This window comes from Gordionus sp. m RMFG-2023, chromosome 5 (genome assembly GCF_954871325.1).
Source record: "Gordionus sp. m RMFG-2023 chromosome 5, tfGorSpeb1-WG-v2, whole genome shotgun sequence".
NCBI classification, from domain to species: domain Eukaryota; kingdom Metazoa; phylum Nematomorpha; class Gordioida; order Chordodea; family Parachordodidae; genus Gordionus; species Gordionus sp. m RMFG-2023.
The window spans coordinates 5,421,586-5,491,582 of NC_088779.1; the positions used below are offsets into that span (position 1 = coordinate 5,421,586).

A 69,997-nucleotide genomic window follows, 5' to 3' on the forward strand; every position below is an offset into this window, starting at 1 on the left:
ATAACGATAAATCACATGCTTGGAAAAAATATGCGAGTATTTCTCCTTACCTCATTCTAATGCCTCATCCGAGCGCATTTTTAGCCTGATGAGGACTGCCTGGAAAAAGGAGAAAAATCGGATTGTTTTAACAACATTAGAGGCCGAGCTAATAGTTAAACAAATATATTATATGTCATGCCAGGAATTTTATAAATATCTCAATAACGTGGTAAGCATTTAGTTCTATTATTTAAATCTCAAATAAAATATAATTAAGTTTTAGTTAGCAATGGTATAAAATTTATTGTCAAATATTAATTATAAAGATGAACACATCTTCACCATAATTTTGTGAATCTTTATTAAGATTCTTCTGATTGCAACTACACATTAACAGCATGTAGTAGATTTCCTACATGTGAAATCATTCCTAAATATACCTCTGCCATTCATTATTGAAAAAATTTTCAAAATGTTAGGACAGCTGTTTTAATCTTTATTTAAGAAATATTTTTTTAAAGGTTTATAAAATTTTAAAATTCTATCGTTGGCGGGTATTAGGAACATATCGCAACTAACTATGTGCTGACTCAATTCTATAAATACACTCTGTTTTTACCAAATTCACTGAGGCATTATCATCAGAAAGCTGACATGCAATTTATTGATAATCTCGAATCTGCTATATTTGCCATTATATGGTTATAGCTATGTCTTTGGATTTTTCACTATTTGAGTGGAAAAAATTTAATAGTTTTATTAAAACGACCTTAATTTTGTTGAAATAGCGGAGGATCAAGGGAAGGGAAATATTTTAAAATATTTCCCTTATTAGATGCATCTGTTAGAATTGCATATGTATGCCCATTTTTCAAATCGTCAAGAATTGACCTCCTGGATTTAGGTCCTAAAACATTGATGATAGCCTTGATCATTTTTGTTCTACAAGTATAGTTTTCATTTATATTAGAGTCGTTAAACATTATGGAGAAAAGATTCTACCAACATTGTAATGATAAGTATCTCTGTGAATGTTGTACTACAAGATAAGTGATTACAATTGCCGCAACTGTAGTTGCATCTGTATTATTTCTTATTTTTAGAGTACCTTATTATGTATTTAAACGTGATAGTGATAATTAAGCGCCTATCTCTATAATATTTATACACACACGATAGATTTCTAATTGCGGTTTGCAGGACATTCGCATAAAATGTTTTTTTAATTGTAAAATTAAAATCGTTTTTTTTTATAAAATATTATCTTGTTTACATTCTATTATATTTAAAAAAGATCGTTGGTTTTTTTTATAAATTAATATATTTAAATAAATCAAGATGTTATTTTATTTTGAAAAAGAGTTACCGATTTTGTATTTATATAAATTAATTATAAAAAATAATGGGCGGATAGTTAAGTCAATTTAAAATCCAGGCCTAAGGCTGCCCAATTTTTTTTTAGCAATTTTTATATTTCTACCGCAATTTTCATATTTCTCCCGCATAATACCAAATTTCTCCCGCAATTTCAAAATTCTGACCTGGCAACCCTGATTGTAGTATGGATTGGCTATAGAACATGAGATTGAAAAGTCAAATGAGAGACAAAGTCAAAACCTTGATTTAACTCGGTTGAGAGAACTCTAGATTTCATAACCTGGTTGATTAATCAATAAAAATACTGAAGGTTGGAGAAGGGAAAAATAAAAAAGAAGACAGGATTTTATTCATATCGTTGAAATTCTCGAGAAAAACATGTTAATCAGCTAAAAGATCTTTCATTTATTGCGACTTATGAAAGTTCATCGTAAGTTATAGAGACATGTTTCCCAGTACTTGAAGTAGGTTACTATATTACAGCAGGCACGTACGCAGGAATTTGGTCTGGGGGGGGGGGGATAATAAAAGTTTTTAAGAAATACTACTATTAATTATAAATACTAAGGATAAATTTATTAGGACTAATAACTTTTCTAATACACAATTTTAAACTAATGTGAATTAAAAAAATTGTATATATAAACCGGCATTAAAAAACTATAAAATAAATGTGAATTATATAATATAAAGTGAAAATAACCCACGATATGAATCACTTAAATGATCCAAAATTGAAATTTGAATTTTTTGAGCTTTTAAAATATATAAAGTATTGTTTCTTAGGAATAATTGTATTTTGTATATTTTGAGCTAATTTTCCAATTATCTATCCCTGCTTGACGTTAAATACCTATGAATATTCAAAAGATCCAAATCATTAAATATACTTTCAGATGTTATATTCATAGGTATATTTTTCACAGACTTGCAGGCCCGACCCCCGAGCCGGACCTTATTTTAATTTTTTTAAATATACCCGGGCCGGGCCCGTAATTTTTTTTAAAAAAAACATCCGGGTTGGGCCTGGAAATTTTTTTAAAAAAAACATCCGGGTTGGGCCTGGAAATTTTTTTAGGAAAAATATCCGGGCCGAGCTGTATATTTTAAAACCAAATATTTTAAATCGCCATTATAAGCTATAAAAATCAAAAATAAATATAATTTATTTTAAAAAAGGTCCGGGCCCGAAAATTTTATTTTCAAAAAAGCCGGGCGGGCCTGAAAATTTTTTTAAAAAAAACCCCGGGCCGGAAAAAATTTAAAAAAAAAATCTGGGCCGTGTCCTGCAAATAGTATCTCTGCAAGGCTCTGTTATTCTTCTTAAAAAGGAGAATGGTCTCTCATTAGTTTACTAAAGAGCTGCTAATATATATATAACCATTTTAATACATTGGGAGTATAATCTAAAATGTGTTTGAAATAATGCAAAGCATCCATAGCATTTTTTAGGACTGTATCAACAATAGTTAATCTTTTAATCATAGTTATTCAGCTAATAAGGCATCATAAGATATTTTAACATCTTCATGATAAAAATATAACAAATATTTATATTTTTTTTCTATCACCATATGAAAAAGGTAGGGAGAGGGGACATTTGTTTTATAATACTCTTCTACTGATCCTATATTAATGTTTTGACGATGAGCTTGCTTGCTGCAAGTTGATGGGGACAAATATTACACATGTATAGCTTTCTTGACTCAACAATAACATATAAAATATGAAATTCTTCATCAACATTAGCTCTAATTTCCTTGAGTTCTAATAAAATGCTCTCTGTTTTTGAAAAGTATTGCATAAAATAGTTGTATAATTAAATAATACATTCTAATGAAAAAAAAAATTTGGAATAAGTATTGAATCCAATAATTTTCTTGCTTGGAGGAAATATTTCTTTCAAGCCATTGTGATATTTCAGTAATAGCAATAATAATCGGCTCTTCTAACTCCATAAAAGCTGTTACTGGTTGATGGCGGAGAGTCCATCTCATTGGACAAGCTTGCAATTTCTTTCTCCCTGTTGGACAAGGAGTTTCAGAGATAATTATTATTTGACTAGAAATTTAGATAAATATTACGCAACTAGAGAAAATAATAGATAAATTACGCCAAGGAAAACTTGAAATTGAAATTAATTGATAAAATAACTTAGTAGATGAATGTGATAAATAAATGTAATTAAATATATATATATATATGAGATAGGAATAAATATTAACAAGTATAAATTAATATTAACAATATTATTTATGAAAAATATAATCCGGCACCTGAATTATTTGGCTTTAGGGGGAGGGGGGGGGTTTGTCCCCCTGCCCCCCCTCTCCGTACGCCAATGCATTACAGTGTTTATCAAGAAACTTTAAATTATTAAATTGAAGAAAATTTAACTTAAAAAATGTTATTTAATAAAAACAAAGAACATTCTAGAGATTAATTATTATATCTTAAATGTAGAAATTTAATATCTTAGGATTCAGATTTTTTTAATCTTATTGACTATAAACTATTAATATTTATAATATGATTAAGTCTATACTGGCTATTATTAGTCAATCAATATATACTCATCGGCTAAATAAATTGTTCTCTGATATATTTGTTTTTCTAAAAACCTAGGTATTAGGTTAGGCATATATTTAATAAGTTAAATATATATTTCAATTTAATTTTAGAATTTTTATTATTGTTATTTATCGACCAATCAATTATCCCTCGTTGAGATCTAAATTATTTAATTTTTTTGCGATATACACCCCCTCATATGTTCATGAGATTATTTGAATAACATAATGATGACCGAAGAAGAGGGTGCTAATTTGAGTGATGACGATGATTTCATCGAAGAAAATATATATTCTGGACTACCTGAAATTCATGGCACATTGAGCAAATGGACTAATTACATCCATGGCTGGCAAGATCGATTTGTAATATTGAAACAGGGTACCTTAAGCTATTATAAATCAGAAGATGATGTGGAATTCGGATGCAGAGGCGCTGTTAGCCTATCCAAAGCTGTTATTACGGTTTATTTTATACATTACTCAATATAATTAATTCATGTTTATTTTATTTACTACTCATCAATTAAATCTTTATCTTAAATTTTAATAGAATTTTCGCTAAATTATAAAAGATTTAATCGAGAGAAAAGTAATTTACAACATTCACAAATTGGAAGATAAGGATAATTATTATTTATCGAGAGTTCTTTTGAGGACATTTATAAAATGTTTTTGGCATACATCTTAATTTCAATTATTAATATTAATAATATGAGTAGCTTAATTGAAATGTCTTCAGATTTATAATTAGCATGTATAAATGCATTCTTTTTTTGTTTACAGCAAAACCTATCTTTTAAAAATATTTACCCTACAGAAATATGTGGAACAATAAATACTTCATAAAGCAAATTGTAATTTTATTTTAAACTATTATTTTTGCAATATTACTTTATATGCTGCTTTACCACCATATAATATTAGTAAACTTGTTTGTTTTAATGACCAGAGCCACTAAAGTCATGAATTTACTAAAATTAGTCTTGGATAACTTCCATTGCTAACATGTAATAGTATGTTTTATTGATTTACTATGTTTCATACTATTCTATTTTATTGGGCTGCTTATATTGTGCAGATCTAAAGCTGTGATTATTTTGCATCCCATTTCATTAATCGAGTTAACTTCCATATTTTTATGTGTGAATTACATTTATTCCCTCCATTTCTCGGTGTATTGGCATAGCCAGGCCAAAGATTACATGGAGCAGGCCAAAAATCATTTTAAAATTCAAGCTACAGTGTTGTGATGATTTAATGAAACATATTGACGATTAAATTTAAACCCATTCATATAAATGATAATATTTGCAAAAATAATTAAAATATAGACAAAGTATTATTGAAATTTCTTTTATTATTTCTTTTGTTGTACAGTTGTAAAGATTATAATTATATATGCATGTGTTTAAATTAAATCGTCAATATGTTTCATTAAATCATTACAACACTGTAGTTTCTAGTCCAAAAAGTATCTTTTTAATATTTCACTTTTTCCATTTTATTTCTTTGATTATTCATGTTCAATCAAAAATTTTCCTCTACCCCAAATTCATTTTTGTGTCTTCTATAATTCCCTATCTCCTTTCAAATGAATTGTATGTGTTTATTCACTTTTTTTAAAACTGAATCAGCAGTAATAATGCAACCCTTAAAGATAACGCATTAACTATAAATGCAAGCCGGGATTCTTTAGCACTCGCCTGAAATTGATATGAAATATCTAATTTTTTTTAAAACCATTATTCAAATTTAGGGGTAATGATTACTTTTAATGTTCTAGTTGCCAAGTCTCGCAAATATTGTTATTTTAATAGATACAATACCTGGCCTAAAAATGTGTCTAAATATGGATATAAATACTTTTATATAAATACAGGCACGACATTTTTGTGCCTAGATACTGTTGGAATACGAAATCGTTTAGATGATAGAATAGTGAATTTATTGTATAGAATGTATTTTGGATCTCACTGACGAATATATAAAAATCATTTTTTGGATGATAAATATTGACTTCTTCAGAATAAAAGAAAATATCTAGTCACAACTAAATTTTTACGATTATAAATCAATTTGAAATGAAAATACAAAAGTAAAATATCATCCTTCTTGTGGTTGATATATGCATAACACTTAAAAATTCTGCTAACAGCATCCATAAATACCGGCTAATAATTAATCAAATCGATTATGACTATACTTAAACTCCTTCCCTCCCCCTACCAAGTCGAATTTTTTCTAATATGACCATTAACATTTTTTACCACTTTTAATTTACATTCATCCTCTAATATGCCCCCCCCCATCCAATCCTTACCCTGGCGAATCGTGGAATTTCCATTATGATGCACCTTTTAATTATTATTAGTGGACTTCGATTTACCTACTGTCAGTATCCAAGTTCCTGTATAAGAATATATTTTAAATTTCGTAATCCCTAAATATCATCGTTAGGATCTCTCTACTGTAGTTACTCTCCGAATACGCGGAGGCAATCAGTCCCCCCCCCCCATTCTCTACATCATTATGGAGCCGGACTGGGGCGTCCATGGCTAAAATAATTTAAGGTTTGGATCACAAGGTTAAAGTTTCCTGAATGTTCCATATCAATTATTGTTCGGTATTGATTTCAGCATTATTTTATTTATGTTCCACTTTGACGTCACACCAGGATTCGGACAAATCTTCAAATTTTGGGTAATATAATAACTGACCCCCCCCCCTCCCCCCCCAAAAAAAATCCTAACTGTTTTGTTACCTCTAATTTTTTTTCGGCTTCCATCTTTTTTTTCTGTTTTCGTCGTTATATATTTTTTTTAAAAATGTCATAACCAGAGTTTGGAGTGGAACTTCGTACACCCGGAACTGCGATTAAAGAACCGGAATTAGATCTCACTTTTTGCAGGAACCAAGGCCATTTTTTAAAAAATATTTTAGAACCGGAAATAGAACTCGTTTTTTTAGTTCAGGTTATCCAAATTCTGGTCATAACTTTTTAAATTTAAAAAAAAAAATTCATTTCTCCCAGTTTGATCTCATTGTTGGACCAGAAATTTGGTAAATGACATAACCCTCCATTCACAGTTAGCGCCAATTCTAGACAGACGATTCATTCATTACAAAACATTTTGAAGCGCCGTTGAATATAAATCAGCTGGTGATACGCTATTTCTTTTTTCTCAAATAGTTTTTTTAGTGCAGATTCTTTGCGCGGGAGACTAAAATGGCGTACCATAATCTAATTTATATATGATACACAGTTTAAATATATTAAAAATGGCTGAATCAAAATTTGCATAAAAGAAAAAGAATACCTGGTTTTGCCAGTATATAACCAAACCCTTTTCCCATATGGTGGTTAAATCACAAAGTTTAGTATAATTTTAACTAAAATCTTATCGAAGTTTTTTTTAGCAACACTATTCTAGTCTCATTGCCCTACATTAGCTCTAATATTATATTTTTAATGGATATGTCAATCAATTTAGAGCAGTTGCATCAAATATAGGTTAAGGCTGACTAAAAAGTAAGTTAAAAAGATTTTAGACGTAGACTCACGTTTTACGGCCATCTTTTATAGCTATTAATGATCATATCATAGATAGGAAATCGGGCTTATTTCCTTCCAAACCTTTTAATTGTGCTTCAATCGGCCTCAACAGAGCTGGAGAAAAAGCTATCTTATGTTTTTTGAAATTAAAAGAGACTCCCGCTCCGATAGGTATTTATTTTACTAGGTATATTCCCGTGATTCTTCCGGATATTCCTCTTTATTAGGGACATTTGATAGATCTGTTAGGAATCATCGAACGAGATATTTATCTGGATTTACAATGAATTCGCATGCCATCGTATATATTATTTAGCCTTTTGTCTTTTGTTTTGTAATAAACCTCGACTAACGAGGCTAGTAATGCATAGCACCTGTCAGTATATCGGAACGCTGAATGACAACACGATGCGCAGTTTTTACAAATTGGAAAGATAATACACTCCTCTTCTCACGAGGAGTATTATTCATACAGATATCCCAATGGAAGAATAAACTTATTACTAACTCGCGAATCTTTTATTTTCAGGCTTAGAAAACTTAAAATATAACTATTTCAATCTCAATAAATACTTCTAATGACTATTCGAAAGAAAGGAAAAACTAAAATGAAAGAATAGTAAAGAATTTTTTTTATCTTTCTTTCTTTCTTTCTTTATTTTTTATCATTACAAAAATGAAGCCATGAAATATTTGACTCATATTTTCGAAAAACTTTTTTTAAAAAATTTTTTAATCCGCTTATAAACATAAAAATTGAAGAGAAAAAAATGTTAACAAAGATTGTCCAAGGGATATCATTTTAAAACAATCAAATTAACTACTTTTTATTTAAAGAAAAAAAATACGAATATTTTATTGTTAACACTGCTAGCTAATTATACATTCCGCACAACACACTTTCTCGTTTTATAAGTGAATTAATTATTATTTTTTTATAATTTAGACTTGCGTAAATTTTAATTTTAAGATTTCTTTAAATTGATTTTAAAAAGGAAGGAAGGAAGGAAGGAATTTTAATTTTAAGATTTGTTTAAATTGATTTTAAAGATTTTAAAAAGGAAGGAAGGAAGGGAATAAATATACTTAATAATGCGCACAAATTGAATTTTTCAACGCAGCTTTTTAAAACGCAAATAAACAAACGTAAACGTAAATTGAACCCTTAATCGTTAATTTTTATTTTTAAATGAAACGTCTAAAATTTAAAACAAAAAAAAATAATAAAAATGCATTTAAAATCGTTCAATTTATGCGCACTATAAGTCCTGTATCAGACTTATTTTTTTTTGCAATCCGATTGGCCAAGAAGTGTTTTTTATCGGACCTATCCCATCTTACCTTTTTTTCTTCATATCTAATCCAATTTAATCCGAATTCCGGGCTGAAAATAAAAATTAAAGAAAAATATTGGATAGAATAAAAATAAGATTTTGAATTAATGGAAAAAAGGCGTTAGTTTGTGTCCCAAATATCAAATAAAAAATATCGATTCGCAAACTTTTGAAACTTTAATCGAAAAAGAAGAAAATAAAAATTTTTAAAAAATAGGCATACGATTTCAATTAAAATTTTAAATCATATAAAAGTTTTAAAACTTTTCGATTTTTAAAAAAAAAATAATTTTGGACATAGAAGTCTGCGTAAAGGTTTATCCGGGCTCGAGAGTTCGGAATAAAAACAAATACCTGTAAAAAGTTTTTTTTTATCCTGATTTTCTTGGTTACTGGAAGAATGAAAAGTCTTAGGCGCCATTTTGTTTTCCCACGTGAATAATTGTAATCGTTTAGACCAATTTACTTGGCCATGATGAGTTCAAGGTTTCTCTTGGTCTTCTAATTAGATTCAATAATGGTGGCAGAACACCGTTGCAGGAGTTGCGGTTTTCGTAATGGGTGGCTTATGTCGCCATGGCGGGGCGGATTCAACAATATTAGGTGGCCGCCTGCTTCACGAAAACGTTAGCATTCTATTGTAATTAATTAACTTCGATTCCCCAACCATCTCAAACCCCAAAATCTTTCTCCTTCGCGACCATAAGAGACCAGCCGATGTTACGCTTACTGGATGGGAGGGGAGTAAATTTTTATAATGGGACACTTCTCTGTTAATATCTCTACTTCCAACTTTAACAGCAGCCCCTGGTTTACAGCAGGAGATCATCTAAATAAACATATACTCACTGCTGACCCCCCCCCCCCCCAATGATAAGGTCTAGCCCTGCTTTATGCCAGTGGGAAACCTTTTGGAATTTTATTATTTAAAGCGCGGGCTTGAACTTCTCAATGGGAGTTTTATCCGTTATGCCCATTTCGCCCCTTAATTTCCCGTTTACTTATTACACTATATAAATTTCCGAGATTTAATTTATTTATAAAATATTCTTTATGCGGGAAAATTAAAATGGCGCGTGGCTTTTTTAAAAATATCTTTATGGACTTGTTTGTTGTTATAAAGATTATTTATTTGTCTCTCTCTCTCTCTCTATTCCATAAAATTAAAATCGATTTTCTTTTTACCGTCTACTTGGTATTTTTCTTCCCCCTTCTCTTTTGCAAACTGATTAAATATAACTTTAAAGAAATGTGATCCTTCCCTTCCCCATTTTTTTTTATAGATTGTGATAGTTAATTTTAAAAAAATATATATTTAATAATCGATAATCTTATAAAAAAAAGAATGATTGATCAGAATCGATAATCTATAGATAATTATAGATACGTAATATACACGGGGGTCTGGCTATATATATATATATTATATATATTTTTGAATCACTCGAAACTTGTTTTATATTTTAATTATATATTATATATATATATTATTTATTTTTTTCGCTATAATTTTAAACTCCTTTTGAAAGAAAGGGATTTGGAGAATTTTGAATCTTAGAACAGAAAAAGTGAAGGAAAGGAAAATTGTATAAATATTAATAATGAAATTTTATTGGCTCATTTTTAGCCCCACGAGCTGGACGAGCTCCGTTTTGACGTGACGGTCAACGACAACGCCTGGTACCTGAGAACCAACACGGACCGGGAAAGGTTCCGATGGATGGAAACCCTGGATTTTTACAAATCTTGTCGGATCAATAACGCCAACTCTAACGGTAGTAATGACGATTCCGGATTTGGCAGCGAAAATAGCTTGCTGCTCAAGAGACAACCTTCCTCCCTATCCATAACTTCCGGCACCAGCCTGTCCAGTTACTCGGCCTGTTCCGTTAAGGTTTAAATTTTTAAATGCTTTAAATTAGAGAATTGAAGACCCGACTCGAAATGCGGGGACGGTTCTGGTCAAACAAATATTTGTCAGATACTGCGACCAGACTACTTAAAATTTTTGAATTGTGTTTAAGGGATTATTGAAAGGAATGGAAAAATGGATAAGTTAAAAGGTTAATGGAATTTTGGTTGACAGGTATCAACTTTTTTCGGTCATTTATTTATATTCGGATACCAATTTATTCTATATCATTTTATGTGGATTGTTCTGTTCGATCAAGATTTCGTTCATTTTTTTTTCGACGGCACCATGATGATAACATACTAATAAAAACACGACGTTTTTTTTTTTGATTTAGAATTCTAAAATGAATTTATCATATCTCTATGTATCCCAAAGGATGTTGTATGATCAAAGAAAGGAATCTTTTTGAAAATTAAGATTTTAAATATGCATTTTCATTCAAGCACTCATATTACGCATTTACACATAATTTTTAGAGGGGCCTAGGACTGAGAGAAAAGCTGGCCGAGATGGAGACCTTCCGTGACATTCTCAATCACCAAATCGACAATTTGCAGCACTACTTCGACTCCTGCCTCCGTCTCAATCATCCGCCGTGCGGCAACGGTTGCAACAACAGACTCAGGCCAAACGTGATCGGTGAATCCGTTTGCACCCACTATGAAAATGGGTTCAAACCCGACGACGATTCCGACACCTTCAACTCCTTTAGCGCCAATAATATCGGCAATGCGACCAAGTCCCAATCGTCCCAACCACTGGCGACCCATAGGCGAACGCCTTCCTTACCCGTTACCTGTGAGTTTTGTTAAATGTGATAGAATCGCTTTATCGCCACCATTATTAGCTATTTTCCTCCCCCCCCCACCTCCCAAAAAAATAGTGTGATTTAGCAAATAATAGTGAATACACGTTTCGCGGGACCGAATCAAATAGCGAAACTATTTTTCTTCCATATTTTTGTGGCTAATCTTAAATTTCTTTTATATAATCGGAATCGAAAACTCCGGATAAGTTTGGTGGATGGGATAGATGAATCAATTAATCTTAGAGACCTGCAGCATTTGTCCCCGGCCCGGATTTTTAAAAAAAAAATATTATATTTATTTTTAATTTTTATAGTTAATAATGGCAATTTAAATTATTTGATTTTAATATTCGGCCCAACCCGGTTATTTAAAAAAAAGATTTTATAGATCCAGCCCGGATATATTTAAAAAAATTAAAATACGGGTCGGGTCTCTAGGACTGATTAATCTGACCCTGGGTAAATCCAAGAATCTGAGTCCCTCTCCTCAAATTTAAAAAAGGAAATGAAAATGATTCTTAAAAATGTTTATTTGGTGTTTAAAATTAGCAGAATTTACAGATCGTGGAAGTATCCATTTAAAGAAAAATTTTCGGAATTTGAACTATGGTCCAGTTCTCAATTTCGATTTATAAACCTGGGCTGAATATGTATCATTTAATTCGAGGATATTTTGACGATTGACATTTGGTTAGGAGGTCAACCATATTTAAGCTTTAAAATTATTTTGACTAATAATTTTTTTAAATCCATTTTTTTTAAAAATGTTATGCCCGTGTAATGCATTATGCTTTATTATTAGATCCCTATAACTTATCAAAGATTTGTAAGAATATTTTTTGAATATTTAAAAAATAATTATTTTATATAATCAATTTTTTTTTAAATTTATATTTTAGCTAGAGATGTAAAAAATGATAAAAAAAACAAAAAAATTTGTTTTTTATCAATAAAATTTGTAAAAAAAAAACAAAATTTTTAAAAAAAATATTTCTTATAAAAAAATAAAAAGTTAGTTTTTTTATAATAAAAAATTTTACAAAATGAGCAAGTTATAAAAATAATTGCGATAATAAAAAATTTGCAATAAAATGTTGCAGAATATATTTTCTATTAGGATAATAGTGATAAATCTTTTGTATTTTAAACGTTTATTTTTTTCCCGAAAAAACTGTTTTTTTTCCACCAGGATTCTGTACTTCAATTTGGGTTCAAATTAAAATTGTTTGGTTTGGCATTTTGAGACCTCAGACTAAACAGAGACCGATTTACGAGCAACCCATAGAACACGGGGTAATATGGACGGGTAGGTTCGGACTTCAGAAAATCGATTTTCGATTAAGTTTTTTTATCAAAATTTCCCCCTTAAATATAGAGTTTAAAATTTCTGAACCTTTTATACAATGTTGTAGCCTGAAAACTATACCCGAAACCTGAAATTATAAGAAAAAAATTGTTTTTTTTTGGAACATTTTTAAGAAGACATTTGAACAGATGATTTAATAACCTTCACTGCTAAATATTAATCATTTATGATTGTGGCTATAAAAGCCTGGAAGGAATAAACAATATATATTTTTTAAAAAGTTTATGACGCCTGAAGGAAAGAAAAGAAAGAAAGAAAGGCTCATTTGTTATGACGGGTCACTACGAACGGTCAATTTATATTAAAGGGATGGGAACCCATTTTAGGGGGTAAAATTTATGAAAATTATTTTTTAAAAACCGTTATTTTAAATTGTTTAAAATTCGTTTTTATTTTTATAAGAAATTGATAATTTATTGCGCAGTAATCGTGAGTATGTGTCGCGTTTTCTTGAAAGAATTGATCAAGAAAGAAAGAGAAAACATAACTACGTTTTGCGTTTCAAAACTATAAGACTTCGAAGATATAAACCTAATCATTATCTGTTTCATCTAATATACTAGGCTATGATTAAGTTTTTCACTTAGTTGAGTTAACAATATAATTATATACTAGTTATCATTTTCTTTCTTTCTTTGTTTTTTAAAGAAAAAGTTACCTCAAAAATAATATTTGTAGCATTAGAATTTGAGATTTAAATCGATAATTCGTTATAGTTTTGGTTTTTTTTGGCCAAAATTTGTTTTTACTTTTTCTAACTTTCTACTATTTTATAATTTTTTTTTTCAATTTTACAAACAACAAAAAAAAAAATTCAAAAATTTGAAACCAAACTTAATTTTAACCACATCGTGATTATTTTTCTCATTATTTTTTTTCTTCAAATTTTTTGATATGATGTTAACTCTCTTAATTTCAATTATTTCGATAATTCTAGCCAGCACCTGGAAAAAAAATTAGTAGCCTCCTATCTTAAGTCATGAAATTTCTAAGAAGAAAATGTCGACTCCACTAATTTCTAAAAACCTGGTTAGAGAGGGAGAAAGAAAGATTTTAATAGTGTTTGTTGAACGGCTAGATTTAGCCAATTTTAAATTAAGATATTAATTTCGTTAATAGATTGTCCAAACCTTTCTGCCATATACGAGTAAAATCATCAGGCTCGCGATTGGGATATAATAACTTTAAAGAACACTTGATTTTAAAAGTAAAATACTAGGCTCCGTCATGGGCAGTATAGTTTGATTGTATCATGAAAACCGATATTAAAATAATAAAGAAAGCGTTTGTTTAATTTCTTTTTTCCCTATTTCTTTTTACCCCATTAACTACAAGGCTTCATTAGAATTCGGAGGCACTTATGGCTTAAAATTTAAAACTAAATATTTTTTTCAATGGAAATGACTGGGGGAATCAATCTTATTAAAAGCTTGATATTGTTGGTATCAACAGATAATGGGTTTTGAAATGATACACTTTAAGTTCGGAATAGGTCGACTGCCCGAATATTCGGCCCACGGGCCGATAACCATCTCACTGGCCGGCCGGATAACTTCACAAAACGGGTCGGGTCAGAAACTTGCTCGTAATTCCCCGGGTCAGACTTGGTCGCATGGGATACCTAATACTGATTACAAGTCTTAAATGATAATTTACGAAGGTAAAATGCCGTATCATATGTAGAAAGGAAATTCAAGTTCCAAAAAATATTACGTTTACATTTATATTTATTAATAAATAAATTTTATTTACTGACCCTTTTAAACCTTTTTACCTGTATACAATTTTTTCCCCTCTCCCAACTCTCTACTCTGCATCTCTCGTAAAAATATATAATATTTTTTTTGTCGTTGAAAAATTGTCATTTTGCGAAAAAAAAAACTATTAATTTCCATCAATTTAAGAAACACTTACAATGTCATGCTTAGATTAAAAGTATTAAAACATATTTAATAACTTTTAAAAAAATATGATATTTTTATAAAGTATTAAAATGTCCTTGACTGAAATTTCGACCAAAGTTTATTTTTTTTTTCAAAAAAAAGAAATAATTTTTCAATTTATCTTGAACTAAAAAAATAGACAATTATATACATTTTTTTAAAAAAATTATTTTTTGAATTTGAAAGGGGGATGGGGGGGGGTGCAGTCGTCTTTATTTTTATTAAATCTGATCTCGATTTAAATCATAATTTTTTTAAGAAAAAAAATCATTAATTTAAATCAATTTTTTGGGGAAGTTGATTATATATTCTAAATGGGCAAAGATGCGGATCCATTAATTTTTTTATAAATGTTAATTTTAACATTTATCAAGAGAAAATTGTTTTATATATATTGTCTTAGTTTCTGTTATCGTCTTTCTTTCTTTCTTTCTTTTCTTTTCTTTTCTTTTCTTTTCTTTTCTTTTCTTTTCTTTTCTTTTCTTTTCTTTTCTTTTCTTTTCTTTTCTTTTCTTTTCTTTCTTTCTTTTCTTTTCTTTTCTTTCTTTCTTTCTTTCTTTCTTTCTTTCTTTCTTTCTTTCTTTCTTTCTTTCTTTCTTTCTTTCTTTCTTTCTTTTTTGGTAAACGGCTCTGAGTCTATTTTAAAAAAATGGCTAACTCGATATTTAGTCCAGGAAAATATTAGGCAAGTCTGAAGATTTTGGTTATAGATGGCACGAAGGTTCTGACATCTATTCCCGAAATCTCGAGGTTTATTAGACAATATTTTTCTGGCTAAAATATCAAGTTGGCCGTTTTTAAAAATCGGCTCAAATCGAGCCGTTTAACAATACTAGTTTCAGTACCATTTTATTTCTGATGCTTCAACAATGATGTCGGAGAACTAATAGTAGTGGATGGACAGAAGGAACCTTTAGGATTCATCTAAACCTATCAACTTAAGGTATTCCGCTATTTCATTTATCATTTATCGAATAATCATCATTCCAACTTTCTTATTTTTAAGTTGTACATAGACTGAGGTTTTCTGAGATAGATGGTCCTCGTAATTCATGATTACATTTTTTTTTATACACTGCTTGATCCCTTTAATTTAATTTTATTAAAAGAATTGCGAGCTCCTTTTTATGACCCCCACTATAAATTAATAAGAAACATTTTAACTTAAAATTTTTGCCCAGACCCGGTTTTAAAAGTTTTTATTCGCCCGGTTCGGGTTTTATATTTTCAGGCCTGGCCCGGATTTTTTTAAAAATATATTACAATTTTTAATTTTTATAGCTAATAATGGCGATTCAAAGTATACATCCTGACCTTTAGACCCGACCCGGGTATATTTAAAAATTTGCAAATCTCTGATAAATATCTAGTTATGTTTAAAAAATTTGCAAATCTCTGATAAATATCTAGTTATGTTTAAAAAATTTGCAAATCTCTGATAAATATCTAGTTATGTTTAAAAAATTTGCAAATCTCTGATAAATATCTAGTTATGTTTAAAAAATTTGCAAATCTCTGATAAATATCTAGTTATGTTTAAAAAATTTGCAAATCTCTGATAAATATCTAGTTATGTAAAATTCCACCTATGAAAAATGTCTCATTAAATATTTATTTTTTTTAAAAAATTAGATTTTTGAATTTTTTTAAAATAAAAAATCAATGTATTTAAATATGCCCCGATTCCGGCACAAAACACCACCTTACGAATTTCAAACAATTTAACCATGAATCTTTTTCGAACTCATAGTATGTATATATATATCTTTTTTTAAAGAAAATCCACACCATTTGAATAAAATCTCTTATTAACGCCGGTCGGGAATAGCACAAACCTACCTCTCCGTTTCTTTGAAGTGTAGTGTTGTAGGGTTTGACAACTGAAATCCTTCATTATTATGATACTAAATTTATAGGGTGCAATAATATTATAATATTCGTTGGTAAATTCGCGGAGACATAGAAATTACCCTAATTTGATCCCAAAATATTTAAGATTCTTAGGGAAGGATTTGAAAAAATTTAACTAAATAATAAATACTTTTTTTTTATTCGATTTATTTATTTAGGATATTTTTGTCCCCTGTTTATTTATTTTTTTCCATAATTAATTGTATATTTAAACCAAAAAATAATTATCCAAATGCCAACTAAATGATAAATCTTTTAGAGAGTATATTAAATGAATACATAGATGTTAATAATTGATAAAAAGAAAAATCAAGTACCGAAACATTCCAAAAACTGGAAAAAATTACTTTTGGTTTTGGCTGTAACAAGCAACATAAATTCCGGGGGTATATATAAAATAATCAAGGCCAGCTAGCATGATTGGATAAGATATTTTTTTTATGAGATAAGTGAACATTTTCGCAAAATTATATATTTTGTCCTTTTAATTCTTTACCAGCTGGTTAAGACAAAAGAAAATAAATAAAGAATTTATCAAGGCGAAAGATATTTTTATGGCGATTAACATTAACAATAAAACTATCCTTCAATTCTACATTTTTTTTTATTTCAGCCATACTGTCCAAGATTGATTTGTTCGGTGCTGGCTCCCTTATAAGGGAGAAATTTAATAGGTCCCTCTTCGGCGAGTGCGATAAACCGCACTCGGAAAGGGTGGAGGACGAACCTACCGTTGACACTCGGTTGATCGAACATTTTGAAAATAACGGTACCGCCTCTAACGGGGAAGAGGGCTTGAGCGCCAACGACATCACGTTAACCACAGCCGAAGATAGACCACTTAAGAGAAGTTAAAAAGAATAGCTTATTTTATCGCGTGTTTAGATTTTTTTATATCTTCACATCATACGGTATTTTATATTGGAGGATGACTTAAATAAAACAGCCTAGTTCGATTCGGATACCATATGTTCATTTTACGACCCGGTTCGAGTTTATCTTACCTGGTCGAATTAAAAAATATCTTAAAAACTTGATCAGGAATTTCAGGTTCTCTCTCTTAAAAAAAATAAGCATTTATTTTTTGCTTATAATTGCATTTTAAAATATTTATTTTGTTTTATCAGAAAATGGGTATTGGCCTCAGAGCCTAGATTTTAAAGGCGAAGCCTTCACCTTCAAAGCCACAACTTCGGGACTCATAGCCACCCTCTCCCATTGCATCGATATACTCTACCAGAGGGAGGAGCATTGGAAGAAAAAATTGGAAAAGGTCCTTATCATAAATTACTTTAAAAGTGACGATTATATTCTATTACAGTCACTTTTTGGTTTTTTATAAATAAATTCCCCGTTTTTTTAAACGTTTTTTTCCTCCGCGAATTAAACGTTTAAAAATTTGGCGCTTTCCTTGAGAAACTTTAAACCGGCATTTTACTAAAAATTTTGCACTTGAGAAGCTCACTACAGATAATCGATGTCGGTAAAATATCCCTTGCTGAAATTTTTTTTTAGACAACAATGTATACACCCATTTTTTTTAGAAAATATCCTAAACGAAGTAAAAATTTCAAAATTTTTGCAGATACTTTTGGAACACAACTCTATCCCAACATCGGGTTTTAGTCCATATCCAATATATTATATCCTTCCTATTACGCATCAAACCTCGGCCCAATTGTGATATCCTTGATATATTTATATCCAAATTTATAGATAAATTTACTATATAGACTATTTACCGGCATCGGTTCTACATAACACGAGTCTTTTGGGCATCCATATTTACTCTTCCTAATTAACCGAGCTCCTCAAAAGCTGGCCCGGCTCATTTGAAAGATTTCTTTTTGTAAATATCCGGGCCTGGCTTAACTCCAATAATAAAATAATTCGAATAAATTATTCGATTCACATATCTAAATGGGATATTTACCTCGACCCGTCAAATTCTATCTCTGTCCTTGGGCGAAGTTTATTTCTATTTGATTGCCCCTTACTATTTCCAGCGTCTTCGAGAAATAAATCATATTTGGAAGCAGTGTGCCTAGATTTACTCCCTACCTCCCACTCCCCAATATATTTTACTCTTAATACAATTAGGAGTCCTTCCCCCCCACCACCATTTTTAATACGATTTTAATGGGTACTGTAATTATGCAATAGGAAGTTGAGAAGCGGAAAAAGCTGGAAGAGCTCTGCAATCAAGCTCAAAATTTTAACCTCAAAAAAACGATGATATTTGGAGGACCCGACTTTGAAGTAAAGATTTAGTTTTCTATTTTATTGTTAATTATCCTTAATTTTTATTTTTTCGCACGTAATTATTTTTTTAAAAATTAAAATAATAAATAAATAGAAAATTAGAATGAATAAAATAAAACGCATTGTGATTTGCTTGAATCAAGCGTTTCGCGTTGCGTTACGGGGATTTTTTTTAGCGTGGTTTCTTATTACATTATTATTTGCTACTTACATGACACATACATGATATTACTATCAGTAGAGAGAGAGAACGAAATAAAGAAAGATATTAAAAAAAATACTTTTATTATTTGAAATGATTGTTGAATAATATTCCTCTTTGTTTTTTTAGGAAGGGCCCCATTGCGCTATAAAGGAGGAAGAGTTTTTCGACGCCGTTGAAACGACGCTCGACAAATTGGACAAGGAAGAAAACGTAAGAAAAAAAATATTCTCATATGATCTACTTCCATTTTTTTTTTTTTGCTTTCTTAAGATGTATTCATTTTATAAATTTAGTCTTATAACCAAGCTAATCAGAATTAACTAACTTTTATTAGAATATAATCCATTTAATAAATAGTAAGATCGCGCTATACCTTTTCCACCCTGTATACTCTAACTTTTCAGATCCTTTTTATCCCGATTAACCGCATCTACTTTCATTCAATGTTTCAGCATTTTATCTTTTTGATTTTATTTTAACGCGCAGGAACTCAAACACAGACAACAGCTGGCCTCGAAACAATCCGCGAGTTATCACTCGGCCATCTCCAAATTATCTCATCCATCCCAAAAAACCCACAGACTTTCTGGAGAGGTTAATTTATTATTGCATACCTAGTAAAAATATAATAGAAACTTGTATAGTTAACTTTTTTTAAAACCATGGAAAGGAACAAATAAATAAATAGATTGATAATTTTATAAGGAGAAAGATGGAAGGAAGAAAACGTGAACAGTGTGTAATAATAAGATCATAAATGATCATATTGCAGAGATGCATATTTTATGCCAATTCAATTTTAACCATTATCATGGGCCAATACCCAAAAATGAAAACTATTGCTCATAATAAAAACTAAACAAAAATTTGATCTACAAAATTTTAAATCTATAAACAGTAATGTAATGTTAATTTTTTTTCTCCTATCTCTTTTTTTTTAAATTTAATATTTCTCTCACAAATTTTATATTATTAAATGATAAATGAATAAACATTTAAGGAATGATAATTTTGCTTTAAAACAGAGACCTCCAGATTGGGCCGTATTTTAAAAATTTGAGCCGGCCTTGATATAAAACCCGGACCGTTCCGAAAAATTTAAATAAAACCGGGCCGGTATCGGCCAAAAAGTGTTATTGGCTCTCTTCTTATTAATATGTGTTTCAAGTTAATAACAGAATATTTTTTAAAGTTACTTTAATAACACCGCCGCCCTAGCTCACTGAAATTAGATATGAGTTATCTTGTCGAATTTAGGAATTAATGTTATTAAATTTGCCTGTCAACGATGCATGTATAGCTAAAGTTAGTAAACCAATTTGCTTAAATAACGTGATTCGCAGATTTGGCGGGAAAAAAATTCGTATAACTAATTTCAGTGATCCGCGGGGTTATAATGTCTTATCATGAAATTTTACTGGTTTAAAAAAAATACCCAATATAATTCAACCCAAAAATTACCGATTCCCTACGTGAGATTTTTGAAAGGATGTATGGTGTTTGTTATCAATCACGTTTTTAAAAAAAATTTCTTAAGACATATCAATCTGACCCAACCCCCAAAAGTAGCTAAATCTATTAATGAGTTGTTTAATATCCTTTTTTTTTAAAAAAAACTATTTTTCTCTTATAGGTAGACAGAATATTCGCCGAGCAGCTGGCAATAGCCCAAGTCGACCCCTTGTCTTACCTAAGGGACGACCGATGGCAACTTATAGCCGAGGAAGGCGATATGAAGATTTACAAACGAGAACTGGAGGAGGAAGGACTCGTTTGCGATCCTCTCAAAGCTATTCATATTGTCCAGGTTTTTTTTCTCTCCATTCCTTAATTTTGACTCATTTTCATTTAACCCTCTTTTCTTTTCTTTTCCATTCTTTTCATTTTCACATGTTTTTTTTATTATACCTTTCAAATTTTTTTAGGGCGTCACCGCTAAAGAAGTTTGCCATTACTTTTTCGACCCTAATTACAGGCACGATTGGGAAAGTAAAAATTTTTTTTGAATGAATATAATTCCATTAGATTTATTTTGACTATTCCCCCTCCCCCCTCCTTCCCCCATTAGAGGAATTAATCCAGGGTTTTGATTTTACTAACCCGAACCCAACCTCAATAACATACAGTTAACCTATCTAAGTTGGATGTTCAAATTATGAGTTCGAAATCAAATTCCTATTTACGACTACTAGAAAATGCCCTGATAAATTGCACAATTGTCCACTTTAAAAGTGGGCAGATTTTTAATTTTTTTGACCTATTTGCATAAAACCTCTTGAAAGGGGACATTGTTTTTTTGTATCATTCAGTCATTTTTTTATCATAGATTAATTTAAAACAAACAAATATAACGAGTTTTCGTTAATTAAACAATGGAGGTTGTTAAATTTTCTAAATCATACTCAAAGGAGAATGTGCTAAAAGATTTAATATTTTTAAAGGAACTGTTCGCCTATATTTATAAATCTGAAAGACATTACCAGAACGCTATGCAAATAAAACATATTGTACCAAAATAAAAATTTTTATTCGTATCTTCGTATACAACCCCCGTAGTATTTGTTGATTAAACCGCTCTAAATATCGGGTTAAACTCAATATTTTATTTAGAAATAATATTACCCATACCTAAAGATTTTGCTCATAGTTGGCACGAAGGTTTGGACATCTAGTAGCGAAATTTCGAAGCTTGAACAATTCGTTTCTGGCTAAAATATTGAGCTAGCCGTATCTCAAAAATTGGTTCAAATCGATTCGTTTAGCAACACTACCACAACCCCTTTTAAAAATTTTTTTTAACCGGAGTCCTTATCAATACCTAATGGGTCCAGAACCCTTATAATATACGTTATCTTGAATTATCATGAATACGATGAATTAAGATAATCGTTGTTTGAATTATTCGAACGAACCGATTTCATTTATCAGATGTTTTTTTTACCAATTTTTCTTCACATTATTTTGACATTTTTAACTCCGAAAAGAAAAAAAACGACATTTAACGAGTTTAATTAGAATATTATTAGTTTTGAAGTTAATATTCGCCTGATACGAATCAACCAATGAATAATATTCGAATACGAATAATTTATTAAAATAATCCGAACTGATATTCGTTAATATTATTCAAAAAATATTAAATGATTGATTCGATTCTTAAAATCGGAATAGTCATTCCATATCAAATCAAATCGTTTTACAACATAACCATCTCAGATGTCGATAAAATTTGGTATGTAGGTTAAATGTAGTCTTGTAATGGACGAATTCAAAATTTTAGCCTCCTAGTTTTATTAAAATTGAGAGATGTAGGGCTTCCAAATAACTCTTAAATAATTGTTACAAATTTTTAACCGGAAATATCAAAAGACTTAAATTAAGATATTCACAAGAATTTTTTTTAGGGTTATAAAATGAGTTATAATATACATTTATTGTGGTAAAGTTATCCTAATTTTGAAAAATCATTATTTTCGAAATGACTAAGTAGATCCACTTCTACATCTCCAATTCTAGTAGAGCTAAGAAGCTAAAAATTCTGGATTCACCAATTGCAACACTTCATTTACCTATACCCTAAGCTTTATTAAAATCTGAGATAGACGGGTTGTAATTGATTTGATATGGAATGACCCCATGGCAGGAATTCGTTTTTAATATCCCTGAAATGTCTGGTCTCAAATTTTAGTCTGATAAACCGGTTTCAGGTTATTTTGGTCCCATTTAATTTGTTTGTTAAAACAATATTTTATGTAAGCTACCCTGGAAACAATGAAAATTTTGGAGGTTCTATCCGAAGATACCCTCGTATTTCACCAGATTCACAAAAGGATCTGGCCTGCGACTCAAAGGGATTCCTGCTTTTGGTCTCATATCAAAAATGTTAGCCAAAGTTCGCTATCGGAAGAGGGTAACACAAAGTGCCTAGACACCTGGTCGGTTTGCAATTATTCTAACGACCATCCCCAAGCCATAGTTATAATCCTAATTTCTTTTTTAAAATTAAATATATTTGTTCCCCATCCTTTTTTTGAATCTCGTTATGAATAAGCTTTTCCTTTTTCCTCTCATATTGTTGTTAGCTCGATTATGTTAGTTACCGGCGGGAGATCTTTCTCGGTATTTTTAGTCCTCTTCAATGACTAATTATAAAAAAAGAAGTAATTTCGTGGAAACTAGGTATAATTTGGTTTAATTAATACTTAACTAAGCTATAAATTTTTATATATTCCCCTTCCCCCTCCCCTAGAGTGCCCTTTTGTAGATGCCATCATCTCTAACAGCTATAAGTTCTTGGTTGAGGGGATTTTTCTAATCATGGCTTGTGAAGGAATAGGAAATGTTGATCAATATCTTTTTTTCTTTCTTTTTTATTTTAAGAAAAGAAAAAGAGGAATGAGGAAGATAAACCCTGTTTTCAAATTCAATTCATTGGGATTCGATCTCTCAATTTTAAATCATTCACTGATAACTTGATTTGACCGGAAATGTATTTCAACGTATATTGAGAGCACCCACACTGTAAATTTTCAGACAATTTTAAAACCTTTGAAGTATTCTATATTAATTTCCATATAGATTAAAAAAAAATACATAAAGGTTTATAGCGAAAATGGTCTGATTCTTATAGGGTAGGTGCTGGAATGCATTTCCCGTCAAATCAGATGTTTTTTTAATTTAAAAATCTCCAGCTGTGAATGATAAAAAATTTAGACAATCAATGATGTATACACACTCCTAGATTAGCGATTCATTAATTAAAAGTGTTCATACTTCGGAGTCAACTGTAGTGCCATTTTGCGTCTTTATTTATCATTATATGAATGCCAATAAAATCATTCGGCGTGCAAACCACAAAATGGCTTTACAGCTGACTCCTATGTATGAGCACTTTTAAAATAAATCTAATGAAAGAATCGCCAATCTAGTAGTGTATAATATATATATCATTGATCCCAATACGACATTTAACTTTAAAATTTTCCCGTGAAAATAGGACAATAATTGCATACGCGTCAAATTAGCTGTCTTTCTTCATTGCCAAACCATCGTCGATAATCCGCCAGGTGGAAGCCACGATATTAATTTTGCCAATATCAACCGCAAAAACGTGAAATGCAAGATAACATATTGCTCCAAAAGTAACGCATCATAATATTCTCTTTTTTTTAGCATTTTAATTACACTCCTAACAAGCCCAATTTAGGCTCTGGGCTTGATAACCAGAGGTCGGATCGTGCCATAAAATAATTTTAAAATGAAAATGGGCAGAAAAACTTAAAATATACAAATCTGATCAGGCCTCCTTAAAAATAGGCACCTCGGTAAGGTCTCTAATTATAACGCTTCTCTAAACACATGTCCCATCTACACTAACCAGAGATCAGTCCATCCAAACTAACTGGCCAGTCAAAAATTTTGGAGGTTTTTCGGCCCAGTTCTTAAATAGTAAAAGGAAGTATGAATTTGATAACATTTGCCAATTATACTTTTGGTAATTTGATTTTAAGATTAACTAATTCTCAAGATTTATATGAGTAATAAGAAAGAAATCGAGAGAAAGAAAGAGAAATAAAAATAAAGGCTTTGGCTAACTTAGATCGTTAATTCGTCCACTTTTCTGATTGGTGGTTTATTTAATAGCTGTAAATTAAGATCACATCTTAAATATTGTTAAATAATTACTATGGAATTATATGATATATAACTAAATGCACAAATCGAATAATTACTTGCATATAAATAATGATATGGTCCATTTTGAAAAATGAACCAAAATACGATCAAAGGAAGCCCTTCCCAAAATAAAGATTTTCTTTTCCATTATTAATTCATTCTTAATTTTATTGCGGCGTTTCAGTTAATCCCGGAGGCTGGACTCCCCCGTCCGTCCTGCGAGCTGTTTACAAAAGAGAGTACCCAAAATTCCTCAAAAAATTCACTTCCTACGTCAAAGACATGACTAAGAATAAAGAACTCTTATTCTGAACACCCCACACTCGGCATCGCTTACATCACAAACTATTTACATTCATATTATTTTGTACATTAAAAAAAATATCTATCGTAAATTAGACGGGTGACGCGTATTAAATTACATACCTATATATATATATATAATAAAATCTATTTTTAACTTGTTCAATGCCGGGCCTCACCCTCTTGTACATAATTAAGCTGATTGATCTATTATAAGCGATCACATAATGGAACAACTTACCAATATTCATCTATCACTTGAACACTAATATGACTATAATACTTACATTCACCCCCCCCCCCTCCACCGCCCCATATTTCCCAAAACGAGTAATCTCTATTATTATGTTTGAAATAATATCATTCAATTTTGTTTTGTTTAATTATTTTCCTTAATGATTTTTTTTTAGTGTATAATATAGGTATTAAAATTTATATTTATTATATTAAATAATATAATTATTTATTATTCGCCGTTGAAATTTTAACAAAACACCGCGTTGTATTTATTTAAAATATTTATGATATAATTTTGTAAAAAGAAGAAAATGAACTCACCCGATCTTTTACCTTCACGTGTTAGGAGTTGCCATTTTTTTTCATATTTATTATCTTCTTTCTTCATAGTTTGTCATATTTTTTTTTATGCCTAAACCCTGCATTCATAACGACATTTTTGGCGAAGTGTACGAAATATGATTATAAATTAATAATTTTAACATTAATTTTCGTTAACCTCCCCGCGAAGTAGCGTTAACTCCGAATGCAGGAATTTATATATCCGCCCTCGGTGGGTGCGGCTTTCGATAAATATTTTTTATATTCACTTCGCACAAAATTACGAAGCAAAAAATTTATCCACCATCTTTTATAGATTTTTTTTTTCTGAAAAATAGTTTTTTTTTATATATAAAAGTATTAATTATTATCAGCCAATTAATAATTATAAATTTTTTTTTAAAAAAAACGAACAATACGATTTTATTGTAATATTGTGTTTTTTTTTATTATTCATTCATTCACTCACTACCTTTTTTTTTGTTTGATATTTATGAGTAAAAGATTTAATGATTTGCTATCATTTGACTCAAGGTTAATGAATTGGGGGTAGTGTTGTTAAGCGCCTCGATTTGTATCGATTTTTAAAAACGGCTATCAATATTTCATCCAGAAAAATATTACGCAAGTCTGAAGATTTTGCTCATAGAAGGAACAAAGGTTTAGACATATATTATAGAAATCTCCTAGGCTTAGGCAATATTTTTCTGGCTAAGTTCGCCGTTTTGAAAAATAGGCTCAAAACGAGCCGTTTAACAACCAACACTAATTGAGGATATATTATATTTTATGTAATATTTATCGGAGTCAGTGGATAAATTTTCTAAGCGGCTAAGCCAAGTCGACTTAGCCACGATTCGAGTTTCTAGTACGAAAAATTGACTCCTTGGAAAATAAATTGTTAATTTAATTTACTCGATCAATAAGTTATTTTATTATATTTACCCTCAAATTAAATATTTAAAATGTATTAGCCGAGCCTTAGCCCTATCGACCAGTTTTGACTCATTTTGTTCGGGCAGTCTCAATCAAACACGATTAGATCCGGCCCGATATGAATGCTTTCTAGAGAAATTATAAATTGATTCTATATTTGTAATCTTACTTAGTTTGAAATTTTTTTATTGTTATATTTTTAAATAAAAGTTAATTATATTTATTACCTACATACAACATCTACAAATGAGAGGGGGTGGAAGCGATTTGTCTCCAAATTAACACTGGAAGTAGATTAAAGATAAAAATAACAGATTAAATATTCAAATTTATTAATAAATATTTATTTTCCATTTATTCGCAGATAACATTTTAGTACAGTTTCTAGTTTATACACTCTCATGGCGAATATTTAGAATATGGTTAGTAGCAACTAGTATCACCAACTGGTAATTATTATCTATTCCTGACCTAAATAATAATGTAATAAAGATTAGCGGGATACACCCCCCCCCCCATGTTCATAATTGGGAATCCGCTTAAAATCAGTTTCGTTTAATATAATTTATACGACGAAAGTTCATTAGTTGAACTCTCGAGTCTCATCATTGAGAAAGAGTGATAATTGTAAAGGTGCCGATTTTTAACAACTCTAGAAAACGTTGCTGCCGATAGTATAACTATTTTTTTAAATTATGAGAGTCCATTCTAAAAATTATTATAAATTCAAAATAAAAGACTGGATCCGAATTCCCTGTTTCTTTTTAACCCCATAAAATATTTGTATATTTAAAAAATCGGAATCAACCCCCCCCTTTAATCAATATCCTCTCTTGGTTCTTTCCACGGTACAATTCCTAATTATTATAAATATCGGGCCAAATGTTTTTAGCGGGAATGGCCCACAGTTACCCGGTTCTATTTTTCCCTAAGATACTTCATAAACAATGTTTCGATATCTTTTTATTTAAATTAAGATGAGTGAGGGACATTTCTTAATTTGATATTTCATGTTTATCACAAGACCCTTGTACAGATAATATAATTTTTCTTTATTTCGTTCTTTCTTTCTATATGAATTCTTTAAAATCTCGATTCTTCTTTGATAATCTATTGGAATTAATTGTATCAAAAATATATTGCATGTAAAAAATTATTAAGAAATAATTCAAAAATAAACAAAATGTAGACAGGATAAAAACAAATGATTAGAAATATAATATATCTAAATTATATTTCTGGTCTAATTCTCATAGGGCCCTTCAACCATTTCTTACAACAAATTTGATATTTGTGAATGATATCTCAATATCTATATTTAATAAGCTAGGCCATTAATTTTTTGATAGCGTAGAAGCTGCTCTTAAGTAACTTTTATACTTCTTCAATGCAAAAACCTCTTATTTGTTCACTCGTAGTGATAGGCAGGATCGGCATCATAACAAATTTTTAACATTTGTTCTAAACTTTAAAAACTTCAAGGTTAACGATTTGATGTAAACTTAATAGGCTTAATCTACCATAATATCGGTAACATAAAATTAAGCTAATCTCTTTATACTATTTTTGCTCTCTAGATCTTGGTAATAAAAAATGTTTAATTAATTAGTAATAGTCAGTAAGTTTCTTGTTATAATGTATCTATGAAAGATAAAATATTAATTTTTCTATAATAATAAAACGTTGAAGCTTGGGTTAAAGAATCTTTAGAGGAGTCCAGTTTGGAAGAACGAAGAAATTTGTATTATCTCATATTCAAAAAATTTTAAAATTTCTAGCCTCCTCGTTTAAAGCTTGAATTATGTACAGATATATTGTTTGAAGATAACCACCTATACACCAACAGTTCCAGAATATATCGTGCAAACATATTTAAATTGTAACCGCTTTACAGATATATTGTTTGAAGATAACCACCTATACACCAACAGTTCCAGAATATATCGTGCAAACATATTTAAATTGTCCTAACCGCTTTACAGATATATTGTATGAAGATAACCAACCATACACCAACAGTTCCAGAATATATCGTGCAAACATATTTAAATTGTTCTAACCGCTTAGCTACGTAATTAGAAGAATAAGAATCTTGACAAAATAACTGGATTTGTTATGAAATCGTTATTTTATATCTCTAAAATTATTCTGAGTTTGAAACGAGATACCTAATATTTGATTCTGATTCGAAAATGTTTTTAATAAAACGGCTTTAATTTCCTTTACTAAAAATTTTTTTAAAAAAAAGTTGTTTCCGGTTTTGAAATCTGTTCTTATACCAGGTATTTAACCAAATTCCGATTATCTATAAAAATAATTATCATTTTAGCCTAATTCAATTTTTTTTTAAAAAATTAGTCGACTAATAGGTTCTTTTATTAAATGCTAATAAATAATCTTTTTGTAATTATTATAATAAATTAGACGATATAAACTAGTTTCTTTTTGTACTTTATACTTTCTTATTTTAAATTTGTAACGAATAGCTTTTGTAATCTTAATAACGTTCTAAATAAAGGAACGTAATTCTTAACCTATAAGGCAACCGTAACTTAACCCATATTTGTCCTTAGGATATTATAATAATATTTGAACTCGAATTCCAACAAAAATAATCTTAATCGGAGATTCAAGTTCCTAAAAACTTTTAAGAGAATTTTTTTTTTGTTTTCCTAGATTTATTCCGGGCAATTTGCAAATTCTGATTTCGTTATATATAATCGTAAAATTATTATAAATTTTCTTAAGGAAATATTCCACAATTTTTATATCATTAATAGCTTGAATGACATACATAATTTCCTAATCTTTCCAAACATAAAAATAAAAACGAAAGTTTTTATTATATATGCTATATATAATGTTATATAATCGTGGGGAGAACTATAAAAAAAGCATTATAAAATATTAATCTCTTTTGATATAACTTATATCCTCTTCTTTCTTTTCAAATAAAAAATATGTTGTGCAATTTCTCCATTTTATTTGTTCCTTCATTTTTTTTTTATGCGACAGAAATAGTTTTTTTTATTTTAAAGTAAATAATCTGAATGTGGAATACGTAAAATTGAATTACTACGCGTAATTTTATCTTTCCACCACACTAATAAATGATTATTATAATAATTAGGAAAATTAGGTTAGCCTTAATTAAATATTATATTATATATATTATTTTTTTTCTCTAAATTGAATAAAATTTAGTATTTTAAATTCGAAAAAAAAACTATGAAAAATTTTCTGTCCCTATTGGTAAGTTCAAAATGTTTTAAAATTATTATTGTGCAAGAAACAAATTTATTATATATTGCTAAAAATATAAGGAAAATATATTGAATGATTATGGTGTGGCTCATCATATTAGGAAATTAGATAGGGATAGGCATTGCATAATTTAATCAGAGTTTTAAGTATTAAATTTTAATTTTTTTTCTTTTAGTGAATCATGTTTCAATATTGAGTTAGTAATTACTTAAACAACGAATATAATTATAAACAAGATTTATTAATTTTTTCAAATGAATTTATTTCTTGCAGGATCCATAATTGTTAAGTAGTGTTGTTAATGAGCTCGATTTGGACAGATTTCTAAAAAAATACAGAAAAATATGGCCTAAACTTAGAGATTTTGATAATAGATGTCCAAATTTTTGTGCCATCTATGACCAAAATCTTCAGGCTTGTATATTATTTTTCTGAATAAAATATTGAGTTAGCTGTTTAACAATGTTAGCGTTAAGATACTATTGTTTTTTTTAAAAAAAATACATATTATGAAAGGTAACTGGGGGTCTATTTTTCCTTGTTAAATCCTAAGAAATTTATAGGAATTCGTTTTACAATTTATTGTTACGATAAATTCATATGAATGGATATTCCAAATTATAAATTGTGACAGATGACAATGCAATGTGTTTTCTTATTCAAATTATGACCAGATTAAGATTTCTTTTTCCCTTATATCACATGTTTTGAGATAAATTTATTTTTATAATTTTAAATGGAATATTAAATACAATCATTTTATAATTAAAAGAATAAAAAATATTATCTCAATCAAAAATTGAAAATATTATTATCATTAATATTTATCAGAAGGCCCTGACGGGGTACATTTGGCCTAGCACCGAAAAGTGGATTTATTTTTAAAAATCTGAGCTAAACTATGTTTAAAAAAAATTCGCAATTAAGAGCCAGGGCAGTCTGGGACCAGATTTTAATTAACCAATTGTTAAGCAATATAAGGAATAGGATCAAATATCTGCTCCATATTTATCAAATTTTTTGAATGATCTACCAAATAGAGCCAAAATGATATAAAAAAAAGAAATTTTGAAAATCCAATTAAGTTGAAGATAGTGAGGGGGGGTGGCAATATTTGTAAATTAAAGTATTTTCAAACCAATTGATTATCATCAACTCATGTTAATTTGTTATTCCTATCTTAAATAATGATGCCTGAAATAAAACTTTGATTAGGGTTTTGTTGGAGGAGTGTTATAAATGGTGCCCTCAATAAATTTGGATAATATTTTTTAAAAAATATATTTTTATCGTAAGCAAAGTCCGCTAGGTTTTTTTTTGAATAGGTTAGTAGGTTTTGGCGGGGGTTTGTCTCCTACAAATTTACTTTTGGTCGCAGATGCTACATGTAATTATTTGATTGCGCACATTTCTCAATATCGAATATAATATATAATTTATATAACGAACCCATTTTCTTTTAGAAGTAGAGTTTAGGTGACTCCAATACTTAGTGCGATATATTAGTTATCAGAAATCTGCAAATATCACAAACTTATTGAGGGACATTTTATCTCCGGGATTTTGTTTTGCAAATATATTTTTTTCGCTTCATTATAAGATCCAACTGATTAATTGATATATATTTATAATTAAATTAATCATTATTTTTTTAAATAGGCCGGCTCGGGTTTATTTTGGGCCGGTCTTTGGTCCGGGCAGACCGACCCACAGGTCCCTATTATTTATAATTATTCATATTTTATTTGCTAAAAATAACCCTCTAGTTGATTATAGTAGGCACTCTGATAATTTCAAATAGCAAAGTAGCCTCCATTCCTATCGAAATTTACAGGTTTTTCGTGAATGATTTGATGAATCAAAATAGTGTAAGCGCTTTCCATTTTCCTTTGATGACTCATGAGCGCAGAAATTACCGATACCGACTTCATCATAAGATACATGTGCCCGTTGCTTTTCCCTTTCCAGCTGGAAATTTTTTTTGAAGGAATCTTAGTAGGCAAGAACAAGACATCGTACCATAAATAATCATAATAATAATATACGGCGCGCGTTTACAAAATTTATAATTATAACCGAGCCCGTGTATGAGGCGCACGCATAATTCGAATTATACAGAAATTCATTATAATGAATATATTATGTAAATACATTTCAGTAGTATATTTTTTTTTATCATTATAAAATCATGAAAATCATTAAATAAATTAGAATTTTATATTTTAATATATTTTTAATGGTACATAAATATTGAAAAATACACTCAAATATGATACTAATGCTGTGGTGAAAAATAAATGTGTTTTTCGATAATATGAATTATTTTTCTTTCAAATTCTACATTATTATATTTGCCACATTATAATTTAAAAATTCAAATTTAATTATTTTTTAAAATATGAAACATAATTTTTGATATTAAATGTAATGGGTAGTTAAAAGATTCTTTCAAGTTATAAACAAATTATGCAAAGGAAAGACAAGGAAGGAAGGAATAATCTATTTTTTCCAATTTTGTGATTTGGGTAATGCTAAATCCCTTTTTTTCATATCTTTCTTTGCCACATTCATTCAGATTGTAATTGATCTCTTTAAAATCCGTGCATCTTTTCATACAATTATTCTTCACTTTCCGCGCAACATTTCCAGACTCCAAACTATAACAGTCTTTCCCCCCGAAATAAGATTTATAAATAGGATCTATATCTATTTAGTCAAGGTAATTATATGCAAGATCCATTTGAAAATAAAGTATCATAGGGAAATTTCTAAACTTTTGTAAATATCGTTAAAGATTTCTTCACATATACCCTTCTTATAATTTCCTACATCCCCTCTCCTCCCACCCCGTTTTAAAGAATAAAAGCAATATGACATTAAACATGATTTTTATAAAAATAAGTAGTTAATAAAAAATTTTTAAATAATGACTATATTTAAAAATTTTTAACATTTTAATATAAAAAATAAGATGTAAACCAAAATTAATTTTAAAAAAAAATATAACCCGACCATAGCTCTATAATAAGTTGGCTAAAGGCTTCCCTGATAAAATTTGAAAAAGCATCTAAAACATTCCTTCGGGAAATCATTATGCCCACGCTTCCATTATTCTAAGTAATCCCTATCTCTACCATCCAGTCTAATCCTCGTTCATGTCAGGTTGTAAATTGCTATCACGGAATTTGCTAGGCATTCACCCGGGTCACTGAGTAACTTCGCATCATATCCTATGAACCGCCTTCTCTAGATCTGTAATAAATCATCTGTCTTTTCATTTAATATCTTTCCTACATTTATCTTAGTAAATTATGCCAGTCGATCCTTTCTCTTATGTTAAACCGAATTATCACCCATTTATTAGTGTAATTTAACAATTCTGTTTTATTGCCTGTTTCAAAGGCTTTTTCATTTGGTTGTCGGCATATTTGTAAATTCTTTGCTGTAGTTTTATAAAGATGATGCTGATAGATCAGTATCGATTCCCAGATCTTCTGTAGTACCCTTTTGTTTCTGGGTAGGTTTATAATGTAATAATTTAATATTAGAATGGTATAAGGCAGGTTTTAATTTATTTTGATGAAAATTAAAATGTAATGGAAATCGACAAAATCTTGAAGATATTAACTACCTGTAGTAAACAAAAATTATTAATTATAAAGCCAGACATGGGCCGTGATAGATATTTTTATATGGTTTGTAAGTTAATTATATAAATAATTATTAAATATGCTTTAGAGAACACACAATTCAAAAAAAATAAATAATAGTTATTGCTAGAATCCAGCACAATTTAGGCAATTTACATAATCTCGTCAAATCTGAAAACATTATTGACTTTCTTTGGCATAATGGTAAATTACTATATTAATATTTATATACATTATCTAGCCTTTATTGATAGTGAATGTGAAGACGATACAATTTGAACTAAACTTTCCTTTATTTTACCTTACCGTTTGCTGTATTATTTATGTAGCTCTTCGAATTAATCTATTAATCATCTAATCGATGCATGGCTAAAAGAGGGATGAGTGAGCTAAAATTAGTCGAAATTAAAGCAATAAAACATGGCTATTTAAAATATTTAAAAGTTTGCATACGATTTTTATAAGTGGGGTGCCTGCGTTGTAGGCTACCCACTAGGAGGGTCTAAACGTCATCAGCCAAAGGAGATATTAGACCTGCTAATTTATTAATACAAAGTTTTTAAAATTTTTGTCCTCTTTAAATCTATTACACGAACGTTGTAAAATTAACATGATTGCCATTAATATCATGTTTCATTTCGATTATTCTCCACGTACAAGAGGTAGAAGAAATTTATATCGGCAAATCCTAAAGGAGGGTGGTGAATAACCTTTTTTTAGGAGTAGGGAGTAAAAATATCTGTGCACGAGGGCGGAGAATAGTGGAAGACCACTCCACTTTGCCAATTTGCCTACAAAATCTCGTATTTATATTTTCGTTATATAACTTTTCCACTACCATTCAATTTTGTGTAAAATTAGTCATTTTGTTTATCCACAGACCTAGTAGAGTCACTAAGGAGAGGGGGAAAAAACAGGGGCTCGAGCCCCCTCAAAATTTTGAATAATTTTTTTCATAAACCAAATGTTATATTAAAAATGTTAGCTAGAAAATTTGGAAAAATAATTTTAAAAAATTTTTCGGATAATGACGCCCCTACACAGACCTACCTTACTTTAAGTTTAACTAAGATTTATTCAATTTCCTTTGATTGACATGATACCCGAGTAATTCTAGTCTCTTATGTAGTCGTGACAAATTTGTTTAAAGCAATATCCAACTTTTTAGCCTGGGCGTAAATTATCCCCTTTTCGGATCTTTTACTTTATAGTTTTATATATATATATATAATGGATGAGGCGTGCTTTACTCTTTCCATGTTAAATCATCTTGACGTTTTTTTTACTAGGCCTTAAAGTGGCGGACACGAACCTTATTATTTACTCGCGCTGAATAAATAAAATTACGCCCATTCTAGATGCATACATTTTTTTTTTAGTCCGGCTTGGCTATACTCATAAGGGTAACCTTTGCCTACCCCCATTTATGGGCGATTTTAAAAATTTTCTCCTTTCAAACGATAATTATAAATGAGAACGGGTTGGATATCTTGATCGTTCACATATTAAGATAAGACAATTTTATTTCAAATATTATAAATAACAAATTATATTTTATTATTACATTTTTAAATACTATAAAGCGTTATCTCTATCTATGTAGTATATATAATATCATTTAAAGTTTCATTTAATTTAAGTAATTGACAAAAGTACATTTAACAAAAAAAAATAAAAGTTCTTTTTAAGTTAAATAGATTATTCTGTTAGTATAAGAGTAATGTTAATATCTTTTTAAATGTTTAATATCCTTTAGTTAATAGATAATCTTAACGCTTTAAGAAATAAAAGAAATACCAAAACAAAATAAGATATAAGATAAAATATTTCAACAAATGATTTTTTAGTATTTACTATTAAGAAACGCTTAGGTCCATTAAGTTTACTACTGTAGATTTGTTGTTATATAAAGGGGGAGGGTATATGGAAATCTACTATAAACTATGCCATTTTACTTTTGATAATCCTCACTTTGAAAGGCTAATCTGTGTTAATAATTAAAATACAAAAAGATACGAATTTCGAATCTTGTGTCCCAAGTTTATATCCTTCTTATAGAACATGTTACTCATGAGAATCTTTATCGTGTCACACAAGTCAGATATGTTTAAAGAACCTTATTTTTTGTTTGCCACCATCAGCTATGAATATAATATATTTTGATTAATTTTAACTATACCATCTAAGTTCATCCTCCCTTTTCATTATATATATATATATTAAATTAGATATTTGACAAATGATTATATCAAATTTGCTATACATTAGATTAAAAATCATGTACTATATAAATATTTTTAAAAGATAATTTAATTAGAAATCGTTTAGGCCTACATTTTTTTAAATGTTATTTTAAAGTCTACCAAAAACATTTTAATGTTAAAAGATAGTTTTTTTTAAATTTTAACCTTGTAATCGCCCCAAAAATACAGTATTAAAAAATGAGCTAATAAAATGTGACATATAAATAAATATTTTCTTTGGTTTGCAAAGACAATATTTAACTGACAATTCTCCTCTATAGGACATCATACATAAATCCTAATTCGTGTTGAATTTATAATAAATTAAGATTAAAATCGCTAATGTTATTTTCCTTATAAAAAAAACTATGAAAATGAAAACAATAGTTTTATCATCAAAAATAAAAATAGTCATAATTATTACATCATAAAATCTTATAATTAATATTCTGAGATACCTAATCATATTTTCCCTTGACTAATAAAATGTGAAAAGTTTGTGATAAATATTAATTTTCTTTTCAAAAAAAAAAATAATTGAAAGTGATAAGAAAAAATTTTGAATTACTTTGCGCCGTTTTTAATTTGTTAATCCTATTTGTTCTCCAATGATTATTAAAATAAGAAAGTTAAATTGGGTTATTGTCAATTATTGCATTGCCTTAGCTCTGATAATAAAACAATTATAAAACATTTTTCAAAAAAAATAAAATAAATTCTGAATTTTAGTTCGATAAAATATATGAAAAATTCACTGTTTCTAGTTGTAAGTTTCATTGTTCAAATAAAAAATCCATTTAATATTCTTAATATAGAAGCTAAGAACTGTAATCTATATAAAAGAGAATTGGTTTAAATTAAAGGTTAATTGAGATAGATCTAGGAAGAATGAAGCATATATGTTTTTTTTTGATATATCGCATGTCATCTAGCCCCGACCCATCTTAGCCTTATAGTTAGTTTAAACGATTTAACGAATTATATTGTTTCAAAATTTTTTATGGCTCAATAGGAAGATAATAACTACAATTTTTTTTATAAAAACCAATTTTATATGGGGAAAAAAAGGCCTTTTCTGATTTTTAAAGATTTTTTTAAAATCTTTCAATAATTCTTTTAAGAAAAATACCTTTTATATCAATTTAATTATAAGAAAATGAATTTTTATAAATTAAAATTTTTGATTGTTTAAAAATTTTTTCATCTCTACAAATTGGAGGTCTTCAAAGCCCAACGAATTGTATGGGGTTGTGGGTTATTTTACAACGTTAAATGTAATTAGTGATTACCAATAAATCATGGTTTTGTCATATTTTACAATTTCTGTAAATTATTTCATATAAAACAATCATACTAAAAATAAATAAAAATAAAATGTGGGTGTTAATTTTATCTTGTATATTTTGATTTTCGGATCGAGTTGAGAATTTGGAGTTAATAAGTTCAGATTGACAGGTCATGTGAAAAAAAATTATCTCTGACAGTTACCAATATTAACTATAGGCAAGATTTGATATTAATTTAAATTTTTTATTAAAAAATAACACTCCAGCTGATTCTAGGGAGCGCCATGACATCTCAAGTGACTTCAATTCCTTACTACTTTCGCACCTTTTTCTTGAATGACATGCAAAAAAGGCAGCTTGATCCTCTAGGTGTGCGATATTTTCCTTTGATGGTTTATGGACGTAGACGTAACCGATATCATCAGAGTATAAAAGTCCCCATCATCTTCCCCTGGATAGATGGAAATTTCTAGTAATATACGCAAAATGTTAGGATTAAATATTACGAAGTCTTATTAAAATTAATACGCGTTAAAAACATAATTAAAAAACAATTGAGGAAAGTTCATGGATAATAATCTATAAATTATATTATATATTTTTTTTATACAAAAAATTAGTGTTGTTAAACAGCTCGTTTTGAGCCGATTTTTTTAAACGACTAACTCAATATTTAAGCCAGAAAAACATTGCCCAAGTCTCGAAATTTCGATAATATATGTCTTGACTTTAGTTCCTTCTATGATCAAAATCTTCAGGCTTGAGTAATATTTTTCTTGATGAAATATTGAGTTATCCGTTTTTTTAAAATCGGCTCAAGCCGTTTAACAACGCTATAAAAAATATAAAAATTTAAACTTATTAAGATTTTTATATTTTTATAATTCCTCATTAACCAATAAATTTATTTAATAAATTCGTATTTTTTTTTTCGAAATTAATCAGTATATTATAATGTATAAAGTAAAAAATGAACTTATTGTTTTAGTCAGAATTGGAATCAATAATGCCATGATGTAAAATAAATTACCTTTTTAAATAAAATCTATATAAAATACATATAAACATTATATTTATTATTTTGATGTCAATTATCTTTATTTATATTTTATAAAATATTTTTTTTTCGATTCAAAATCTTTATTTATATTAAAAAATAGCATATATATATATATAAATAAAATATTAACATGTAAAATAATAACATATAAAAGAAAGGAGGGGTGGGGGGAGGGGGGGGGGGGTGGCTCAAAAAAATGCCCTCATTAGGAGGATATCTGATTACCATTGATGTGATAATATTTTTACCTAAAATCTTAAAGAAATGATAGCCTAGAAAGCCTAGGGACTTATTGGTAGAAATAACAATTTGGATAAAGTGAAAATCAGAAAAATATTTATACATTTATTACTATTATAAGGGTCTAGAAAAAATCCTTTGAAACTTAATTTTTTTTTGGTATAGCTGGGCAATAACCCAATTTTTTAGCCTGCTCAAAAACTGCGAATATAGTCTTTTTTTTATCCGTGTTCTCAAAAATAGATTTAAATCAAAATTTTCTCCTGCACATACTGGGGTTCTGGAATGAACTAATGAAGAGATAGGGGTTGGAGCAGCCATATGGCTGCTAGCAGCCTAAATTTTTAAAAGGAAATTATGTGAAAAGAATGATAAACATAGGATGGAAAACCCTATGAGGTTGGGAAAATCAAATATCTTGATAAAATAAACCAATTTGATTTTTTTTTAAAACTTATTGAAATCGGGTGTAATTTTTTAGTGTTTAAAACGAACTCAATCCTGAGGCAGTGCCCTGGGTTGACTTATTTCTGACACTTATTTCTGTTTAACCAGGCGCTTGAACTAGGACACCCTATTTTGGTTTATTTTTAAGAAATCCAATCTATCTAGTATAAAACATCAAAAAAGTTTTTATAAAAATAATATTAATAAAGAAAAGAAGAGAAGAGAAGAGAAGAGAAGAGAAGAGAAGAGAAGAGAAGAGAAGAGAAGAGAAGAAGAAGAGAAGAGAAGAGAAGAGAAGAGAAGAAGAAGAGAAGAGAAGAGAAGAGAAGAGAAGAGAAGAAGAAAGAGAAGAGAAGAGAAGAGAAAGAGAAGAGAAGAGAAGAGAAGAGAAGAGAAGAGAAAGAGAAAAGGAGAAAGAGAAAGAGAAAGAGAAAGAGAAAGAGAAAGAGAAAGAGAAAGAGAAAGAGAAAGAGAAAGAGAAAGAGAAAGAGAAAGAGAAAGAGAAAGAGAAAAGGAGAAAGAGAAAGAGAAGAGATTTTTAATTCCTTATTTTATTTATTTTTTTAATACTTTGATTTGATTATTAAGTAACGACTTTGTTAAAAAATTAACTACCTATTTTTTATTAATACAAATTATACATATTTTTTAAAAATATTAATCATCACAGTACACGAAAAAAAGGATCATTCCAACATAACTAAAATGTTCCTATTCGGGACATTTGGTAGGACTGTATCCAATCTTCCTGTTTTATTATTATTGTTATATAAATTTTGACAATATACAATTCTAATCTTACCTTTTCTTTTCTTTCCTTTCCTTTCTTTTTTATCGTTTTTACAGTAATTTTTTTTCCCCCTTTTAGTCAATAGGAATATAAAGTTTCAGCATTTGAATAACTTTTGGATTAAATCTATAAGAACGGGAAGGAATATTACCATCATTTAATAGCCTTTCAATATCACTATCATGAATCGAATTAAAATAGTTAAGAAGTCTAGAAAGTTTCAGATAATATTTTGCCATTAAACTCTATTTTATTTGCCATTTGGCCCCGTGTTTACCCCGTGGGTAGTGAACTAGCTTAAAAGGCTCTAGAAATATTTATTGATAAGCTGAAAACCCGCATTAATTTTAATAGGTAGCCTAGACATTGAGAAATAATACTTCTAAATTTCATTTAATCAGAGGAAATACTTATTGACTCAGAGCCAAAAATACTAAAAAAAATATAAGTTGTTACAAAAGGGGTAAAAAATCGTTTTTGATCAATATCTTTTGAATACGGAGCTCTTACTACTAAATAAACATAAGGTAGGTAGTGTGAATAGAAAAAATATATCTTTTGACTAATGAAAATAGATAATTGCCTTCTTTCCCCACCTATCCTCGTATATTTTAGACCTTTTAAAAACCCCCAAAATTTTCAAAAACAATTTGCATCCCAAATCAAAAGTATCATTTGAGATGACATTGATATTTAATAAAAAATACCATATTTATAAGATGATAAATTATTATTTTGCATGTTTTAATATTTTTATGTCCCTATAATTTAGTCAAACAAATATTTCGTTATTATTAATTTATTTTATCTTTTATTACTACTATATAAAACTAATTAACCTCATATAAAGAACCATGACAAAGTTGGATTTTTTTTTGTTACAAATAATTATTTCCGTTTTTTTAAGATATAATTTTAAAAAAATTTCCATTTATTTTGAATATATATATTTTTATTTCAAAATCGATTTGAAAATAGTATTACTACATTATTAGCAAAAAAAATCTTGCCTATATTTGATCAAATTTCGCTGACTGGAAAACGAATATTTAATTTAGTCATCTTTAAAAAAAATTTTAAAATGGAATTGATAAGAAGGAGAAGGAGGGAAATTTTGACTTTGCCATGCTCATGATGAAATCACTGATATATATTAATTATATGCTATATTTTATTTAATAAAGGAAATTATGGTATAATTTTTTATTTAGGAAAAAAAAATTTTTCATCTTTATCATTTTATTTTTAATTAATTTTTGTAAAATTATATATAAAATTTATCTAAAAAAAATTGAAATATTTAAAAATTAAATAAAATATATTATCATTTTAATATTCGACGAATAATTTTAACTTAGAGATCTGGTATTTATTTTAAACAATAATGTTTTTAAGAAAATGATTTCAAATTATACAGAAGAAATATTACCCTTATATAATATCTTATCATTAGATCAAAGCGTATTCTTAGATAATAAAAGTTTTCTTAATGCTAGCCAAAATTGCACGTATTGGAAAGCTTACGATGTGCCTGGACTATATGTAAAGATTTTTTTCAATTTGGTTATCTGGTTAATGGGAATTACAGGCAATTCGATTGGACTTTACGCCACCTGGAAGGATAAGTCGAAATACATAAGGGTCATTTTGTTGAAAGCCTTTTATAGTATAAATCTAGTCAACCTGTATTTCATGTTTTTGTACCCTTTGTTGGAAAGCTTCGCGGAATATTACCAGTGGAAATTTTGTTATAGTTATGCTTGGAAACATTACCTGTCCACTTTACATTTTCCACTTGCAATGGCCTTTTCGGACCTCTCTTTCAGTATATGGATCATATTTGCACTTGCCGAAATGGTAGCCATATTATATCCTATTTCCTACAGAGAGCATTTTACTACACAAAATATCAAACTTATGATTTTAGGATGCTTCGTTTACTTATTAATCTGGTTTCTACCATCTGCTTGGTGGTTCCAAGTCATCAAGATAGTTAATATTTGCGATATGGACCCGAAATTAATTTTGCATTCGCGGAAATTTGTAGTCTTCAGAACATCGCGAGAAAAAAATACTTGGATAGCTTATGGGCTATCGCGGGAATTTATGACGACATTCCTGCCTCTAGCTATAATTTTTATCTTTAACATCTGGTCTTTGAAGCGAAAAAAATTTTTGCTAAAATGCAATAAACCTGTTCTCCTTACATCATTTAACATGAAAAGGATCACTCCGATGCCTCTGCGTGAAAATGATGGGAGGGGTGAAGATACAACTTCGCCGATCTCACACTTACAATTCAACGTTATTAATATATTTTATGATATGGAGATAAAGACGAATCGCTCCATAAAATATTATCAGCCAGACATCCACGCAAGTTACACCAATTTTAACAATATCCAGGAACTCAAAATGAAACGCAAATGGAAAGAATACAATATGAACAAAAGAATGTTTCTTATAAACATGTCGGAATATTTGATATTCCTATTTCCGGTGACTTTTTACATAATAATCGTCGACTTCTTAGAATCTAATACCTTATCTGACCACAAAGAATTGATTTTCAGTATTTGTACCTTAATTGAATATATGTATGTGTCCCTTACGTTTTATGTTAATTTCCTGTTTAACCCCGGTTACCGAAACGAGATAGTGAAGATTCTCAGGAAATCTGTTAGACGCTTCAGGATATAAAAATGAATATTTCATCTATATATATATATAATACTGATTAGAAATAGAAACTGAGTATATCGTTCATTTTTATAAAACTTTTGTGGTTTTAGCATTTGCAACAAAATGACTTTTACAAATGTTATTATAATGTGAAACAATTTTTTGGTTAAAAACTTCGTTTATATTATGCATCGAAATAGAAAAAGATTTTATCAGATCCCTGAGACAGATCTAAAAAACTAGATTTCCATATCCGATGCACGATTATCTCGATTGCCTATTCCTAATAAATACCATTGATGATAAGGCCAAGACACATATTTATCTGTTATTTATTTTCTAATTTTAGTTTTCAATTTTAAATACTTTATATTTCATTTTCCACAATAAACAAATATGATTATTAGTTCCTTTTAAAATCACCCCAAGAGTGAGGTATAAATCAAATTATTGATTTTTTCTATCGCTCTTATTAGTAATCTCCATAAGTTTTTTTTTATTTATGTGCATATGGTTACTGAAAGGTGTTTGATTAAATTTAGGTTTTCCATTCTTCATAATATACAATGCGTTTTTAATTGAATTGATACCCTTTTTTGTTTGAGCAATACGCCTATCAAGTCTAGAAATAATAATATAAAATTTTATAGATTGAGAGGGGGATAAATTATCAATAATGTTTAATGCAAATTTCATCATATTCTATCAACAGGAAACATCAACATCTCAAATTAATTTGAGTTAAATGTTGTACCAATAGATTCGCCCCAACTTGTTTTTTTTATCATTGAAACTGCAAGATACACCCTATTATTCCGCAGTACTGGTGGAGTTACTGTACAGTTTTTCATCCGTGAATTATATGATATGAACTAACCTCTGAGGATATTGTAGAGGTTGTGTTTGGTACGTAAGGCAATCTTATTCGTATCGGGGTCCTGGGCTTGTTTCTTTTTTAGACATTTCAGCTGCAGCCTGCAGCTCTTTATAGATGGTCTAATGTACGGAATGTCAAATACCAGTTTCCCGGGATACTTAGCGAATTGTTCTGTGGGTGCCAGGTCGATTTTCTTGCTTCAATAGTGTTTCAACGGAATCAACATCTTCTATAGGCTGTGCGTGGTCTATCCACCATACCATTTTTCTGAAGATCCGGTTGAATCAATTTTTGCAATCAATCGGTCCAACGCTTCGATAGACAGTTTCTAGGAAATTCTTACAAAAATCTTTTGGCTGTGTAATGTTTTTCTTGTCTTAAAATTTTAATTAAGCTCAAGTCATCTTTACTAAAAATCATTTTTTTTTAATTATCGTCTGCTTAAATGTAAAGTGACATATATATTTTTAGAACGCTAATTTTGTTCATTCATCCTTTATACTTTTTTTTGTGTATTTTTTTTTTGTAAATTTTATTTAGTCACTTTTATGCGTCTTAAAATGATTATTCGTTGTTTTATAAGTTATTTTTTTTCGTTAGAGTGAGTTAGAGATAAAACTGTTAAGTCTTAGGTTTCAGCCATATTTAAGCTTGTTCTTATAGTTTTGAAAGTCGATTTGATAATTCAAATAGAATCTTATATCGAGGCTAGATACAAGATTATGGGAAAGACTATCTAAGGCTAGAGACTAGTTGGAGAGCTAGAGCGATCGCCATAAGAGTATGCTGATTTATATTAATTAAATTCATAACATTAGAACGCTTTACCCTCAATAGCTCTAAGATTCAATTTGAATTATCAAATCGACCATTAAAGCTTCAGACAAAAATAAGCAGTGTATATAAAGCTGATAACGCCGACTATTATAATGGTGATTAACAGATAGAATTTTAACATAATTTGACTTTATACACAATTGGGACTAACATTGTGTTTGTAACTATTATTTATTTATACCAATGTTTATTTGTTATCTTTATCCTAAATTATAATGCCTGAAATTATTTTTGATAATTATATTGTTTATTTAAGGCTATATATAGTGCCAATTAATTTGGATAGTATAATATAATATTCTAAATAATTACTTAACAGCATCTACTTACTATAGATAAACGGCCGAAAGAATATGACGATTAGAGGCCTCAATAGTTATATTTTTAGAAGTTAGGCGGGTATAAGGGTAATATTTTTGGAGGAAGGCTTTGGTTTGGTCTCTGCTAAATTTTCTATGATGTGTAAGCTTTGCTTGTTTATATTTTAGCAGCACTTTCTATATAAAGTATACAATCTAAAAAAAAATTTTTTTTATCACATAATAGTCGGTGCTCAATATATTATGTGCCACCCTAATTCTTTTTATTCGCAGATTTCTATATAGTAAAAAAACATATGATAAAAACGATTATTTTAGTAAAATAGAATATATTTCTTGGATGAGGAAAATTGTAAGCAACACCCCCAAAATTTTCCTTTACTCCCATAAATATTTTAACTACATGCCTCCGAGAGTATACCCTTACCTCTCTCGAAAGTATATGGTGACAAATGGCTTGTATTCACCCCCCCCCCCCCATCTTCATGTAGACACTTAATCTTAATGAAAAATTTTAATTTGATAATGAAAATGTTTTTGAGGATAATTTTTTCTTATAAATTTATTGGGTTAATAAATAATGTGAGGAAAAAAATTGCTTTAATATTAAACGAGAATAGGAGACATACGAACCCCCCCCCCTTTCCATAAAAAATAAAACCTTTATATCTAAAGCTACTAATCATGAAACTTTGCAGAAAAATAGTTTAGCATAGAATTTAAAACCTATAAATAAATCAGGTAACAGAAAGTTTTAATAAAAATTTAAAAAACTCTGTCGTTTAGTTATGCCCTAGTATATCACTCAAGATCTAAAGGATAGTAGAATTTATTCTTCCCCTGAAAAAATCTTAGTTCTAGGCAGGGCTAACTGGCAATAGCTATTTATTCACATTGACATTATGAATATAATATTATATAAATTGTAATTCAAAATTTATTCAAAAATTTAATATTAGCGAAAAATCTAATAAAAATCAAAACATCGAAGTAGTATTCAAAGAAATCATAATTTAGGCTCATTCTGATTTTGATTCTTTTGTTTGGTAGTGGGTTTAAAGGGAAAAAAATTATTGAGAAAAAATGAAAAATTGTCAAAATTAGTTATGCCAGAACGAAGAAACATCATGTATTTAGCGCCTTACTAATTCTTTAATCAAATTCGCCTGCTACATAAAAAGTAACTGAATACGAACCAAATATAAACTATGTTATCCTTAAGCAATTAGACAAAGATCTGGAAGCTTCTAGGATCTTTATATATACTGTTTATATATCATTGTATGAATCTGATATTAAGAAGACGCTATCTGCCAAACATTTGAAAACACTAATTCTAAAGTTTAGGTCAATATGTTGCTTACAGAGTATACATGTTAGTTCAATCTACAATCCGTTTGGTATTCAGTATTAATAAGAAAGTTATTAATAAAATACGAAAATTACTAAAATTGACATAATCATAATAGGGAAGAATTTAGAAGCACCAAAGCAATTATAATAAAAAATATCAAATATGTCAAATATCTAAAAAAAACTATAATTATCATTATTATAAAAAATTGTTTTTATCATCTTTTAAAATATGAGACTCGATGTGGCTTTAGCTTTATACAATAGACTTGTGGCAATCTTAAATTGGTTATCAAATTGAGATGAATTGGTTATGTTTATTGTTGTTAAACTTTACTATAATTTTGGCTAAGATCTATATCCGGCCTTTTTAAAAGTCGCTAGCTATGGTTAAATTGTAAACAGTTATAGTAGCTTATTTTTTTATACTCATGATATAATGTTTTTATAAATAAAATAGAATTAGCTAAATGTTGATCCGATACGAATCATAGTGTCTTTGGGTCCCTTTTTTTATTTTATTTGTGTGTTCAATTTTGCTAATTCGATAAATTTTTATGAATATTTTACCCACTTTTTTTTTAGAATATAATATTTCCCAGATGATTTTAAGAATTAGAAAATTAAGGAGGGAGTTTTATCAATTTTTAAGAAATGAAAGCAAATTTTCGTCTAGTTATCAATATATAAGTATTATGAAAACAAAAATTTTACATAATCATATTAAAAATTGGGGAGGGGTGGTTTATGCCACTGATAGGACTATTAAACAATTGTCATGCAGTCCATTTTCGACAGTTATTAAATATCAATCACTCTATTTTCGAATACTTATTTATCAGGATTTTCTTTAACACCAAATTTAATTTTACGAAAAAGTTGTTTTTCGCTATGCCAAATATTCGTTAAATAAATTTACATAAAATGATTAAAACTAATTATTTTGATAACAACATCGATAAATTATTTAATACACCTTCAAACAATCATGAACCAAATTCTGAAGAATTCTTATATGATACCCCTTCAAACAAGTAAAATATAATGGATTATTTCCTGTCTAATTATTTTATCTCATTTAATTTTTAGCTATTATATCCACTCCTGATTAATTAAAATTGATGATTTTTAAATATTTAAACATATAGGCTTTGTACAGTTGTGACATGTACTTTTGCTTTTTCCACAATATTGTTATGAACTAATTTATACATTCATGAACAGAAGGCAAAAGATTATGAATGCATAAAATTTGGATTATTTTAAGACCTGGTTTGAATTTAAAAATTTTGTCAATAATCTTATTTTGCCTAATTTGGAAATTGTTTCAAAGAAAATATGAGTAGAAAATAAATGCTGAGTGATATATTATATTATTTTCCAACAAGTTAATTTATATCAGAGACCTTTAGAGATGAAAATTTTAGGCCCAGTTCTGATTTAAAAAATATGATTTTGTTTCAAAACTTAACCAGGATTTACGTTAACACAAAAATGGGTATTTAATATTTTATTCTAGCCTATATTTTTTTGATATGGTGCTAAATTTTTAAAAATTTTGGCTATATATTTTGTATTAGTTTATAAATAATATTAAAAATATAGATGTAAATTTAAATTTTTCTAATGAACTAATTGATTATTAATCTTTATATGAATGTATAAATAAATACACTAGCTGTCTCAATATTAATGAACAATATTGATCAATATTCCACGGCAGACTGAATCATGGACTGGAAGCAAATTGGCTTTGTGCAGTCTTTAAAATAATTATTATTTAGCTGACATAATTGAATCAATTTAAACTGGTACATTGATCTTAATTGATTATCATAGTTAGGCAAGTTAGTGCTATGCCAATATTAAATATTGGATTGGATGGGCACAGATATTTAACATTTTCAAAATATATCAAGTCAGGCCAATACCTGTAAAAATCAATCCAATCTTTTTACTTTTATTTTATTTTATGTTTTATATATATTTATATAGTTTATTATACATTATTATATATTTCAAAGGATTTTTTATTTATTTTTATAAAAATTGAAAGATACTAAAAAAAAAATTTTTAAATAATTTTTTATTATAATGGAAATGCAAAACCCCCTAAATTTATTTATTTAAATTGAAAATCTAAGAGGAACTAGTAACAAATAAAATAATTGAAATCGATGATAATGTAGATGACCAGCCATACATGAAAGAAATCAAGGAATTTTTAAAAGAATCTTTATATCTAGATGTATAATAACATATTTTTTATATTTTATCTAGTATTGCTTGGTTGGGTTGTGATTGACCCATTTGTTTGGGTGGTATATGATATTTTTCAAATCCCACAAAAGGTTGGGTTTGTATGAAACCCACTATTTTAAATATGTTAATTTTGTGTTTATTTAGAGAATTAATATATCCCCTGTGGATCTACTTGTATATTGGAGAAATAATGCTGAAAAGTATCCAACTTTGTCAAAACTTGCATGTAAATTTTTGACGCCTCTTGCAACAAATGTCCCATCTGGGTCTATCTTCAGTATGGGGGATATAGATAGCCCACATTGTAGTAGCTTATTGCCAGAAAATTTAGAGGCTCTCATATTTTAAAAAATCTAACATTATAATTTTATATATGAAATATTACAATTTTATAATTCATACCAACATATATATATTATTCAAAATAAAATGGATACATTATTAAGTAAATATATATATTCTTTATCTATTATAATAATTATGGTCTTAATTGTAGAAATAAAAATATTAAAATAAAATAAAATTTAAAATTCGATTTTTTGCATTGGAAATATGGATTCTTTAATGGCATTTGGTTTAAAGGCAGGTGGTAAAAAATTAATATGGATCGGTTTTGAACCAATATCGGATCAGTGAAAAATATATGGATCGGCATAGCTCTAATAATGGCTAGAAATCAGTTAATTTGGCTCAATCTACAGCTGTGTACACATAAAACCCACTAATTTTGGAAAAATCAAAAGGGATAGATGTGACAGTTATAATCTTTATCCTGCTAAAGAATTTAACTAGCAAATATACCTATTATGATGTAAAAATTACATTTTATATTTTTAAAAATATTATCAGGTTTATAAAAATAACATAATATAAAAACTATATTAAGTTTAAAAAGGAAATCAATAATTGTTTAGGAACACAGTTATATCGGCTAATGTAAAATTTTAATAGACTATCCACGATCTTCATTTATGGGATCTTAGCACCCATTGGTAGAGCTAACTTAAATAAAAATTGGAAAGGGTGTGGTACTTTAAGCTTTTTGGCCTTTGAGCTATTATGGGTTAATGTTTGGATTAGAGGAGAACTGGAAGACATAGGTGAAATCCAAAATAAGATGCCCTATAAACTGAGGGATATTTTGTAAAACCATCTGGTTGCCATCAAATAGAGATAAGTGAATGGGTTCAAGGGGCTTAATTAAGATTTTAGTCAAATTAATATTATGAGCCTTGAGATTTTACAGATAGATGTCCAAACTAATGGTCTGCAATTGGAAAACCCCACCCACTTGTATCTTTAAATTTTGTTTAACCTGCCCACTTTTAATAGTATGAACAAATTGAGAGTTTCAAAGGCTGCATTGCAAGTGCTAATAATGCCTCTTAAATGGCATCATGCAAATTGGTGAAATACCGTTTGGCGTTAGCAACCATTTAAAAAAACGCAAACAGGTTTGCTTTTTCAATACTTTTTATTCTTCGTTTTGTAATATTATATAAAATGTAATAACTTACTTATATCCTAAAAAGTAATATTTAGAAATTAATGAAATAAGAACGCAGACGATAATATAATTTTCAAAAACAAATCCTTTTTTTAGAACCTATTTAAAATATCGACGGATATTAATAAAAAGACAACCTCAATTTGAACAAGGGACGCATTACGTTTTTTTATTTAAAAATTACGACAAATCGTAAACCCTAATTTGTGCGCATTATGTTTAAAAATTATTTTAATGGCCGTTTTGGCTCTTTATTTATTATTTGTATGTATTTTTAATTAAACATATAATATACGATATTATGAAATAAAACTATTTTTTGATAAATTGAAGTCTGTTTCGCCTAAAAAAATACATTATTAAAAATTTACCTGCCTACGCCCGCCCGTTACTTTGGAAAAAATATTTTGCCCGCTACCCGCCCATTGTTAAAAATATTTTAGAAAACTCGATGATTACCCCCCCCCCCCCCCCCGAATTACGGGTGGGCTAAAAATGCGTCTTTGCAAATCTCTAGTCAAAACCTTTCTGCTATATGAGCAAAATCTGCAGGTTTGCATAATATTCTTTTGGTTATAATCTTAGTCGAGCCATTTTAAAAATGGACCCGAATCGGTTTTTTTATTACATTTATAAATTGTAAAATTTTATCTTATTTTTTTATTATGCCCATTTACAAACGAATTGAATAGTGTCGAAAAGTACAAGCAAAATTAAGTTATTAACGAAATTAAAATGCATATTTATATAATTTATAATGCCACGCCAATTTTTAAGGTAAATAGTTTTTTATTAATGCTTATTCTTTACTGGACATGCGAATTTGACAGTAAATTAGTTCCAACTAAGAAAAGCCTCTACAGCTTGGTAGATGTATAACGTGTTAATCAATCTGATTGATAGGTTAATAATAGAAATGACAAAATGATCAAATTTAATTTAAAAACATTAATAATTATTCCGAGTAATTTTAATATTCGATCAAATCGAATTGTTTATATTGGTTATCTTTTATACTATCCGAACATTCGACTTAGATTCGTTTTTGTATAGGTCTAACTTTATAATTAACAATAATTAAAATTATTTTTTAAAAAATAATCATATGATCATCAATTTAAAATCCTCGTGAAAAATTAATTATAATACTGATTCATCGGTAAAATTTTCTTATTTGACTGGTGGATAAATAAAATAGTAAAGTCTCATCATAATCCCTATCTCCTAGTTATATGCGGTTACGGCACAAAAAAGCTTTGCAAAATAAAAAAAATAATTTATTACATTTTCGAAAATATCGCTTTAAAAAAAATATATAAAAACTTTAAAAAAAAATTGTACACCTTTAGGTTAAGTATCAATTAAAGAGGAATTTTTATATAACGACAAAAATGCGTATTAAGGTTTTAAAATAATGTGTCATTGCTTGAGAATTTGATTGTTCTATATCCACATTTTGTCAAAAATTACTTTTTTTTACATAAATCAATTTTTTTATATTATATCATTCTATTTACATTAAAAATCCAAATGTTTATAAAATGTCAAATTAAATCCGATACTAGGTTAATCAGCTTATTGAAAACAATAAAAACTTAATTTTTTAAAAATTGCTCTCTTGTAAAATTATAAAAAGTGGAGATAGAATATTCTAATTCTCAGGCGAATGTATAAATGTTTTACGAGATAAAAATTTATAGAAATAAAACCTCTTTAAAAAAATCATTTTTTAAATGTTTTTCTGGTGGAGATTAAATCAATCCCTTCTACTAGTAGGAATGATTATATATATCGCTTGGAGTTGTTTTTTCTTAAAAAACTTCAAAATTTATTATATGTTTTTAACGAATAAATCACGTGAACCCTTCCCTTCATATTAAAATTAGCCAATTGGGAACCTTTTAACAGATTACCTATTTATTTTAAAAAAAACTAGGTTATTGAAGATTGGTTAGTGCAATACTTAATCTGAGTTCTCGATAATCCCAGGTAGAATTTCATTTCCTGAGAATTAATTTGCATAACGGCAAAGAGGCTTGCATGACCTGATATATGTTTTTTAAACTAATTTAAGCAATAATTGTAGTTTTATATTTTTCTCAAAGATATGCAGAGAGAGTTGTAATATAAGGTTTTGTAATTACCCCCCCCCCCACCCTCTCAACTTTTGGTGTAAATCTTTCTTTCTTTATTAAAAGTTGATATATTTATGAAAGTCAGGACAATATATTTCTATGTAGGATTATTCTGCACTATTTAGTAAACCTGACAATTTTACCTGTCATTCCTGGGTTCCATCAGCTGGTACACCCATGCCGGGCCTAATAATAAAAAGAATGGAAATAACTAAACCAACCCAGATACTAAAGTTTGCTCTAACAATAGACCGTTTTAAAAGAACATTTGATATTCATCAAAACAATTTTTTCGATTATGATGATATTCAGCTTTGAAAACATAAAATACACAGCTAAATTTAATCACCAAAAAAAAATTTTTATTAAAGCCTAGGGTAGTTTTTAAATATCGAAATCTGAAGAAATTTGAATACTTTATAACAGTTTCAAAATGGGGTAAATTATGACCCACCCAACCCCTCGCGTTATCTACCTTACTCTAGTGTTGTTAAACGGCTCGTTTTGAGCCGATTTCTAAAAACGGCTAACTTAATCATAACGCTCTTAATAAGGCTAAAATTCCTAACATCCTAGAACCAACAAACCTCTCTTTACAAGATGGTCTCAGACATGACGGTTTAACATACACCCCATGGTCCAATGGGAAATCCCTGATTTGGGACGCAACCTGTGTCTCTTCCTTTCCCTCATCAATAAATTCAAACCCTCTTACTATCGGGGAAAATAAAAAAATTAATAAATACTCAATACTAAATAACTTTATTTTTCAACCTATAGTCATTTCAACTAATGGCAATTTCTCATAATCAACATATATTTTTTTTAAATTTTAGCACGTAAAATTTTTAACATTACAAATGAAAAACGCGAATCTATTTTTCATAAACAAAAACTCTAATTAAAAATTTTTAAACATAATTATACCTGTTTTTTAGGAACATTTTTACTATAAGCTCTTTTTAGGGCCATCGATATTTTTAAAATATAAATTCACTCTAACATATATATATATATATATATTCTTTTTATTTTTATATTTTGTTTACATGTTTTAAAGATAAATGAATTATAAAAAAACTTATTAAATAATATTTAATCTGGAAAAATATTAGGCAAGCCTGAAGATTTTGCTCATAGAAGGAACAAAGGTCTAGACTAGACATTATATTATCGAAATCTCGAGGCTTATATAATATTTTTCTGGCTAAAATATTGTTAGCCGTTTAAAAAAATCGGCTCAAATTAAGCTGTTTAACAAAACTACCTTACTCAGTATTTACCAAATTTCCAGGCACCCATAAAAATTTAAAATCAAATTACAAGAACAAAAAGCAGAAGATAGTTTATTCTTTTAAACATAATAATTTCATATTTTCATTTATTATTTAAAAAATAATTTTTGGATCTGGGATGGGAGATTAATTTTAATCCTATTCTAAATAATCGTTTGAGAGGCTATCAAAACATTTAAAAATTTAATTTGAAAAAATATAAATATCGTTAATCGCTAAAAAAATTGCTAAACTTTATCATTCGGTTTTCTTAAAGTTTTAAAAATTTTAGAAAACATTGTTTTCAACGTAACCTAAACAAACAAATCGATTTTTATATTACATACAAACAAAAGATTTTATAAAGGTTAAGCTCAATTTACCAACGTTGCACATTCTTATTCAAGTTCAAATTTTTATGTTTACATTTTACCAGTTGTTAAGAATAACTTTTCAAATGAGCATTTGAAGGTTTTTGAGCAAAAATCTTTGACGATAAATAAAATCGAAGATTTTTTACAAATATTTGCGATTTCATCATAAAAGATTTCTAATGAGTAAAATCACAAAATATTTAATTGTGCCATAACTGATAACCCCCAAAGCATTCTGACGTTTGTGAAATTGAACATTTGATAGTCAAAAAAAGTAAAATTATACATATAATAGTTATAAATTTATACGTGAGGGTAGTTTTAAATTCAATATATATTATACCTAATTAATAGAAATAAAAGCAAACCATAAAAAATTTTTAATGCGTAAACGTTTCAAAATATCCAAATTTTTGGAACGATATTTTGCAACCCACTATTTTTAGTTTGCTATCTTTTAACTCCTTGCGCTCAGGCGTTGGAACGTTCAGATATGATCTCAGCGGTAGAAAAAATATAGGGTATATTTTATTTGTAGGTGCGTTGTACTATATTGTGGGAAGAATTTTTGTCACTTGTTCAAAACGTGGAAGATGGCAAAATTATCATACATTATGCAAGGAATATATTTTATGCATGATGGTTTTTATGAATAATTATAAAAGCTAAATCAGTAACTGATTAAATTATTTTCTTTAATATATACAGAACGACGCCATTCCAAGCCTCGTCACCAAAAAGAGGCGCTCGAAAGAGCGATATGAGTAGCGGGGTATTTTCCTTGGCTTCTTCTTATGCCCTCGAGGAAGACGAAAATATCGACAAAGAAGGTGGCGATGATTTTTATAAGGTGGTTTACGATTGTCCTAATAAATTTGTCCCTTTGGTCCCCGTCAAGATGCGCAAATCTCGTTCACTTTTATGCCTTGAAGGTAAGAATAATAGGGAGAACGTAAATGATGACGCCTCTCTCATAAATAGGAATTTGCTGAACCAAAATTTATCTACCGAACCATCTTACGACCTTCACGAAATCAAGGCGCGCAATACATCACGCGAAAGCGAGCCCCCAAAAATTGATAATACCAAATCAGCCCGTGCCAGTTTTCCTCTTAATTTCGCCGTTTCATCTCACGACCATAATTCAAAATTATCAAGTCCCAAGCCTAGACCCACTTCTTTAAAATTCCACCACTCGGAACATCCCATTTACTGCGAAACTGACGATTCTATCCGAAACCATTTTCTAAATTTTTTACCGCCTCTTCTGAGTAACGGAAAAAATTCTCAAACGAATTCCGACTCATCTTTACCCTTCAGCGAATCTTATCATATTGCCCTGACCGAGGCCAGGGCTGACTTTCAAGCCATAAATTCCCGACTCACCTTACTTTGTGCTTCTTGTTTGGAATGCGATAACGACGAAATACCGACGGAACAAATATCCGAAACCGGTTCTTATTTTTCGATTTTATATGGAAGCTTTTGCGAGCTCGTCGGGAGTTCGTTACAAGGGCTGGAAAAGTTAAGCCACTGGGTCGCCCTTATTTCCCGTGATGACCAATCTGAACATATTGTTGATAAATTCAGTAAATCGAACATTCAGTTGAATAGCGGGAAAAGGGCTAAGCAGCAGCCTACGAAAAAACTGGTAGACACTACGAGCCCGATTACGAGAGCTATCAAAGAGATTAATGGCGCACTTGCCATAATGGAGACGAGCATTTCCCTGGCCAGAGCCCTGATTGATCATTATGGTCCAAAAGCTGAAAATTATTTTAAAAGGAAGGACGCTAGGAAGAGTCTTAGGAAAGTGGTCAAAGATACATTCGCTATCAACGACGTTAGCATGACCAGCAAAGGATGGGGGGCAGTTAAAAAAGACATCGCCCGAGAATTATTCGCTTCTATCAGCAGATCAAAATTCGGTAAAAATAGCAAGGAATTAGTACACCATTTTTCCGCTATTAAAACTGACAAAACGAAGGAACAATTCGCTCCCTCGAATTCGTTCGAGCTTATATCCTCGCGAGAAAATTCCAAACTGTGTCGAACGTTGGCCAAAGCCATCCTTATAGTCAAGAGCGTCCTCTCCGATCTTCTCCTCAATCAATTCGACCTCGAATTCTCGATTCCGGTAAACGTCTCCTTAGCCAATCTAAATATTTCCCGTATGACTAGTCGCCCTTTGCCCATTCCCCCTACCAAACCATCTCTTTCTCTCTTTCCCCTGAGTACTTTTGAATCAATTGACCATAGCCCCGCGAACGCCTTTAGACCCAGTTCTAACCCCGAAGTAGTATTCGATCAAAACGCTTCTAATGACTATACATTTAATCAGCGTATACAATCCACGCTTTCCGGTACAGATTTTGTCGATGATTCAAAAAACTCAGAAAAATCGCCTATTTCTTCTACCCAAGCGACCCTTGACATATTAATAAATCAATTAACCATGAAAAATTCGGACCTAAGTACCCTCTCGGAGACACTTAAAGGCGTCATAACGACCTTGGCTCAATTGCTACTTTCTTTACGAGGAAGGGGGGACGCTAATATTTCTGAGGCCGTTACCTCCTTGACTTTAGCCATCTTAAAACACGTCGAAAGTATTCGAAATTCGGCGTTTTGTCAAGAAGACGTCATGAAAAGTATACAGGAAAATGCCAGGTTTTTTTTAATACAATTTTTATTCATTTTACCTTGCTTACAAAGCTGATTTTTTTAGCTTCGCTTTTAAATATGATATAGTTATCCATCTAAAAATTTAGGACAATTATATCTTACATTATAGTTACCAAAAGCAAAAAAAATGGCCTATTCATTAGATTTATTACCCGAAGAAATCGCCTAACCAAAAATATTTTCGACTTTTTATAAAAATATTTTGTATTAATAAATATCGAATCCAATACCCTAAGCTCCCTTGATTTCTCCGCCGATGAGACTAAACGAAAAGCTTTGGAGGATAACTTGAAACTCATTCGCGAAATCCGCTCCCGCTTTACGCCCATTCAAAATGCTTGCGGGTATAAATTCGATCACATATCCAAGCAAATCATGGATAACTTATCGGGACAAGTCGATGCGCTATCTGGTATCGATGATCTGGTCGAGGCCATGAGAGAAATATGGAGGTCGGCCACATGCCTCAAAGACGCTTCCTCTTTAGCCACATCGGCCATCGTCTCTTCCCTAAATGCCCTTTTACATATTTAGCGCTTAAATCAAACGTGAATCTTATTTTTGTATATTTTTAAAATCTCAATTATTTCGATGAATAATAATCTCATCACCCAACTCAAAATCAATTTAGCCAAGTCAATCAATCTCCTTACCCCTCTTGAATTAATGTGATCAACAATTAAAATAAATCAAACTCAAAAAAAATCATATTATTATAGCCAATTTTAATTATTTTCTTTTTTTTTCAATTCTGCATTTTTTATTATAATAGTGGGAGTAAGTGGCGCAAATCATATTTCGTCTATAATTTTGCTTCCCAACTTATCTCTAAAAATGAAATTTCTCGCATTTAATAGAAACAACACAATCATTCCCAATTTTTTTACATATATTTATAGTAATATATATATTTTTTTACTAAATATAAAATTTATAATATATTTTGTTTGCCAAAAGAAGAATTGGCGCTTTAAAAAAAAAATATGTATCAAATTTTCCGGTTCGGTTTATATCTCTCGACTTGGGTTCTAAAATTTTAATTTTAAGCTCGACCAGCCCGGGTTTTAAAAATGTTTTAGACCCGACCCGGGTATATTTAAAAAATTAGAATCCCGGTTTAGGGCCGGGCCTGCATTTCTCTGGTTTCTGCTTTATTTTATTATTTTATAGAATCAATCCCTTTATACTATTCTTCTTTTTTTTATAACTAGTCATTATATTTTTTTTAAATTTAATAATTTTAAATTATCATTTATTTTTATATTTAGTTTGATTTTGAATAAATATTATCATATTGTGTTTTTTTTTTTGAAAAAAGTTAAAATTTATAATTCATAAAAAAAATAACGAATTTATCACGTTTTTTTTATAAAAAATAATTAAAATAAAGATTATTATTATTCTCTCTTCATTGTTTGTTGCTCCTTTTCTTCTTTTTACTAGACGGCGAGAACTATAGAGAACTTTACTAAATTGAGTGGATAATAAGTAATATTCAAATTAAACAATTTTAACCGTAATGAGAATTATTTATAAAAGAAACGCACTTAAAATTGTAAAACTAGAATTATTTCAAAATATTCTCTCAATTAGTGATAATGCAGTACTTTTGTTCATTATAAACCTTTTAGGTCTGCATGCCTGATTCCAATATCATCAGATTGGCGCTTGTCTTGTCATTATTAGTATATTTATTTAAGCCAGAGTTTATTTCAATCTATTTATAAGAGCTATGTGATTCGCACAATTAGCTGTGATAAAAAAATAAATATATAATATATTCATTATTTTTATAAAAACCACCAATCAAAATCCGGTTATTCTTAACCAGTTTGCATGATAATTTACTATACAATATTAGCTAACTCCAGTAGGCAATAATAAAAGATAATAGGAGAACCAATGGAAATAGGACAAAGCTGAAAATGCATGAAGAGTTTTACAAAATCAATTTTTTCATGCTTATTTTTTTTATAACTCCTTTAGGAAAAATGTATTATACAAAACAAAAATTTTAAAAATAGTATTAAATTTTAAAAGAAATTTTATGATTGATTGTTAATTGATTAATAGAAATGTGAAAAAAAAACTTATTAAAATCAAAAAAAAATTGTGTAAATAATGGGGGGAAAATAAAATAAATATATGTAACCTATCTAAGTTTACAAATTTTTATATATTTTTTAAAGTATTTGTTATTTTGATTGTAATAATAATAATATCCTAATCTAACCTTTATCTCAAATGTTGCAACTTGTGGAGTATTCGAAAAAAATACGTGATTTTTTCCATTCAAAAACTATGCTAAACATGACAAGAACAAAATAATCTTACTTCTTTTTTTTCCTCCGGTTAACAAAAAAAAATATATATATAAGATAAATAAAAAAAATTTTGTTTCTATTTTTTCATTGTCACCAAAAATTGCATTCTTTATGTTTTTTTTCTAGCAATGTGCTATTTGAGTGCAATTTTTATAAATTTATAAATCGGATTTTATCATGTTTGGAATACCTATCTTATGAATTGTAGATGATTTTTGCTGTTAACCTTTAAGTCATTTATAATTTATTTATATAAAATGGAAAATCTTATATTAAATTATATTAAGTTTAAAAGTTTATGGTAAATATTGTCTTAAATTTGTAGGGTATTCCAAATTGGAATACATTTCCAGTAAAATCAGATTTTTAAAAACGCGCTTAAAAAATGATTTAAAGTTGAAAAAATAACACATTGACGCGTGAACATGTATACAAAAAAAAAATTTCCACACCACGCCTAATATTATATATTTTTTTATGAAAATATGCAGTTCCGAGTTAAAATTTAGAGGTAAGGATCCTGATTCTAATTTTTTTGCCCTATTGGCCTTAGACCGGAACTGGACCGTCTAACTGCCGGATTCGAGGGTCATCGGGACTGGGTTTTTAAATTAATATTTAAGTTTGCCATACTATTTTAATTTTACTAAATTTTATATTATTTTAATAGTGCTATTAAACGGTTTGATTTGAGCCGATTTTCAAAAACGGTTGTCTCAATAGTTTAGCCAGAAAAATATTGCCCTTAACATTGAGAATTCGCTAATGGCTGTCCAAACCTTTATGCCATACATGAGAAAAATCTTCAGTCTTGCATAATACTTTTTCTGAATAAAAGTATCGAGTTCATTTATAAAAATCGAGCCGTCTTACAACACTTAGCACTCTTTCGAGATTAGTTTAATTGTTTTGGCCTACAAGTATGCAAAATAAGCTGTATTTTAATTTTATATATTTCCCCATATAAACTTCACCGCTAATTCGCGCTAACTGAATTCAGGGTTAAAAAAGGGTGAACATTTTAAAAATTACCCCCTTTTATAAGCCTATAAACAAATTTCTAAAATTTATCTCCCGAGTACTTTTCTCCGGACATTTCGGTCCGCCATTTGTTTAATAAGAAATAAAAATTTAAAGTTTAAATAAACCCTTTCAAAATTAATCCACAAAAATATTGAACAATATGGTATATATGTATATAAATTAGTAACACTTTTGTTAGAACCGGTTTCTCGAAATTTGTAAAAATGAATTCTTCGTTTTCGATTTCAAACTCTGGTTTTGACTTTGAAAATAACAGTATAGAAGACTCCACCTTTAAAGTTTATGTATAATTATCTTAGTTATGCCCACTAGGGTAAACTTAAATGGTAAGATCCTAAAAATTCTTAGACGGGCTTGAAAATGACAAAACCTGGGCCGAATTTTATTTTAACCAATTAACCGGTTAAAAACATATGATAGTTCGAATTCCGGACATGGTTGTCCTAGGCAAAAAGACTCGGGTGAAATAATCCAAGATATAAACACAAAAAATGCATCAGACAAAAAAAAATATTCCAATCTTCTTTTTAAGGATATTTTTTCATCTTCTATAATTGAGATATTTTTTCCCGGATATTTTTATCGTGGATTCGCTAAAGAATGATAGATTTTTTTAATATTCATTTGTCTTTTTTAATCTCTCTTTTGAAACCATTGCCAAATTTTTTTTAAAAAATCTGTGGACTTAAAATAGGCAACCTTTATAATCAGTAGGGGGTGGGGTCGACTTCTGATAATTGTATATGGTCATGCGATTTTGAAATTTCCATGAAATTTTTTTTTATATAGATACAGGTTTAGACAAAATTCTTTTCCTTTGACTCATTGACGACAACTTTTAATATAGCATTTTTTTGGTATTGTATATTATAACAAAATATAATTATTTTTTTCATAGACATTTTAATCTAGGCAAAGTTAAAATAGACAAGACAAGCTTAATAGATTTTTTTTATTATCATTTTTTTATAAATAAATAATCTATGTAAAAAATGTCATTAAATATTATATAAAATTATTATATATATTATATAAATACAATACAATATAAAATAAGATTGATTGTTTGTATATACAATAAATACACTTGATTTGCCCTCATTTAGTCCACTTCAAACTGTAAATCTTTGCTGTCACTTTCATAATATAATTATATCTTAATTGTAAATTGTATTACTTCACTGAACCCATTATGAAAAGAAAATAATTACATATTTATTTACATAATCAATCATGATAATAATTTGAATTTCATAATTCATCATCCCTTTCATAAAAGTGACAGCTAATTTTGGGTCATTTAAAAAATAAATCTTGTTATCAAAAATTATTTAAAAAAAACGATTATAGACAATGCTTTGTTGGTCCAGAATTGGAGTGTTCCACACGATATTTTCAAAATTTTTGATTATTTATTCCCAATACAGTTAAAATATATACATATATAAATAAAAATTAGATTAAAAAAATTTAATTTTTGCCAAAGTTATAGCTCTGTCATAATTGATCAATGAGGTTTCCTATATTTGATTTTAAACTTTAATATTGATTTTCTCATTTTAAACATTTGCGCAAGTGGAGCACTCCAATTTTAGGCCGACGACTTTATCTGATACGTCGGGTTTAAGCAAAAGATATTTTTCTCATAATTTTAGATTGGAATTAGTGAACCAATTTATGTAAAATATATATAGTGTAATTTGTTACATTTTTACAAGATCTATAACTTTTCATTGTTAGTGTCATTATAAGAGGTACCATGCACTGCCAGACCTAGTTTTTTTAAATATATTACGTTTATTCTTAATTTTTATAGCTAATAAAGAGAGATCTAAAATATGCTAGGCAAAATTTTTAGACCCAGGTCTCTGATTGTTATATTTAAAAAATTAACAGACCAAATTTAACTTATAACTGAATCACTTATATAAATGTCCTGGTCGAAAATACCCCTGGTAAAAAAGAAACACTTGAAGAAAAAATAACCAAATTTTAGAAATTTTTTTAAATACTTTTAAAAAAGGTAATTCAAAAAATTTCATCATTTTATTAAGCATTTAAAAAAAATTTTAAAAATTGGTGTATTTTTGTTCTTGGGTATTTTTGTCCTGTACACTTTTGTCCGGGGCACTCATGTCAGTGATTCCCTGTAACGCTACCATTTTGAAAATTCGCATTAAATTATTTTTTTTAAGGAATATAACAAGTAATTGGAGCAGTAACTTTTTAATAATATGTAGCTGTAATTTTTTAAAAAATAACTTCACTAAAACTTTTTTTTAATTTATGTAAAAAAAAAATTTTTTTTCGCAAAATTTAATTAATTGAGTCATAAAAATATGACATAATTTGAAACAGGATAAAATGTAATTAATAATGCATTAAAATTTAGTAGTTGTTGTTATTACAAAAAATTAAATTACCGTAACTAGTAATTTCTTAAAAGATTTAACTACGTAAAATGCACAGCGCCTGCGCATTATAATTAGTTAAATATTTATTTTTATTCCATGTTTTTTTATGGTGGTTCTCAAATCCAGTTTTATGCTGATTATATTCAATTTAAGTTATCTGGGATAGAGGGGTCTCTAAGACACTAGTTTATAGGGGTCTAAGGGTAGGATTTACACCAGGGATACCGATATTAGGAATTTTCGTGCTTTTGAGGTTGATCCATTAATTGACACGGTAGTACTATATTAATTTTATACCCTTGATAAATGAAATTGGCAAATTCGCATTAATTTTGCTATTGTTAAAGGGGGGGGGGCTATGTTGATAAGATTTTTTATAATTTTTTATCTTACATTTTTGTAGAAGATATGTTAAATCATATATATATTAATTAATAATTATTGAAGAAGTTCAACTTAATGAAACTGGTGTGATTAAAAAAAATAAAACACGTTTTAAATTACCCACTGTAATTATACAAAGAATAGGTTTTTTTAAATTTAAATTATCGATTGTAATTATGGCAAGAATGTGTTTTTTATTTAAATTACCCATTGTAATTATACCAAGAATGTGTTTTTTTATTTAAATTACCCATTGTAATTATACCAAGAATGTGTTTTTTTATTTAAATTACCCATTGTAATTATACCAAGAATGTGTTTTATTTTCCAATTTTAAATTATATATTTATAATATAACAATTAATTAGGGAATTTAATTTTGTAAAATGGTGTTTAATAAAATAAAATTATTTAAAAGAGCACTTACCTCAATGCATTGTTCATATATTTTGTGTTCTTAAAACATTTTTAAAACAAGTAATATCCTTATTTTAATTAAATTTTAAAAAGGCTTAGCAAAAAGAATTATTCTTATAATTACATGTATTCGTGTGCTTAATTAAATTTTTATATTTTATTTGTTCTAAACCTAATTTATTTTTTTTATAAAACATTTTAGCCAGTGGTGTTAACCATATTTTAAAATTTTCGACTCAATTATTATAAAATAAATTGAGTTGGATTTAAGTTCCCCTTGTTCAGATGTGCCCCGTTTAGTGTAGATCAACTTTAAAATAAAGTGAAACTGCTTTTTGATTAAGTTTTGCAATCAGATTGCTTTTATAAAGAAACCTTTTCTTTAGTTGAGTTTCAAACGTTTTCTGAGTAACTAGATACGTTAGACCTCTAATGGTTTATCTATGTTTCAAATTATAAAATTATTTAAGTTTGCCCTGGACGAATTACGGATAAAAGTACATAGGACAAAAAGACGTTGGACTCAATTTTTTAATGATTTGTTTAAAGTTTTTTAAAAAAAAGGTAATTTTTGAAATGTTCCCCTCTTTAAGCGTTTAATATTTTTTTTTTAAATTGTGATATTTTTGCCCGGGGTACGTTTGTCTACTAAACAATAGCTCAACCTTAACGTTTAAGAGTAATAAATCAGCTATTATAATTATTTTTGATTTAACCGTACCCAATTTTTCTTATTCATTAACGTCGTTAGTAGGGTGAGGGCTCACAGGAGTTCGAGCCCCCTGAAAAATTTAAAGAGCCCAATCTTTTAATTTTTTTTTTCAAAAATATTAGCTAAAAAAGAGGTCATTTTAAAATTATTGGCTATAAAAAAGTCATTCTAGAAAATATTATCAAAAAAAAAATTCAGGTAGGTTAGTGATGCTACATCTTATTTTGTTATCACATTTTCCTACCACAAGTCTATTTCACTCTTTTTTTATGTTTCCGCTACTAAATTTTAAGAGTATCAAAGCGACAGCCTGAGACATCGAGTATTTTTGTTATATAATAAAAAGTTGATTGTAATTTGATGTTGACAGTTAATTTTTTTTAAGATCTTTTATTGATTTAATTCTTGATATTAATTGTAGTAATATTCTTATTTTGCTAATAACTTTTATATAATATACTGTGTTTACCAATCGGATTAAAGAATACACTTAAAAATAAAGAATTACATATTGGCTTGAACTTTAGACCAAATGCTTACAAAAGTTTGACAAATATCATGCTAAGAATTGCGTCTTAGTAGGAGTTTATTATATGAAATTTTTGGAAATATAACTTGTTGAATTTGGACCGATGGGTCCCCCAGTCTGAGTGGGAAAAATACAGTCCGGGATCGTGGGTCCGTGATGCTCGATGACGGGATCCAGGGGGCCGGGTTTTATCAATTTCGTCATGGAATCACTCGGACAACGTAGTGGAAATATTATTTTCAAAGTTTATTAAAGTCGAAGTTGCAAAGCAAAAGTAAAAAGAAAATCAAAATCATCCAATAATTAATCTAAAAAAAAATGTATTTAAATTACACAATTAAAAAAATATCTAATGGTCAAGAAAAAGGTATTTTTCCAACCTTTATAATTTAGGTTGTTATATAATCGCGATACAATTATTCTTGAAACTGGTTAATAAAAATAAGGTATAATATCAATTTCATAACAACAAAAAAAAAGGAAGATGGGAAACCAAAAGAAACACGTGGAGAAAAACGTAAAGAAAAGAAATAAGTTATACGGGACAAGTGGGGGAGATAGAACATAATACTCCTCCCCGCTTAAATACGACTACCCCGGGCGTCTGCGCCGATTTAATTCCCTAGTCGAAAAAAAACCGGCATCGCCGCACTGCTGAGTTAGAACGGAGTTAATTATGAAGGTAAACCCTACCTTAAGTCAATAAAATAAACAAAACGGCATTCGCCGCACCACTGTGTCAGAGCGGATTTTATTACGAAGGTTAACCCTAGCTTAATTCCAAAAGAAACCAAGACGGCATTCGCCGCACCGCCATGTTAGAGCGGATTTTAATTTAGAAGGTAAACCCTACCTTAATTTCAAAAAGAAACCAAGACGTCATTTGCCGCACCGCTGTGTTAGAGCGGATTTTAATTACAACTAAATTTGAAACACGTGGAGGACATAAAAAAAAAGGATTTGTTACATAACAAGTGGATGACCACAAAAAAAAATTCATATAAAATACAAATAAAATGATAAAGAAGAAAAAAAATAAATAAGGGTGTTTTATGGAAATACAGCATTCTCCTCCCCTCTTAAATTCGGCTACCCCGGGGAGGGGGTCTAAACGGTTATGTGAATGTGGGTGCCTCCTCGTATTTTGGTGGTTTTTTTGGTTCTTCGTCTCGTCCTTTGGGTCGGGGAATCTGAGAGTTCTTTCTTTCCCTTCGTGAGTGAGCTGGTTGTGATGGATTTGTAGCCTTCTGGAACAACTTCGTACGGAGTGGTGTGGACATTCAATTTGGATTTGATGACCTACCAATAGATTTGGAGAGTTTTGTTATGAAAGTCTACGATTACTTTTTAATATATACTGTCAGAACTGAAGACCTTAATGGTTTTGTGAATTCACTGAGCTTGGTTTTAAACAACTTTTTTATCACTCTAAAACACGATGGCTTTCTCTATTTCATTGTTTCCTATTTCTTGAAATGTATGAAGCATTAAGAAGCATATTTGTGTTTGCCCATTCCTTGATGTATGTGTGTTTGATAAAAAAAATAAAATTAGTTGAAAATTTTACAGTTATTGAAATGTTAAACCATTTAAAATCATAACATTTGTTAGCTGAAAGAAAAAATGAAACTTTTTTTCCATTAATTTGACAAAGGAGACCTATTTTACTGCCTTACATTCAGGTCAAATTATTATTATGTTTATATGAGCCATAAAAAACAAGAACAAAATACTATTAAATCGTCTCTGCCAATTGAAAAATTTAGCAGGTAGCGGAGACAGTTGTCCAGCTCATCCAGACAAGATAAAGTCTGCCATAGCATCCATACAGAGCAAGAAAACTAGTATATGCACGGGCAACTTTTAAATTTAGATTCAAAGTAAAGAAAAATTTATGTGGGTTCGGTTCGGGTTTGGTTCAGTATGAGCATATTAGGTAAACAATAATTTTTATATATTCAAACTATAATTAAAAAACTATACAAAAATTTTATATTATTTAAAGAAAAATATATTTAAAAATGCAAAGCTTAATCATGTATAAATTAAAAAAAAAAATTTTTTAGACGTATTAGCATCATTCAAAAGTAGTTCGCTCATTCTCAATCTTTTTGCTCAAGTATGTATTTCAAATGTGAAAAAGATCTTTCAACGTTAACCTATAATAAATATATATATATAAATATGATAAATTAACTTGGGCAATAACAGCAAATAGGATTTTGGATGAAATATATAAACTAGGGTCTGCAGCTTAAAAGCCAAAAATTCAAAATATTTTCTTTCATATACAATCTTTAAAAATTGTCAAATTCAGTAATTATCGTTTAATACTTTTCTCTGCAATCGCTGGCAGGGTATCAATGACCTTTACAATCTCGGGGCTCAAAAATAAGATTATTTTTAAAATTACTTTTCTTTTTTTCTAGCTTAAGATTATCAAAATTACTATTAATTTAAAATTCAATTTTGATAGGGTTCTTCATATTTTTTAGAGGGCTAGTACCCCTGCGCCTCCTAGTGACGCTATTGATTGTTGGACCTTATTTAAGTAATTTACAATTTCTCATGCCTTTTTTTAGTTTTATCCATAAATCATCTCGAACAATAACTTCACTTAATTTATTATCATCAGATAAAATGGGCGTGGATAGGGTTATAATCCGATCCTATAAATTAACAAGATGTCTTTTTGCGCAAATCTCACTAAATAACATCTATAATATTTAAGAATTTATACCAGGGGCGTCTTAGCCTATACAATATCTGGGGGCTCAACTAACGCGCCCCTCCCATACCCTCAATTTGCGGGGCTTCGACCGGGTTTTATATAAATATATTAAACTTTTTCAAAATTTGCTATCTAAACAATTATTCTGAATTTCATATTTTGTCATTTATTATATTTTGCATACAAAATAAACTAACCTAAATAATTAAAACAATCAAGACATATCTAAAAATAATATTTTTTAATACAAAATCTATTTATTACCTTACAAAATATTTTCGATGGTTGATATAAAAAAAATTTGCGTCTAAAGAATTACAAATGATAAAAAAGATTAATTAATTCATACATATGCCTCATTTGATAATGGTTTTAAAACCACGTAAGGCTATATAATTTTTAGCAACTTACATTGACAAAAGGTCATGAAACTATTATAACTCTCCTCACTGTTACCATTTTAGACAATGTTTTATAGAATGGACTAATAAAAAAAAATTCCTAGGCCTTACCAAATTAACAATTCTTGAAGAGAATATAAACGACCAATCCTAATAATAAAACTATATGGTAATTAGAGCTTCCTCTTAGATGACATGATGGAAGCTAGATAAGTAATCGAGAAAATTATGGTGAGATATTAAATTTCTAAAAGATTTTCTTCCATTTTTAATGATATATAAACGACTACACAGTTGCCCATTATTGCATATCTAAAATATGCAATCATATGCTCTCAGCAGCTGTGGTAATAATCTTAAATTACATAGCCACACAAATAATATATCTTGAAAGCAATTAAAATTATATATTATTGTGGCACCATCTCTAGTTGGTATATTATATCTTAAAATAATGGTAGTTTGTAATAATATCGAAAATATATTCGTATTAAAAATTTAACTCAAAACTGTTTTTCAAAGAAGAGAAAAATCGCTATCCTAAATAGGTAAAGAGAAGAAAAGATATTTAATTTACATCCATTGTGGGATGAATAATAAAATGTTTAAATATAATAATTTTTAAAATAAATAGATGGCGTTAAATAGGAAAGCAAATTGTTACTTATATTTATTATCAAAAGCATTGATTAGTAAAGTTTTAAAATGAAAATAATTTTAGAAAGAGACATGATAATTAAATCTAAAAATCAATATTATAGTTGATTAGTGATGTTAAACTCGGCTAAATACAATTAAATTTGTTAATTTTCAATTAACAAATGATTATATTAATTTAAATAGGGTTATATAATAATTTAAATAATAAAAGTCAATTAAGATTCAACTGTTAATGCTAAATTAATATTTAGTGAGTGATATTGATATATTTTTAACATAGAATTTGATCGCAAACTGACATAGTGAAAATATAATTTATATGTGTTAATCTAAACTAATAATTAAAATCATTTAATAAAAATATATATAGTATTATTTAAATAAATTTAAAATATTTTAAAAAAATCTCATTCAAATAATTAGTATTTGTATTTAAAATAATTTACAAATATCTTAATATATGATTTTAAATATAAAATTCACTGAATAGGATTGAATTCGAGTTTAAAAAATTTCCCATATTCAGTTCGGGTTTTTAGAAATTTTTAAAAAAGGGTTTCGGTTCGGTTTGAAAATTTTACTCTTGGTTCGGTTAGTACTCCTTCCCTTACCCAGGGTCAAAAATGAATTCACTGGATTCAAACCTCCCTCAAAAACAGATACCTAGACCCTAGGAACATTATGAATTACACGTTTTTAATGATATTGGTATTACCTTCAAATATTTTAAAATTATCCATATTTAATTATAAACTATTAAAAAAAGTGAATGAAAAAGAATTATATTTTGGAACTAAAATAATTAAAACTTACCTCATTTACAATAAATGCGATGCATTATTATAGTATATTGTTTGGCGTGAATATGCGTTTACTGATAGAATGTCTAAGCCAGTAGTGTAAGCAGGATTTTATCATGGGGAAGGGGGGGGGGGGGGGGTTGGAACCTTCCATTTTTTATAAACACTCAATTTCAATTGCTTATATATTAGGCTATGTTAAATTTATTTTAAATATTTGCATTAAACAAAATTTTTAAGAGTATTTCTTTAAAGATTTTATTTATTATATAAAAATACTTTAGCATAAATAACATTCCATTATTTTATCATGTATTTATTTTTATTATTGTTGGAATTGAATTAGATCCACGTTTTATTATAGTTAGATAATTATATTACATTTTATATTGGTTATAATTTTATTTTATTTTCTTATAATAATTTACATTTTATTTTTCAAACAAAAACAATTTCTCTTTATATATCTTTTTTTAAACAATAAAAATAACTAATACAAATTGATATTAAAAAAAATGTAACGTTAAAATGATATAAAAAAATGTTAATATAAAATTTTCACCGATTAAATTTAAATACAAATTGATATATAAAAAAATAAATCAATTGCCAAAATAAATAATAAAATAACATCGATCAACATATTCAACAATTATTTAGAATAATTTTTAAAATATAGATATTTTATACAGATTATAATATTAAAAATTTTATTGTTTAAAAACTCCATTTTAAAAAAAATTTAATTTAACAATTATATAATATATAAGTAATTCATGCCATTTAATAAAATATTATGAATCAAAATATAAATAATAGACAGTCCTTTGATTAAAAATAGTATTATTTGCATAAATTTTAAGAGTTAATACAAAAATTATATAAATGCATAACTAAGAATTCATTTTACGAAAGAATTTGATTATAAATATTATATGTTAAAACGAATATAATCATATTGCAATTTTTTTATTTGAATTTATAAAGAGATGTCTCTACATTTCTCTCTAATTCATCTAGAATCAAATTTTTATCTCGAATAATCTCCTTATAAATATTTGATAGGGCTAATATAAAAAATAAACACATTGAATTGATATTAAAAATTGTGAGTAAATAATAGCTTGCAAAAGATTCTCAGCATCTGCTAGATCTTTTTCCATGCTTGAGATAAAATTCAGTTCTGCAAATACAACATTATATAATTTATTTTAAAAAAATATAAAAATAATCAAATACTGTAGATCAATTATTATTTATAATAAAATAAGAACATAAAAATAGTTGTTTTTATAAAAAAAGAATTTTCAAGAGAAACAATAATTTTATTCATGTTCTACAACTTTGGTTCATTTTTATAATCCCCCCACCATGCCTACGCTATTCTTTTAATTAAATTTTAAAGGATACCAGAAAATCATTCAGAATGCCATTTATTTGAAAAATAATGATTACATTTATATGCAATATATTAATTTGGCCTATGTTTATCAATATTGTTTTATTATAATGGTCAATAATAAAAGTATTAAATAATTTTTTATAGCTATAAAATTTGAAATATTTTATATAAAAATATAATAAATAACCCTC

General features: G+C 28.5%; 2 protein-coding genes across 3 annotated transcripts; both read left to right on the forward strand.

Annotated features, from left to right (window-relative positions):
- Nucleotides 1-4,091: 4,091 nt before the first annotated feature.
- On the forward strand, nt 4,092-26,162 carry LOC135930048 (ceramide transfer protein-like). 2 transcript variants are annotated; one of them, XM_065466828.1, is made up of 13 exons: nt 4,092-4,394; nt 10,447-10,713; nt 11,211-11,532; nt 17,376-17,612; nt 17,890-18,035; nt 18,926-19,021; nt 19,356-19,439; nt 19,716-19,823; nt 20,863-21,036; nt 21,155-21,218; nt 22,987-23,204; nt 24,226-24,370; nt 25,090-26,162. In XM_065466828.1, exons 1-13 carry the CDS (start codon nt 4,158-4,160, stop codon nt 25,215-25,217), a joined length of 2,226 nt encoding a protein of 741 aa, XP_065322900.1. In that variant the 5' UTR covers nt 4,092-4,157; the 3' UTR covers nt 25,218-26,162. The 2 variants fall into 2 exon arrangements, with proteins under 2 accessions (XP_065322900.1, XP_065322901.1); XM_065466829.1 differs by lacking the exon at nt 4,092-4,394 and adding an exon at nt 7,844-8,104.
- Nucleotides 26,163-46,605: 20,443 nt separating this feature from the next.
- LOC135930544 (uncharacterized) lies at nt 46,606-57,293 on the forward strand. The gene is made up of 3 exons (XM_065467357.1): nt 46,606-46,785; nt 54,012-55,973; nt 56,225-57,293. Exons 1-3 carry the CDS (start codon nt 46,676-46,678, stop codon nt 56,520-56,522), a joined length of 2,370 nt encoding a protein of 789 aa, XP_065323429.1. The 5' UTR covers nt 46,606-46,675; the 3' UTR covers nt 56,523-57,293.
- The last annotated feature ends 12,704 nt before the right edge of the window (nt 57,294-69,997 follow it).

What these genes read in the sequence shown, in the direction of transcription:
- LOC135930048 (XM_065466828.1), top strand. Translation starts at nt 4,158, where the DNA reads ATGATGACCGAAGAAGAGGGTGCTAATTTGAGTGATGACGATGATTTC. An exon ending in AGATAGACCACTTAAGAGAA is followed by an intron (nt 17,613 to 17,889) that starts GTTAAAAAGAAT and finishes TTGTTTTATCAG; the next exon opens with AAAATGGGTATTGGCCTCAG. An exon ending in AAGCTATTCATATTGTCCAG is followed by an intron (nt 21,037 to 21,154) that starts GTTTTTTTTCTC and finishes AAATTTTTTTAG; the next exon opens with GGCGTCACCGCTAAAGAAGT.
- LOC135930544 (XM_065467357.1), top strand. Translation starts at nt 46,676, where the DNA reads ATGATTAAAACTAATTATTTTGATAACAACATCGATAAATTATTTAAT. An exon ending in TATGATACCCCTTCAAACAA is followed by an intron (nt 46,786 to 54,011) that starts GTAAAATATAAT and finishes TAATATATACAG; the next exon opens with AACGACGCCATTCCAAGCCT. An exon ending in AGTATACAGGAAAATGCCAG is followed by an intron (nt 55,974 to 56,224) that starts GTTTTTTTTAAT and finishes CAATACCCTAAG; the next exon opens with CTCCCTTGATTTCTCCGCCG.